This window comes from Pituophis catenifer, unplaced genomic scaffold (genome assembly GCF_029215685.1).
Source record: "Pituophis catenifer annectens isolate HBS135680 unplaced genomic scaffold, rPitCat1.0.hap2 SCAF_7, whole genome shotgun sequence".
NCBI lineage: Eukaryota > Metazoa > Chordata > Lepidosauria > Squamata > Colubridae > Pituophis > Pituophis catenifer.
Window position 1 is genome coordinate 81,992,506 of NW_027256887.1, and position 72,089 is coordinate 82,064,594.

Consider the following 72,089-nt stretch of genomic DNA (forward strand, 5'->3'; position numbering starts at 1 on the left):
TCATGCAAGGGCTGCAAAATTTTTGGCAACCTTCGGGATGGGGGTGGGGGAAATGGAGCAGAGGGTGGGGGAGAGATCGGATTGTGTTCAAATAACAAAGAGTTGTTTCTCCACACTGTGAGACTTAACACAGTGTATCCTTCAGTTTCCCAGGGTACCTTGGCACACAAAGCAAATAACGAGAGAGAAACGCTGAGGAGGTTTTTAATTCTTGTTTGTGGGGAAGTGGATTGCATTACTATTATGAGATAATGAAACCCGGAACCCTTGTTTCTGCTGAATCATCTTTGGCAAGACCAAGTGGCGATGGGGGAAAAAAATTTTGATGGGAGACTTATATATAAATCAAGAGAAACCAGAGTTTCTAGCAAGGAACCAAGTTTCGGTTTATGTAAATTCAGAGGATTAAATTGCCATTCCACTATCAGATCTTGTGTTTCGGGAGAAGAATGAAATGTCCTGCAGTGGGTTAGAATGTTCTCTATTCAGCATGGTAGGCTTTGCCCACGTGGAGTATAAAAATAAAGTAAATGATCATTTAAAAATAAGACCTTGTTTTCTGCCGCCAAGTATTAATCAACTACATCAATGAAACTTGTACCACAGGGTATTAATTGTACAATAAAGCCAAAAAAAAAAAATCTATCCAGGTTATGAACTAGGTTCTAGTTGCTGCATCAGAATAACAGAGTTGGAAGGGATCTCGGAGGCCTTCTAGTCCAACCCTCTGCTTAGGTTGTAAACTCTATACCCGTGATGGCGAACCGATGGCATGCGTGCCACAGGTGGCACACGGAGCCATATTGGTGGGCACACAAGTTCAGCTCCAATGCACATGCGCATGCCAGTCAACTGATTTTCGGCAAATGGGCCATTTCCAGCCTCCAGAGGGCCTCCGGGGGTGGGTGGGGAAGGCCGTTTTCATCTTCCCCAGGCTCCTAGAAAAGCTTGGGAGCCTGAGGAGACTGAAAAACGGGCTTTCCGGTCCCACCAGAAGTCGGCAAATGGACCGTTTCCAGCCTTCGGAGGGCCTCCGGCGGGAGGAGGCCATTTTTGCCCTCCCCAGGCTCCTAGAAAGGGCCTGGAGCATGGGGAGAGTGAAAAACGGGTCTACCGGGCCCACTGTGCCATCATGTGCCAAAAGCGGGGGGAGCGCAGGGGTGGTGCACACACATGCGCAGGCGAGCGGGTTGCATAAAATTATGAGTGTGGGCACACACGTGTGTGACACCCCCGCGCTCCCCTTGCTTTTGGCACACGATGGCAAAAAGGTTAGCCATCACTGCTCTATACCCTTATATTTTTTTGAACCCCAATATAAGCGCTTGGCCTTATTTTCGGGGAGGTCTTATTATTTTGGGGTGCGTGGAGCAAGATGGGGCTCCTCTTGCCGTCTTACCTGATTTCCATCTCTGCGTTTAAATATTTTCAGGGAGGGCTTATTTTCAGGGGGAGGCTTATTTTAGCGCATGCGTTCAAAAGCCCGATTGGGCTTATTATCAGAGGATGTCTTATTTTCGGGGAAACAGGGTAGTAGACAATTTTTTAGAAATCTGGATTTTATAGGTCATTTAGCTTACAAGGACCTGAATCAAACCATTTTTCTATGCTAGTTGGTCTCTGAAAATAAAATGCAGGAATTTGAAGTTATGGAATTTTGGGTCTGATCAGCACCTGTCTGGGATAAGACTGGATATGTGGGATTTTGAGACTAATTGTACAATTAAGCCTCATGTTAAAACAGTGGAAAAATCCATCAGGGTTCGTCATATTTCCTTCCATTCCTTTGAAGAAATTTTGAAATAAAAACAGAAATTATTATTATTATTATTGTTGTTGTTGTTGTTGTTGTTAGGGTGTGTTAGGAGTAAGCTACAAGCTGAACCTAACAATTATTATTTATTAAAAGTTATTATTATTATAAAAATAATAATAATAACAAATGCCCTGTAAGCGAAGATACAAAAAATCACTGACAATCCAAATTGCCGACTTTGCAATGACAAAGTTAAAACAGTTTCGCACTTAATATGCGAGTCCAGCAAAATTGTGCAAACTGATTACAAAGCTAGACATGATTGAGTTGCTAAATTAGTCCATTGGCCATTATGTAAAAAGTACACCCTACCTGTATCCAAAAAGTCATGGGAACATAAAGTGGAAAAGGTTGTTGAAACTGAGATGGTGAAGATCTTGTGGGACTTTCGAATACAGACGGATCGTCATTTGGGACATAAAATGCCAAATATCACGGTTGTTGAGGGCCAAAGCGTACAGTTTATTGACATCGCTGTACCAGGAGAAGCCAGAGTTGAAGAAAAAGAACTGGAAAAAATCACGAAATATTGCGACCTGGCCATTGAAGTTACACGGTTATGGATAAAACATGTAACAGTGATACCCATTGTCATCGGGGCACTTGGTACCATGTCTGAGAATTTTACAAAACGCATCAAGCAATTGCAGCTTCCTGAAATAACACCAGCGGAACTGCAAAAAACTGCGCTACTCGGAACATTGTACATCTTAAGAAGGTACTTGGCAGGGGTGAAATCCAGTGGTGGGATTCAGCCAGTTCACACCACTTCAGGAGAACCAGTTGTTAACTTTCTGATCAGTTTGGCAAACTGGTTGTTGGAAGAACCAGCCTTGGTGGCGCAGCAGACTAAAGTGCTGTTAAGTAGCACCATCTGTCTGCAATTATTGCAAGTTCAAATCTCACCAGGCTCAAGGTTGACTCAGCCTTCCATCCTTCCGAGGTAGATAAAATGAGGACTCGGATTGTGGGGGCAATAAGATGACTTTGTATAAAAAAGAACACAGCTTGGGGGGGGGGAGCGAAAGCCCTACTAAGCAGGTATATACAAAAGTATGAAGGCTATTGCTTAACGCATTGTAAGCTGCCCTGAGTCTCCGGAGAAGGGCGGCATATAAATCGAACCAATAAATAAATAAATAAATAAATAAATAAATAAATAAATAAATAAATAAATAAATAAATAAATAAATAAATAAATAAATAAATAAATAAGAAATCATTTGGGCAGAGAACCAGTTGTTAAATTACTTGAATACCACCACTGGTGAAATCCAACAGGTTCTGACAGTTCTGGAGAACCAGTAGCAGAAATTTTGAGCAGTTCGGAGAACCGGCAAATACCACCTCTGGCTGGCCCCAGAGTGGGGTGGGAATGGAGATTTTGCAGTATCCTTCCCCTGGAGTGGGGTGGAAATCAGGGGTGGGTTCTACTTACCTTTACTACCGGTTCACAGCGGGGCCGTGTGCATGCGCAGAAGCGTTTTCATGACATCAGGGGTCGATGGGTGGGGCCGCCCACCGGTTTTACTACCGGTTCTATAGAACCAGTATGAACCGGGGGCAACCCACCACTGGTGGGAATGGAGATTTTGCAGAATCCTTCCCCTGCCATGCCCACCAAGCCACGCCCACAGAACCAGTAGTAAAAAAATTTGGATTTCACCACTGGTACTTGGTTGATACCTAGGATGCTGGCAGAAACCCATATCAACCATTAGCACCAGTCAATGGTATTTGTGATGCATTTTTAAATGTTCAGTTGACTGAGTTTCATGTTTAATGAATAAAATAATAATCATAATAATAATCGAATTGCACACATACACACAGAACACCAGCAGATCAGAACCTGGTATTAGAAGTTAATATATTTCTTACAACCTTAACAGTAGAAATGTACCTATTTTAGGTACCAGCCCGCTATTGTCTGGAGTACTAAATGTGTATATTCCTCAAATATTGTTATGAGAAACACAAAGGCATCAAGGCAGCCTACCCCTCATTGCTTTGGGATACAGTTTTTTTTTTCCTCATCAGGCTTTTTGAGGCTCTGAGTTTTCATTCGCTGTTGTTTCTGCTGTCTCTTGCTGGGGATCTGTACATTTCTGAAAAGTGACCGTATCCTTCTGCACAGTTTCTTCGCTTTCTTCTTCTTTGGCTTCCAATTCTAGGTCCTGCCTTTTCTGATCCTTGGCCTGTTTCCTTAAAATGAGGAGTATAAACACACATGGGATGTAGGACGCCCCACGGAGAGCTGATGGCAATCCAAGGTATAACAATCTAGGAAGACAATTTGAACCGCATTAATACAAGGCAATCTTGAGTCACTAAATCCACAACACTATTTCACAGCCAACTGTTGTGGCCCGCCAGCGGCCAGCAGAGCTGGCAGCAGATTTGGACAGTGAGGAGGTTGGGGAGGAACATGGGCCAGTCCTGGAGTCTGGGGAAGGCTCTGATGAGGGCTCTGCATCGGAGACAGAGAGGGGGCCAAGGCCGTATGCCAGTTATCAGCTGCCTTCGGAGTCAGACATCAGTGAGGCAGATGAACAGCTGGAGCCTGTTCCCAGCATGCACATGCACAGAGTTGCCAGACGAAGGGAACAGCTAAAGAACAAGGGTCGACTAGGGAGTAAGGCCGCAGGTGGACGATGAATGGCCCCTCCCAGAGGGAATAAAAGAGGAGCGAAATGGGAGTGGAGTTTGCAGGAGACAATTAGTTGTGACTCTCCAAGGCTCCTTGCCAAGTTTTGAAGATATCGGCCTGGCAGCTCTCCAAGCCAGATAAGGTCTGTGACTGTAAATTCTCCCTTGAAAGACTTTGCTGAAGGTGAATGAGAAAAATTCAGTTTGTTTAATAAAAGGGGTTTGGTCGGGACCAGGATCCTGCTTCGTGCTTTTGGGGGAAGCCTAGGACAAAACTCAACAGATTCCACTTCATTTAAAGGCTTTCGGTTTTATTGGCATTCTGTTTCTGTTTTTTCATAGGTGCTACCACTCACTTTTTTTACTTCAGAATTTTCTTTTCTTTTATTAGTTCACAATATAAAATACAAAAATACGAAAGCAAATAATAGGAAAAATAGGGGAGGGAAAAGAGAAAAGTGTAGGAAAAAAAGGGAAAAAAGGCATTGACTTCCGACTCCCTCTGATGCAGTAGAATAAAATAGTAACATCAAACCTCAACTTTTTATTTTTACATAATAGTATAAAGCAGCCGTTTTCTATAACAACAGAACTATTTAATCATTGTGGGGATTGAAGCGTCTTTCCATTTTTGTACATAAAGTAATCTTGCAGTAATCTTACTGTGTTTCCCCAAAAATAAGACCCTGTCTTATATTTTTTTGAACCCCAAAATAAGCGCTTGGCCTTATTTTTGAGGAGGTCTTATTATTTTGGGGCACGTGGAGGAAGATTGGGCTCTTCTTGCCGTCTTACCTGATTTCCAATTCTGTCTCCCTAACCCTAACCAGAGGAAATGGCGGGGACCGGTTGCGCATGCATTTAAATATTTTGGGGGATGGCTTATTTTCGGGGAGGGCTTAGCACATATGCTCAAAAGCCTAATTGGCCTTATTATCCAGGGAGGTCTTATTTTAGGGGAAATAAGGTATAATATGTGCTATCACTTATTTGTGATTCCTCCTAAAGTGGAATAAGGTACAGGTAGTCCTTGACTTATGGCCACAATTGAGCCCTACATGGAATAACTACATAGAATAACTACCCAAGAAGACAGAAATAAAATTCAAAATTTTCCTCATGGGTTAGAGAGATGTGTTGAAAGGAGGGACTCATTGAGAGTGCTTCATACAGAAAAAGGAGCTCAATAATTTCCTTTTGATATGATGTGGTATGTTGTGATATGATATGATTACAATAGGAATATTTTGCTTGGTAACAATATTTGGAAAAACATCCTAGAATAGTAATTGACTGCAACCTAAATAATATGTTTGAGCAGGCCTTGAGTAACTGCTTTGTCTTCATATCACACTAAGAATTGAATGGAATTCTCTGAATCTGTAGAACAAGATTCAGATAACAACTGAACTGTTGTTCTGTTGTAGAACAACAATATTTTGTTCTACAAAATATTGTAGAACAAGAATGAATGGACATTTTTTTGTTACATCAAATGAGCAATGGACATCTTGTTAAATTAATGTTTCATCTGAAAGAAGATCAAAAGACAGTAAGGAATGCTCGCCTTAAAGCCTTCCCTAATATATCTGTTTGTTTGTTTTATTAAATTTACATAAATGAGAACCAAAGTACAAATCGGTCCTCTTTTCAAGATTCTGCAGTGTAATCCCTTACTTACTACAGTGTGAATCTTCAAGAATCTTGCTTTCTAAGTAGCGAGCCTCTGTGGAGAGACTTGACAGAATGATTCAATCAGACTAGACTAGATTCAATAAAGAAAGGAAAGCTTACAGTAGATGCAGAAGTAGAGGTGGATTATATGAAACAGCAGTGACAATAATCCAATAGCTATACCTGTATTTCTCAGTATCATACATCCGACATGCCCCTATTCCACCACATGTCTTTGTTCCCCATTTCAAACATGTGCTGTCAATCATAGCTCCAAAATAAATTGGTGATGGGATTCCAGCTACATGGGATATGACATAAAGACAAGAAAAGTTTTTTTCAGTTATCAAAGTATTTTGCTGTTTGTGATATATAACTGCCTTCTTTACACTATTCTTTTTATTTATTTATTTATTCATTCATTCATTCATTCATTCATTCATTCATTCATTCATTCATTCATTCAATTTATATGCTGCCTTTCTCCGGAGACTCAGGAGTTCTTCTTTTAGATGGGAGCTACTAGCATCAAGAACCAGTTAAGCATAGTACTTAAGGCAGCAGGCTAAAAACCAGGAGACTGTGAGTTCTAGTTTTGCCTAAAGCACAAAGCCAACTGGGTGACCTCAGGCCAGAAATTGACTTATTCCTTTCGGTCAAAAATTGATGTGCAAATGCTCCAAATCAAGACATTACAAATTCAGAGCAGATATGTCAAGCGTTATGAACGTAAATAAAACATTCAATGCCCTGAATCTGAATTTGGAAGAAAAAAGGTGCATTGTTATTCACATTGTTTTAAGTTTTCTGAGTGTTGTGGTCCGCCAGTAGCCTGCGGAGCTGGCAGCGGAGTTGGACAGCGATGAGGCTGAGGAAGAACATGGGCCATTCCTGGAGGCTAGGGAAGACCCAGATGAGGGCTCTGTGCCGGAAGCAAAGATGGGGGCAGGGCCATCAGGGAGTGATGTGCGGACTTTGGAGCCTCCAGAGGCTGACAGTGGAGAGGCAGAGGAACAGGAGGAGCCTGTTCCTAGTGCACATATGAGAAGAGCTGCCAGAAGGCAGGAGCAGATAAAGCAGAGAGGACGACTCAAGAGTAGGGCCAAGAGATGATTGGCCCCTCCCATAAGGCTTAAAAGACCAGCAACGGCTCTTGGCCTCTTTGCCAGAAAACAACATTGAGAGAATTGCTTCTTGTTTCATTGTATTCATTTCTTGTCGGTGTCTTCTGCTTCTGAACTTTTGCCAAGAAAAGCCTTTGGCAGTTTGCCTAATTATCCCAAGGTCGGTGATAAAATGTGGAATGGTGGTTTGAAGAATTTGCTTTAATTTAGTTTGGATTACGCTGAGAATGAGTTAATTCTCAGCTGTTCTAATAAAGTCTGTTTGTTTTCGAACTGTTTGCATTTAATACTAACTACTTGGGCCTGGGTCACGACACTGAGAACAATGAGAACTTAAAGCAAATCCTTGCTCTTCTGTTTTTGTTCAGGGACAGAAAAGTAGATGAGGTGGTAATCTGTGCTGAATACTATCTACCATCCAATTTCCAAAAAAACAAAATAAAAAAAAATCAAAGAGGATATTTTTCATTGTATATTAATGAAAGCAGAGGTGGGATTCAGCCGGTTTGGTCCGCTTTGGGTGAACCAGTAGTTCCGACCATCAGCTGGCCCCGCCCACCCATCCCGCCCTATCCTGTCCTATATTTCCTTCTTTCTGGCTCAGCTGATTCACGCGGCACAGCTGATTTCTGCACCTCTACTGTTCTACTTACTGGGGCTGCCTTAGAAGGTAAGCAGCTGAGCTTCAAATTGCTGTATTTTGAATGCTGCGCGTAAGCTCGTTAGGCGCGTGTGCATGCGAAGTGCGGGCTCACCGAACTGGTTGTTAAACCAGTTGCATCCTACCACTGAATGAAAGTAATACCCATTTTCAATCTCCATGTCCAAAGGCCATGAATTTTGGATTCACAATCTACTATCATTTCAGAATGAAGCAGGCCTTACTGGATGAAAAGGCAGTAACATGGAAACATGGATCCAAAATGACAGTAGCATATAACGAATGCTATTGAATAAAGGATTAGCAGTACTCTGAACGTTTCAGAGCATGTGGGACCTTTACAGCACCTGTTTGCAACTCCCCAAAACAGCTGCATCTTTTTCAGAGATCACATAACATAATCCCAGGTAAGGTATGTGTATGGTTTGCCCATAATACTATTTAAATGCTTTCACGTACTCCAAAAAAGACCTCCTTCCCTTTGAATCCAAAATTCTATCCAGTCCTTTTGGGTAACATAATTCAATCCTCACATTTCTGGAAGACCAGAAACTTTGTCCATCTTACCTTTTCTAATGGACAACTTAGGTTTAGCTAAACTGTGAGACGTGATTTGGCTTGTTCAGTTAAATGACACTGAGCTTGTCAGCTGAAGAGTTGACAGTTGGGTTTGAGACCCGAGCTCGGATGAGCTCCCATTACTTGCTCCAGCTCCTGCCCACATAGTAGTTTGAAAGCATGCAAATGCAAGTAGATTAATAGGTACCACTTTGGTGGGAAGATAACAGTGTTCTGGGTGCCTTTGGTGTATAGTCAGGCAGGCCACATGACCATGGAAATTGTCTTCAGACAATGAGCATCGTGTCCTAGAGTTGAACACGACTGACAGGGAAACCTTAACCTTTTTATAGTACGTACAGAGCACAGAAAAAAAGAGTTGGAAGGTATCGTGGAAGTCTTCCTCCCTCCTCCAGACTGCTGTTCCACTGTCCCTATTGAAGCATGATCTCAAAACACATTTTCATAGGATTGCTTCACAAGTTAGTCCCAAGGGTTATGATTTCCTCTTACCTATTCCCTCTGTGAAGTGCAGATTAGCATTTAGCACTTAGACTTATATACCACTTCACAGTGCTTTTTCAGCCCTCTCTAAGCAGTTTACAGAATCAGCCTATTGCCCCCCAACAATCTGGGTCCTCATTTTACCCACCTCAAAAGGCTGGAAGGCTGAATCAACCTTGAGCCTGGTGAGATTCGAACTGCCAAATTGCAGGCAGCCAGCAGTCAGCAGAAGTAGCCTGCAGTACTGCACTCTAACCACTGCGCCACCGCGGCTCTCTCTTACCAAAAAGTCTTTCTGTCAGGGAGTGGAGACCAACACCAAATGACTTCTCCTCAGGTTTTAGGGATCTGGAGAACAAGAGCAGTTTTGAGAAATGAATCAGAATATTAATAGCAATAGCACTTTTTTAAAAAAAATTGATTTATATGCCGCCCTTCTCTGAAGACTCAGGGCAGCTTACAATGCGTTAAGCAATAGCCTTCATACTTTTGTATATTTATACAAAGTCAGCTTATTGCTCCCACAATCTGGGTCCTCATTTCACCTACCTTTGAAAGGATGGAAGGCTGAGTCAACCTTGAGCCTGGTGAGATTTGAACTTGCAGTAATTGCAGGCAGCTGATGTTAATAACAGTGCTTTAGTCTGCTGCGCTATCAGGGTTCTTAGACATATATACTGCCTCATAGTGCTTTACAGCCCTCTCTAAGCTGTTTACAGAGTCAGCCTCTTGCCCCCAACAATCTGGGTCCTCATTTTTACCGACCTCGGAAGGATGGAAGGCTGAGACAACTTTGAGCCAGTCAGGATTGAACTCCTCGCTCTGTGGGCAGAGTTAGCCTGCAACACTGCACCACCGCAGCTCATATGTTTGTTGAAAAAAAAAAACAGAGTTGCCTGCACAATTCAGCTCCACTTTTTGTTGATAATTGGAATAGAAATTGGAAGAATGAACAATACATCCTTGAGCTTGCATAATTATTATTATTTTTTTTTTTGCTGCTCCCCATTTTTCTACTGCTGGGCAGAAAAGCTCACAGACCAACCAGGAACATGCAAAATCTCCATTGTTTGCATAAACCATTTTTCTCCTAAACTGGCAGATTCTTTCACTGACCTGCCAAAATATCAGTGGTGAAATATAAAATTTGTTACTACCATTTTGTGGGCATGGCTTGGTGGGGGGGGTAATGTGACTGGGTGGGCGTGGCCAACTTTTTTTTTTTAACTTTTAAAAGCATTTTTTTCTACAACCTTAAGAGGTTGCAGAAAAAAAATGCTTTTAAAAGCCTCTGACGATCAGGCAACTCAGCTGGGATCGTCAGAGGCTTTTAAAGGCATTTTTTTTTTCTACAACCTCTTCGGCCGATGAGGTTGTAGAAAAAATGCTTTTAAAAGCCTCTGACGATCCCAGCTCAGCTGCGCGATCATCAGTGGCTTTTTTTTTTTTTACTTTTAAAAACATTTTTTCGGCTAAAGAGGTTGTAGAAAAAATGCTTTTAAAAGTTAAGAAAAAGCCTCTGATGATAGCATGGCTCAGCTACCTCCAAACCACCCGCCGCCATCGCTACCGGATCGGGCGATCCGGTCCGAACCGGGAGCATTTCACCCCTGCAAAATATGCCCTAAACTATACCTTTATTCCATGGGCTAAAACATTAGATTCATTTTTTCTAACCCAAACACAGAGCAGAATATAGAATAAACACAGAATACAGCATCCAAAATAAAGAATAACAGAGTTGGAAGGGACCTTGGAGGTCTTCTAGTCCAACCCCCTGCCCAAGCAGGAAACCCTATACCCTTCCGGACAAAGGGTTGTCCAATCTCTTCTTAGAAATCGCCACTGTTGGAGCACCCCCAACTTCTGCAGTCAAGCCATTCCACTGATTGATCGTTCTCACTCACAGAAAATCTCTCCTTAATTCTAGCAACCGAGACTAGCTTTTTAAACAGGGTTTGCCCTTCCCCTTTTCTTACCTGATGAGAACCATGTAACCTGGCATGGCTCCAAATGAATAAATCAAACAGCAGATTAAGGATAAAATTAAGAAGTAATGCAGCATTGTGTCACATGTCTTCCCTCTGTTGCACTGCCCTGGCACTGCCGAACCATTTCCCAATAGAAATCCTGGTGCGGAAATGCAGGAACAGTTTGTAAGGACCTGTCAAAATATCAGCAGAAACAATTTAAGGTTGCATTGTGAGTAGCTTGCTCTTCATCTCCAGTGGAGATTGTTGGTGGCATTAACTTAGAACTACGCTGCCTTCAGTCCAGTGGTGGGTTTCAAAAAAATTTACTACCGGTTCTGTGGGCATGGCTTGGTGGGCGTGGCATGGTTTCATGGGCGTGACTTTGTGGGCATGGCAGGGGAAGGATACTGTAAAATCTCCATTCCTTCCCCATCCAGGGGAAGGATACTGCAAAATCCCCATTTCCTCCCGATCAGCTGGGACTTGGAAGGCAGAGAATAGATGGGGGCGGAGCCAGTCAGAATTTTTACTACCGGTTCTCAGAACAAAATTTCTGCTACTGGTTCTCCAGAACTGGTCAGAACCTGCTGAAATCCACCTCTGCTTCGGTCTGACCTAAGCATAGCTCATAAAATCATCTACTACAATGCCCTACCTGTCAATGACTACTTCAGCTTCAACCACAACAATGCAAGAAGATAGGAAAGAAGGAAGGAAGGAAGGAAGGAAGGAAGGAAGGAAGGAAGGAAGGAAGGAAGGAAGGAAGGAAGGAAGGAAGGAAGGAGATTATAATGAGAGTGGGGGTACCGGCCTACCGGAAGTTCGGGAAGGCCCGTTTCTGGCCTCCAGAGGGCCTCCGGAGCCTGGGAAGGCCATTTTCCCCCTCCCAGAGGCTCAAGAAAAGCCTCCGGAGCCTGGGGAGGGCAAAAACACTCCCCCCATGGTGCAGGAGGCCGACTAGGCCATGCCCACCATGGCCACGCCCACCCAGCAGCCAGGCAGAGGACCCCTTGCTAAAAATTTTGAAGTCCAGCCCTGCTTGTATGCATATTGTATCCAAAGTAAGGGCATTACTGCTAAGCTATAGTCATTTGTGTTGGTTGAGGCTGCCTGAAATCTATTGTATGCCTTACTGTGTTTTTCCCAGTTCCATTGGATACACCACATCCAGCAAGACAGGATGAAACATAAGTAATTCCGTTCTCCCCGCAAACAGGGTCCCACATCTTTGTAGAGCAATTGCAGTGACGGTTACAGTCAGCATACAAGTATGCATCTGTGTAGGACAGCTCTTCTATCCTGAAAAACATACACAAAGTTGAAGCAGAACACACATGCCATAAAAGAAAAGAACCTCTTGGAAATGACCAGCTTGGTGGCTTTGCTCAGTGCCAGCTTCACAACATCAAATCTGTTTTGATAAAGACTTATAATGTGAAATTAAGCAAATCCATATCAGATTGGATGATCCACTATGTGGAAGACAATCTTTCAGCCGAATGGTCTACAATTCAACAATTCATGTTGATTGCTTGAATTAGAACGTCAAATCAGTCAGAGATGGTATTCACTTACTTTCCCTACTGGTTCGCAAATGTGAGTGCGCGCGCAACCTCCGCACATGCACACAGCCTTCCACGCATATGCTTTGCTCGTGCATGCAACTTGCATGCATGCAAGTGGCTTCAAAATGTGCCTAAATAGGACAGCGGAGTTGGCGAGGGGGCAGCGAGGTGCGGGCCCACCCACGATTTCCGCTACCAGTTCAGCTGAACCAGTCCGAACCGGCTGAATACCATCTTTGTAATCAGGCCATTTTTTTTGAATCAGACCAATTTGATGAATTGGCTTGGATGCAATTTGCAATGGCTTCCTTCAAGCAACAGAGCAGCTTAAACAAAGAATAAACAAATAAACTTATAAGAAAAAAAGAGCTCTTTTTCTAAGTGTGTACTAGACAAACACTGAGAATACTGTGTTTGTATTGTACAGTACTTCAAATACTAGGAAAAAGTTTGGGGATATCTGTAGCACCTCATAAAATTCATTCACCATGTTTAATAGAGCATGAAGGCTAAGTAGATGTCCCATCAATTTGTGCTAAAAAGCATTATAGGTGGGAATCACACAGGTCAGATTGGTTAGTAAAGAGATTATCTCTTTCCAAAGGACTAGTGGGAAAAAGAGAGTAGACTGAAGCAACAATAAGAGGCTATTCTTCCTAAAAGGTATTTGTGCATTTGGGGAAGGATTAATGCAAAGCTGTCTGCTAGATGTCTTATCAAAAATAGGTCCAAGTTCTCTTATTCATAGGGGTTAAGTCTTGGGTGAGCAATCTATGCCTCAAAAAATTACTTGACCACTAGATGGCCATAGAGAACTAGATGGATATGTAATTGTTTTCCTGCCACCTAATGGTGATCTGGAGTTTTGCAGCCCACATATGGTCAACGTAATTAAACCATACTCTTGCAGTTCTGTGAGATCCTTGGTACTCTCTGTTTTGCAGATGTTTCATTACCCAACTAGGTAACATCATCAGTGCTAGAAGGAAGCAAAACCCTTCTAGCACTGATGCTGTTACCTAGTTGGGTAAAGAAACATCTGCAAGAAAACTACCAAGCTCAAAGAGCACAAAGGACAGCACAGTTCAACACTGAGCTACGAATGTTCTCTTCTATCTTGTAGTTCTCTTGGCAGTAACTGTTGTGGCCCGCCAGCGGCCTGCGCAGATCATGGCTGATCCCGACGAGGTGGAGGCTGGTGTGGGGTCGCGCCAACAGCCTGCACAGCCAGCGCTCGCATCAGACAGCAAGGAGGCTGAAGAGGATGTGGTGCCAGAGGCAGAGACTCAGCCTGGGCCTTCAGAACCTCCAGAGGCTCCTTCAAGTGGAGAGAGAGAAGTGGAGGAGCCTCTCCTCAATGCTCGAGCACTCAGGGCTGCCAAAAGGCAGGAGTGGCTACTCAGGAGGAGGAGGTTTCCTCGAGAGTAAGATTTGAGGATAATTGGCCACTCCCTTAGCCTATTTAAGTCTCATGTAGTTAGTAATTTCTTGCTGGAAACAACGTGTAATTATTACAGACATTTTGGAGAGTGAGTGTCTTATTGTATCTTGTTTTCTGGGCTGGTTGCCAACCTTTGCTGGACTTTGTTTATTCTTGGTACGTTATAACTTTGATAAGGACCATTGGTGTGTATCACAATCCTTGGGAATCCGGAGCTGGGGCAGAACAGTAACATGGACACTTTTTTGGGATGGCCTTTTTCATCTTCATTTTCATGCCAAAACCTGGCAGACTAAATAAATAACAGAATGACAGAGCCTGTTAGAGCCCCTTAGATACTGGAACACTGCTACCATGTTACCCTAGCAAAATAACCGAGTTGGAAGGGGCCTTGGGAGGTCTTCTAGTCAAATCCTCTAGTACTTGAAGGAGACACGGTTTGTTCCTTTTCAAATTCACGAATGGAACAAATGGTTATGGACGGATAACTCCAAATTCTCAACACTACTGTCTCCTGTGAAGCAACCTGGACTAAAAGTTGGATCAGGTACGTACCCTTTATAAGAGACACTTAAACCAGCCACGGAACTGTTCTTGCAGAACATAGCAAAAGCAGAGAAATAGATGAGATATTCAATCAAGGAACTCCAAAACCCTATGTGGGCAGCTTGATATGTGTTTATCTTGAACTTCTTCATCATCAGGCCTCCAAAAAAATATCCAGCACATATGATTGGTAAATTGTAGACACCTAGAATAAGAGACAGCGAAAACCAGGTTATCAGGGTTCCAAGGAACACCCCCAACAAAATAAAGCTCTGAGGCCTGAGGTTCCTCAAAGTTCCAATTTATTAGATGTCATGTTGGCACATCTGGGAAAACCCGAATCTGAAAGCTTCCAGGTTTCCCCCACCCAGCTAAGAGTTCACAGCCCTGCCCCACACCCACAAGTTCATCACATTGTCCAATCAACTCTTCACCGGATACAATCTTCATGCAGTCTGCATCAAACGTGGGCAAAAGTCCTTGAGTACGGAATGTTGTTATGACTAACTTTCTACCGCTCCAACAACAATCCCCTCCCAACTTCCCCAGCTAAAATATGTGGCAGTTTAGAAGCAAAAAGAAAATTGTCTTCCAAAACTGACACGGGTTTTTGATTCCCTTCCAGACCTTCTTGCCAGTTTTGTTGACTCCCGTGTTGACACTCACACTCAGCCACCCCGCATTGTCACACACATCTATTCAGTTTACCTATGTAGAAAATGGCATCCGATGCAGAGATTCCATACTGCTGTTCCAAGTATTTGGGCATAAAAGTAATCATCCCGATCCAAGCGCTGAATTGAAATACGGTAATACAAAGGAAAAGCATGTAAACCTGATTGTGAAATAGACTCTTCAGGTAAGGAACAAAATCTGGAAACCAAACCAAAGAAAAGGATCTCAGCTTCTTTGCAGTCGTTGGTTCCAATGGAAGTTTGGCTTCCTGCACTTTCTCTCCCTTGTGTATATATAGGGATCAATTTGGTCGAGTGGTTAAAACAACAGGCTAGAAACCCAGGAGACCATTAGTTCATGTTAATTTATTATTAAATTATTTAAAGAGTTTCAGTCAGGAAAAGCCCATCATCCATGTGGAAACAAAAGTACTTATGTTTTTCCCCCCTCTTAATTCCGCTTCTCAATTTCGTACCTGATGTGGAAAAGAATGTAACTTTAACTTTGGGTTTTGTAAATTAGATTGATAGATCTTTAAAGGAATGACTTGTTCTTATTATTATGGAAAAGCAAAAAGCTGTGATTTGATGTTAATGCCCTATTCTACTACATCAGAGAGAGTCGGAAGTCAATGCTAATTTTTCTTTTCTTTTCCCTACCTTTCCTTCACTTCTCTCTCACTCTTTCTCTCCCCTTTCATTGCTCTTTTATTTACTTTTGTATTTTTGCATTTTATAATACTTTATAACCTAATAAAAATGTTTGGAGGGAAAAAAAGAAAAGGAAAGGCCGTCACCTTCAGTTCAGTGGTGGGTTTCAAAAATTTTTTACTACCGGTTCTGTGGGTGTTGCTTTGTGGGCGTGGCAGGGGAAAGATACTGTAAAATCTCCATTCCCACCCCACTCCAGGGGAAGTATACTGTAAAATCTCCATTCCCACCCCACTTCAGGGGAAGGATACTGTAAAATCTCCATTTCGTCCCCAATCCAGGGGAATGTTACTGCAAAATCCCCATTTCCTCCCAATCAGCTGGGACTTGGGAGGCAGAGAATAGATGGGGGCGGAGCCAGTCAGAACTTTTACTAGAATTCTCTGAACTATTCAAAATTTCCGCTACCGGTTCTCCAGAATTGGTCAGAACCGGCTGAAACCCACCTCTGCTTCAGTTGTTTTTTAAAAACAAAAAACTTTGGTCCACTGTTTGTTTGTTTGTTTGTTTTGCTCACCCTTGGAAAGTTCGCGTAGTTTTATTTTAGCCTGGCTCGTGTTTTCTGCTTGTAGGAGGGATTTGTTTCTCTTGGCTGTTACGTCAGTGTTGTTTTCCTCTCCTTCTTTTATCAGAGTCTTGGGCAAGAAGCAGAAAGGGATTGCAACAAGGAAATTTGCAAAGGCGCATACTAGAACTCCCAGCCACCAAGCACCGACCCAACGGGCATCCATGAGGTTTATCATCACCTCCTCTGGTGAGAAAGGAAGATTAAGAGTCGTTTGTTAGACTTAGGGGTTATGTGGGGTGCATTTATAGAGAGAGGGAAGATAGAGACAATGGAGAGAGAGGGGTTACCAATGTCTTCATTCTTTATTAATTTTTATCTTCAGCACAGAGCTCCCACTTTTTAAATATTTACTCAGCTTTCTTTCTGGCTTTTAAGCCATTTTTGTGAGCACCGTTTCTCTGAAAATGTGTTAGAGGAAAGGTTCCATCCTTTCCCTGGTGCATTGTGGGGCAAGTGGCCTCGGGTGAAATATGGGAAAGCTAGCACCAGGCTGGGAAACTTCCAGTTGTGTGAACTTCAGCTCCCAGAATTCTCAGCAAAGGCCAAGCTGGTTGGGGAGTTCTGGGAGTTGAAGTTCATCCATCTGGAAGTCGCTAAGAATGAGAAACTTGGCTCTGTGTTTCCCAGTTCTGTGTTTGGCTCTATACTTAACTTGGTTAACCTTAACATGGCATCAGCTGAAATAAATTGTAGCTTGCAGAAATTTATGCTGTTTAATAAAATTTGGTCAGAAAAAGTGCTACTGATTGTTGCTGCCATAGACTAATACTGATTCCCTCCTGCAATAGCTCTTTACTATAATTGTGTGTGTGTGTGTGTGTATGTGTGTGTGTGTGTGAGAGAGAGAGAGAGACAGAGAGAGAGAGACAGAGAGAGAGAGAGAGAGAGAGACAGAGACAGAGACAGAGACAGAGACAGAGACAGAGACAGAGACAGAGAGAGACAGAGACGGAGACGGAGACGGAGAGACAGAGAGAGAGAGAGAGAGAGAGACGGAGGCAGAGGCAGAGGCAGAGAGACAGAGAGACAGAGAGACAGAGAGACAGAGACGGAGATGGAGACGGAGATGGAGACAGAAACGGACAGACGACTGGACAAATGGATGGATGGATGGATGGATGGATGGATGGATGGATGGATGGATGGACGGACGGACGGACGGACGGACGGACGGACAGACAGACAGACAGACAGACAGACAGACACAATATATGTCGTTATGTAGCTTTGCCATATATCAGAGTGATGCTGCTCTCCAGATGTTTAGGGGAACTCTTATCATTTCTAGCCAACATGGAAAGAATTAGGTTTAGGGTTACAAATATCAGGAAAGCCAACCTGGAAGGTCAAAATCAGCCATTTTCAGTGTCATGATATCACTGTCCAAGGTCAGTGATGGATCCATGATGACTCACGTTGACCCTAATAATCAGGCCGCTACATTTCATGACAAAGCAAAGTGAAAATGGTCACTGTAACAACTGGCTTTAAAGGCACTAACGCTCCAAAGTTAGAAAAGTCAGAATGGCATGCATGGAATTCATTTTTCTGGGGATTAACGCTTACAGATTTTGCTGACCAATTGTCTTACCCAGGTTTATGAATCCAATATCCACGTACAACTGGGCACAATAGGAGCCAATCATTAAACCGAGTAAAGGCCCTAAGACAGTTGCTATTTGTAGACAGCCTAAAGGAGTGGGAAAGATTCAAATATATTAAAAGAGTTAATTGCATACATGTACATAAGCAGCCGAGCTGGCACTGCAATGTCAGAACACATTTTTCTGCTTTCCAACAAAGTATCTCGGTGGCGCAGTGGTTAAAATGCAGTACTGCAGGCCACTTCTGCTGACTGCCGGCTGCCTGCAATTTGGCAGTTCAAATCCCACCAGGCTCAAGGTTGACTCGGCCTTCCATCCTTCCAAGGTCGGTAAAATGAGGACCCAGATTGTTGGGGGCAATAGGCTGACTCTGTAAACCGCTTAGAGAGGGCTGTAAAGCACTATGAAGCGGTATATAAGTCTAAGTGTTATTGCTATCTAGATACCACAGGTAATTGTGTGCTGCTCGAAGGAACGGTAGATATTTAACTAGGTTAGTGGCTGACTGGATTATATATAAGATATTGGATTCTGTAAATACATTAATGTAATTGCACATAGTCCTTGAGTTATATCCATTCATTTAGTGACTGTACAGGTAGCCCTTCTATTTACAACAGTTCATTTACTGATAGTTGAAAATTACAATGGCACTGAAAAAAGTGACTTATGACCATTTTTCACATTTATGACAGTTGCAGCATCCCCGTGGTCATATGATTTACATAACAATATTTGACAGCTGGTTCATATTTATGACGGCTGCAGTGTCCTGGGGTCACGTGATCCCCTTTTGCAACCTTCTGACAAGCAAAGTCAAGGGGAAAGCCAGATTCACTTAACAACCATGTTACTAACTTAATAACTGCAGCGATTCACTTAACAAATATGGCAAGAAAAGTCGTAAAATGGGAGCAAAACTCACTTAACAAATGTCTCACTTAACAACATAAACCTTGGGCTCCGTTGTGGTCGCAAGTCGAGGACTGCCTGTATAAAATGATGGCGGCACTGAATGACTGGTACTTGAAATTATGGCCATTGTAACATCCTCATGGTCATATGATATTGATCCGGAGGCTTGGCAATCAGCTCACACTTAATGGCAGTTGTAATATCCTAGAGTCATGTGATCACTATTTGTGACCTTCCCTGCCAGCTTCCCACAAGCAGAGTCAATAGGGAAGCCATCAGGAGGTCACAATTTACCTCAGTAAGTCACTCTTCCCGCCATTTTTTTCTCTCAAGGAGGTCCTGGACTGCAGGCCCCAGCAGTTGGGCATCTGCCCGCCATGCCATACTTGTGCCATGCCGTAATACCCACCCACCTGCCCAGACCTGTGCTGGGTTACAGCACCTACCCACACTCATGCATGCCACAGCAACAAGTCCCACCAATCTGTATTCTATAGCACTCATCTACCACCCACCTACTTGTGAGCCACCTAAGGAGACCCAGCTCTCCAAACATGAGTTCTGAAGTGAACTCAAAGATTCCTTTAATTAGGAGCGCCTGCAGCCCCAGCAAAAAGTTTCTCTCTCACCGCAGGCTAACAAGTCCATCCGGCAGTGAGATGAATAGTTGTCTGCCACATCTATTCATCTCCGCTCCCTGCCTTTTATCCCCAGAGCTAGGGTAGGGCTTTGCTAGCAGCGGTGTCTCTTCTGTCTCAAAGACCGGCCCATAGATTTCCACTGCTCTCCTCTCCTCTGCCTTCTGCATATCCATGCATCAGGCACTGGACCCAGCTGTTCCTCCTCTTCCTCATCAGCCACCTCCAAACCTGGGGGCTGTTGACTGTCCATCTGAGGGCTGACGGACGACCCAGATTCTGCCTCTGTCTCTCTCTCTCTGCCAGCTCCACTCCCTCTCCCCCCTTGGAGCTCTCAGATTGCTGACCCTGACTCCCACGCCTCCTCCTCCTCTGATTCAGTTCCTGGAGGGGACGGCGGCCAACAGGCCACAACAGTGTCGCCATGACTGAGACTTACGATTTCCTTCCAGCTTCCCCATTGACTTTGCTTATTGGGAACGGCAGGAAGTCAAATTCAGAATCACATGAGGTCCTGCTTAAATGACCCACAATTATTGCTTAACAACGGCAATGGAGATTACCGGGGTTGTTGTCGCTAAAACATCATGCTTAATCATTGCATCACTTAACAATGGAAATTCCAGTTCCAACTGCCATCATAACTCAAGGACTACCTGTATAAATAAATTGTATTTCCTTATGAGCACTGGGATTGCACTGGAAATGTACTACTTCAGACGTAGCTAAAGTGAAAAAATCCCAGCATCCTTTGTTGGCTGAGACTGCTGGGAGTTATGATTCAGTACTACAAATTTCTTCCTCCTCGGTTATAAAAGCCTTTCTTTAAAAAAAAAAAAGTTTTTAAAAATATGATACCTGGACACTTGCAGGCTTACCTATGTAGAATGGAGAATTTTCTGATCTTGCAAAATCTTCTACATAGGAGATGCCTAATGGTGTGATGGGTGTTTCACCTATTCCTCGTATTATGTTTCCTATCAGCACAGATACCCACATCAGAGATCCTTCTTGTTCCTCACATTCTAAAAAAAAGGCAAGAATAAGCAGAAACAATAAACCAAAAATTGCGTGAGGAGGCTGTTCATAGAAGTAAAACTGTTGATGCTTTTCATTGATCAGTCAGGAAATAGATGTGTATCAGTAACAAAAATTATGTGTGAATATTGTTTATACGGTATATTGTACTTTCCTTCTTCGTTGTACAAGAGAACACAGATAGTCCTCGATTTACAACAGTTTGTTCAAAATTACAATGAAAAAAGTGACGTACGATTGTTTTTCACACTTATGACTGTTGTGGCATCCCCATGATCAAAATTCAGATGCTTGGCAACCAATTCATCTTTATGACGGTTGCAATATCCCGACATCATGCCATCATCTTTTGGGACCTTCTGACAAAGCAAAATCGACGGGGAAGCCATACGCATTTAAAAACCACGTTACTAACTTAACAACTGCGGAGATTCACTTTACAACGGTGACAAGGAAGGTCATAAAATGGGGCAAAATTCACTTAACATATGCCTCACTTAGCAACAGAAATTTTGGGCTCCATTGCGGTCGTAAGTTGAAGACTACCTGTCATCTGGCTACTATTGGCTTCCTTGCTAACGATTGCATGAATGGCCATTCTGGTTGCTATTGTCAGGCACAAAGAATGAGTTACCGTATTTTCCGGCGTATAAGACGACTGGGCGTATAAGACGACCCCCTACTTTTCCTGTTAAAATATAGGGTTTGGGCTATACTCGCCGTATAAGACTACCCCTCTTCCAACGCACACCAAATAAAAATTAAAAAAACATCAACTGGCTCACCCACAATGTAAAAGCAGCTGTGCTAGACCCAAAATGGCCCCTGAAACAAGCAGGAACCTCACACAGCCCCAAAAAGCCCCAAAAAACAACTTTCACGCTTTACACACACACAACACAACACAACACAACACAACACAACTGGCTCATCCACAATGTAAAAGTAGCTGTGCTAGACCCAAAATGGCCCCTGCAACAAGCAGGAACTTCACACAGCCACAAAAAGCCCAAAAACCCAACTTTCACACTTCACACACACAAAATTCCACATACAGCTTTGTGAGATTTTGTGTGTTTGTGTAGTTAGAGTGAAACACTACAGAAACACACTAAATCTCAGAAAGCTACACAAATATTATTTTATTTTATTTTATTTTTATTTTTATATGAAAGCTAAATTTAAAACTTCCTAAACTTTAAATGGCTAGGTCTAAAAAAGAACTAAAAAAAAACCCAATTAACTATTTTTTTTTAAAGATCCCAAAGGGGAAAAAAACTTACGTACCCAATAGAACAGGGGTCTCCAACCTTGGCAACTTTAAGACTTGTAGACTTCAACTCCCACAATTCCTCAGCCAGCTTTGTTTTGCTGGCTGAGGAATTCTGGGAGTTGAAGTCCACAACTCCCTGCCTGCTTGGTTGCAGGCAGGGAGTTGCTTGCTGATGGAATGGATTCAGGCAAGCGAAGCAAGGCAAGCAGCTAAGGCAGTGGTTCTCAACCTTCCTAATGCCGCGACCCTTTAATACAGTTCCTCATGTTGTGGTGACCCCCAACGATAAAGTTATTCCTAAAACCATCAAAAATATGTGTTTTCCGATGGTCTTAGGCCAGGGGTCCCCAACCTTTTGGACCTCAGGGACCACCAACTTCATAATTTTAAATTTCGCAGACCACTAATACGAATCCAGTGCCCCGCTTGCTGAAGCACCTGGACTCCCAGTACGGGATGGGGTCCTTCAGGCACTCTCCATCCTCTCTGTCTCTCTCTCTCTCTGTCTCCCACTCTTTCTCTCTCATTCTCTCTTTCTCTCTCTCTCATTTTCGCTTTCTCTCTCTCTCCCTCTCTTTCTTTCTCTCCCACTCTTTCTCATTCTCTCTTTCTCTCTCCCCCCCTCTCTCATTCCCTTTCTCTCTCCCCCTCTCTTTCTCATTCTTTCTTTCCCCCACTCTTTCCCTTTCTCTCCCCTCTTTCTCATTCTTTCTCTCTCTCCCACTCTTTCTCTCTCATTCTCTTTCTCCCCCCTTTCTCTCTTTCTCCCACTCTCTTTCTCTCCCCACACTCTCTCTCATTCTCTCTTTCTCTCTGTCCCCCTTTCTCTCCCCCCCACTTTCTCTTTCTCCCTCCCGCTCTTTCTCTTTCTCTCTCTCCCCCTCTTTCTCTCTCTCCCCACTCTCTCCCTCTCATTCTGATTCTCTCATTCTGATTCTCTTTCATTTTCTCTCCCTCTCTTCTCATTCTCTCTCTGATTCTTTGGTTCTCTTTGATTCTGTCTCTTTCTCTGTCTCTCATTCTCTCTCTCTCACTCTCTCTCTCTGATTCTCTCTGTCTCTTTCTCTCATTCTCTTTCATTCTGTCTTTCTCTCTCTTTCATTCTTTGTCTCTTTCTCTCTCTGTCTCATTCTGATTCTCTCTTTCTCTCTCATTCTCTCTCTCTCTCATCTCATGGGCCAGCCAGTGTCTTGGGGCTGAGAGGAAGTCAAGCATCTCCCTGAGAGACTGAGGGCCGGAAGAAGTGTGGGAGCGAAGCACTACTTGAACTTGTGCGGCATGAGCATTCCGCCTTGGTATATTTGTGTCAGGAGTGGCGCAAGGCAGCCTTTGTTTCCTGCTGCCTGGCACTCAGAGTGGTAAATAGCGTCTGATCCGGAGAGCTGCTGGATTTTGCTCTCTAATCCGGCTGCCAAATCGGCCCCCTGCAAACTCTCGTCTCTCAAGGAGCGCTCCCTGAAGCGGGGCTGGAAACTTTGGTTGGACTGCTTGAGAGAGGAGAGCTTGCAGGGGGGCGATCTGGTGTCTGCAACGGAGAGCGGCATCCGGCTTTTTCTCTCCGCTGTAAGAGCGCTGTAAGAGCGGCAGCCCTCATCTCCTAATGCTTGGGACTGCAAAATCCAGCTGCTCCCCGGACCAGTCACCATTTACCGCTCCGAGTCCCAGGCAGCAGGAAACAAAGGCTGCCTTGCGCCACTCCTGACACAAATATACCAAGGCGGAATGCTGCTGCCGTACAAATGAAAGTAGTGCTTCACTCCCACAGCTTCCAGCCATCGCAAACACCACTTCTTCCCGCTTCTGCCGCCCCCTCCCCCACCGCCACAACAGCACCATTCATTCCGGATGGCGAGGGCTGCGCTCGTTTTTCTGTATTGCACCACCATCAAAACCCCTGTGAAAGGGTTGTTTGACCCCCCCAACCACTGAGCTAAGGTAAGCAAGCCAGGAGAATGCGCTGCGCACTCCCACCCTTTGCCTGCGAGCCCGGACGCTGATCCGGACGGCTGCAGAACGAACTGGGCACTGGCTGTCATGACTTTTCTGCTGTGCGGGGTTCGGCACCTGGGCTCCCGGGGTTTAAGCCTCTGGGCCAGCCCGTGCTGCTCCATGATGTTCGCTTCGGGCTCCTTGGAATTGCTGCTGGGCGCTTCTTCCCGTTGGGGCGATGGTGGGTGGCTGCGAGCCTGGAAGAGGTGGTGAAATGCAGAGCAATACCTCGTGGGGAAGGAGTCCGCCGTGGCTCCCGCAGTCCACTCACCATCGCCCCAACGGGAAGAAGCGCCCAGCAGCAATTCCAAGGAGCCCGAAGCGAACATCCTGGAGCAGCACGGGCCGGCCCAAAGGCTTAAACCCCAGGAGCCCAGGTGCCGAACCCTGCACAGCAGAAAAGACATGACAGCCGGTGCCCAGTTCTTTCTGCAGCCGTCCGGATCGGCGCCAAGCCAGGAAAGTGCGCTGCGCACTCCCACCCTTCGCCTGCGAGCCCGGGCGCTGATCCGGATGGCTGCAGAAGGAACTGGGCACCGGCTGTCATGTCTTTTCTGCTGTGCCGGGTTCGGCACCTGGGCTCCCGGGGTTTAAGCCTTTGGGCCGGCCCGTGCTGCTCCAGGATGTTTGCTTCGGGCTCCTTGGAATTGCTGCTGGGCGCTTCTTCCCGTTGGGGCGATGGTGGGTGGCTGCGAGCCTGGAAGAGGTGGTGAAATGCAGAGCAATACCTCGTGGGGAAGGAGTCCGCCGTGGCTCCCGCAGTCCACTCACCATCGCCCCAACGGGAAGAAGCGCCCAGCAGCAATTCCAAGGAGCCCGAAGCGAACATCCTGGAGCAGCACGGGCCGGCCCAAAGGCTTAAACCCCAGGAGCCCAGGTGCCGAACCCGGCACAGCAGAAAAGACATGACAGCCGGTGCCCAGTTCTTTCTGCAGCCGTCCGGATCGGCGCCAAGCCAGGAAAGTGCGCTGCGCACTCCCACCCTTCGCCTGCGAGCCCGGGCGCCGATCCGCTTGGACTGCGGGAGCCACGGCGGTGCTGGCCGGGCTGGGTCTGGTGCGGTGGGCGGAGATGAAGGAGCAGCCTTGGCGGTAGCAGCAGCAGCAATTACAACGGGAAAAGCTGTGGGGAAAGGAGGACGAGGAAGATCTGGCAAGGCGGTGCGAGCACTTCATGGCTCCTCCGGTGAGCGGATTGCGAGAGCTGCGCGACTGGGGCGGAGACATGCGAAGTCGCATGGGGCTTCTCATAATGGAGACGCAGAGCCAGGTGTGCAAGGCGCTGGCCCAGGTCGACCGTGGCGCCGCTTTCACCGTGGACTGCTGGGAAAGGAAGGAAGGTGATCCGAATTCCGGGGTAGAGTGGGGACGCGTTCCTTTCTCGTGGGCCCCGCACTGCCTGGCACCTCTTGTAGGTTGGAACTAATTCAGAGTACAGCTTCCCCTCAATGTTGCCGGCGCTCCCAAAGTGTCATCGGTCAGCGCCAGCAACTCAGATTCGGGTACCCGGCGTATAAGACGACCCCCGACTTTTGAGATGATTTTCCTGGGTTAAAAAGTCGTCTTATACGCCGGAAAATACGGTAAGTTCCAGTTAAGAAGATTTATTGATCAAGCCTACACACAAGAATCTAGTCAACTAACGTTCAGCATTAAAATGGCACTAGTGTTAACGGAGTTCAAGAGGTGCTGGACTTGGAGTATTTGTGGACACATAATGATTTTAGGCTTAGCCCTCTCTTGACTCTGCCCTCGGGCTCTGTCTCTACTTCTCCTACAGCTATTGGCTGAGTTGCTATAATGTCACAGAAGATCCAGGAAGCCAAATGATAACAACTGTCAAATTCAACTGGACTAACGTTAATTAATGCTATAAAGTACAAAACACTATCTAAACACTATATAAAAAAGATGTTGAGACTCTAGAAAGAGTGCAGAGAAGAGCAACCAAGACGATTAGGGGACTGGAGGCTAAAACATACGATGAACAGTTTCAGGAACTGGGCCTGGCTAGTCTAGTGAAGAGAAGGACCAGGGGAGACGTGATAGCTGTCTTCCAATATTTGAGGGGCTGCCACAGAGAGGAGGAGGGTCAAGCTATTTTCCAAAGCACCTGAAGGCCAGACAAGGAATAATGGATGGAAACTGAAGAAGGAGAGATTCAACCTGGAAATAAGGAGAAATTTTCTGACAGTGAGAACAATCCACCAATGGAACAGAAGTTGTCTTCAGAAGTTGTGGGAGCTTCATCACTGGAAGCTTTCAAGAAGAGCCTGGACTGTCACCTGTCAGAAATGGTGTAGGGTCTGCTTGGGCGGGGGGTTGGACTAGATGACCTACAAGGTCCCTTCCAACTCTGTTAATCTGTAGTTATCCGTCAAACAGGCTTGTTTAGGCTTTAGTTGCTCTGATCTCCTGCTACCACTGAGACAGGGAAGTAATGCAGAGGAAGCTAAATGGACCAAAAGGGGAACTTTACCTTTTGAAGGTAACAGGGGAGATTGGAACATGTCACTTTGATTTGCAAGGCAAACTGCCATACTTGAAGTAGCATTTTCAGAAGACGAAGCAGTGTTTTCATAGTGGTACCTGTGAATCAAAATAAATTGTTTAAAAAAAGTAGCACTAGGGTGCGTTCATTCTTTCTGTGTGGGTAGGGGAGTCCATGGGCAACCTTTAGTAGAGAAATTCAGGGCATCATCTATTCATTCATCTATTCAACAGAATCAGAATCTGTGAAGATTGATTTAATGGTGGTCCTGCAAGAGACTAACATTTTTTTAAGGGAGCACAGTTGTCCACAGAGAACAAATATGAAGTACTCAAAATAAATCATTTTGCATCTTTTGCACACAGTGATATTAGGATGAGTTATAACATCATCACTTGCACTGGATACCTTTGGGGGAATGTGTATCAGTCTACAAAAGGAAATATTTATTTTTTATTTTTTATTTTTTTATTTTGCTTTAATTTATATGCCGCCCTTCTCCGGAGACTCAGGGCGGCTTACAATGCGTTAAGCAATAGCCTTCATACTTTTGTATATTTATACAAAGTCAGCTTATTGCCCCCACAAACTGGGTCCTCATTTCACCTACCTTAGAAAGGATGGAAGGCTGAGTCAACCTTGAGCCTGGTGAGATTCGAACTTGCAGTAATTGCAAGCAGCTGATGTTAATAACAGTGCTTAGTCCACTGTACTACAGGCTCGTTAGTAATATTGATACTTACTGCTTGGATATATTTGACTTTCTGATCCTATCTCATGGGAAATATTTACTGAATTATTTATTCCTCCAAAGGTATATTTACAAAATTAGCAACTCAGAACAAGAACGAATGGAGATCATCAGTTTTGGGGATGCGGGAGAAGGAGGAGGAGATGACAAACAATGCATTTCAATGACATGACACAAACCACACAGCTGACATCTACTGTTAAATATAGCTAAATATAATAATATGCAAGTATGAAAGGCAAGTATGAGGGACATGGTGGCTCAGTGGCTAAGATGCTGAGCTTGTCGATCGAAAGGTCGGCAGTTAAGTGGTTCGAATCCCTAGTGCTACATAAAGGGGTGAGCTCCCGTTCCTTGTCCCAGTTTCTGCCAACCTAGCAGTTCGAAAGCACGTAAAAAATGCAAGTAGAAAAATAGGGACCACCTTTGGTGGGAAGCTAACAGCATTCCGTGCATCTTTGGCATTTAGTCATGCCGGCCACATGACCATGGAGACGTCTTCGGACAGCGCTGGCTCTTCGGCTTTGAAACAGAGATGAGTACCGCCCCCTAGAGTCGGGAACGACTAGCACATATGTGCAAGGGGAACCTTTACCTATGAAAGGCTACATTTGGTGTTGTGACGACACCACACACATTTTGTCATTGTCACATCGTATTTACAACATATTTGCAGCATCCCAGGGTCATGTGACCTTCCCAACCAAGTCAATGGGGCAAGCTGGGTTTACTTAATGACTGTGGGATTCAGTTAACAACCACAGGGATTCACTTAGCAACCATGGCAAAAAAAAAAAAAAAGCTCATAAAATCAGTCACAGGTCCCTTAACACCTACTTGGTCAGCAATGGAAATTCTGGTTCCAACTGTGGTTGTAAGTCGAGGACTTAGCCATGTGAGAATTAGATAAGATTAGGAACTTACCTCCCCATTAGAAAATGAGGCAGTGCTATCAAAACACATCCCAAGCCCATGGCTGCACATCCAAGGCCAATCATGCGTGGCCTGTGAAGTTTTGATCCCAAGTAACTCACAAAGACAATCACCAGCAGGTCCCCTGTAGAAATAAACTAGGTCAGATTAATTTAACAAATGGAAGGATTCTGAACATTGAAGGGCATGATTTGGTTTACGGTTGGCATGCTTACTTAGTGTATGATAAAAAGGTGGATAGAGCATTTAAGAGCCATATATTGAGGAATGCTTTACTGCGTGTCTGGAAGAAATATCAGTATAACTTAAATGAGAAGATACCTATATGGACAGTACCCAGGCACGCAATAGAGAACACAAGTATAGAAAGCAGGCAGGATGTAATTACATATACAGATATTCTTAATATGGAGGGAGGTATATTAAAATTAAAACCTTTGAATGTGTTGAAAGAGGAGAAAATAACTCAAACTTGGTTTCAGTATGTACAACTTCAAGCCAGATGGAGAAAAGATCAGAAAATTGGTATTATACAAAGCGATGAAAATTTAATAAAACAAACTAGAGACCAAAGTTCAATGCATATAAAAAGATTATATAATATATTGATAGAGATAGTTTCGGAAACAGAGCTAGTTAAAGATTGTATGATAAAATGGGCGCAGAATTTTGAACAACCAATAATGATGGAAACATGGGAAAAAATATGGGTAAGAAATGTGAAATTTACACAAGCGCAAAACTTAAGGGAGAATTTTTATAAAATGTTTTATAGATGGCATCTAGATCCAAAAAAATTATCTTGTATGTACCCCAATGTACAATCAAAATGTTGGAGATGTGATTGTGAGGATGCTACATATTTCCATATTTGGTGGACATGTAAAAAGGTTAAAGCATTCTGGATAAAAATTTGGTGGATCCTACAAAACATTCTTAAAAAGAGGTTAAAATTTATAGCACAGTTGTTTCTGCTGGGTATAGTTACGGACTGTACGGTTATAGAGACTAATTTGATTTTGAATTTAATAACTGCAGCAAGATTGTTGGTGGCACAATATTGGAAGAAGCAAGATCTACCTACAATCCAAGAATGGACAATGAAAATAACAAACCTAGCGGAGATGGCAAAAATTTCAACAAAGCAACAAAGTTGATGAGGGGAACAGAGGCTAAAGCAAATAAAGAACAGTTGCTGGAACTGGGTATGTCTGGTTTAATGAAAAGAAGGATCAGAGGTGATTTATATTTATTTATTTAAAACTACAAGTTTGTGTCCACATCTCTGACTTCATTTGGACAGTTGCTGCACAATTCCCTGACGTTATTTATTGCAAACACCTATCTCCAAGGCAGTGGTGAAATCCAAATTTTTTTACAACTGGTTCTGTGGGCGTGGCTTGGTGGGAATTGTGTGGCTCAGTGGGCGTGGCTTTGTGGGCATGGCAGGGGAATGATACTGCAAAATCCCCGTTCCCTCTCCACTCCTGGGGGAAAGATATTGCAAAATCTCCATTCCCTCCCCACTCTGGGACCAGCCAGAGGTGGTATTTGCTGTTTCTCTGAACTACCCATAATTTCCTCTACCGCTTCTCCAGAACCTGTCAGAACCTGCTGGATTTCACCCCTGGGTTAAATTATTTATCCCTTGAGAGAAATTAGTGCTAGTCTTCTAGGCTAAAATAGATGAAGCTAAAACATATGAAGAATGGTTGCAGGAATTGGGTATGTCTAGTTTAATGAAAAGAAGGACTAAGGGCTGATAACAGTGTTCCAATATCTCAGGGACTGCCACAAAGAAAAGGGAGCCAAGCTCTTCTCCAAAGCACCTGAGGGCAGGACAAGAAGCAATGAGTGGAAACTAATCAAGGAGAGAAGCAACCTAGAACTAAGGAGAAACTTTCTGACAGAACAATTAATCAGTGGGACATCTTTCCTCCAGAAGTTGTAAATGCTCCAACACTGGAAGTTTTTAAGAAGAGATTGGGCAGCCATTTGTCTGAAATAGTATAGAGTTTCCTGCCTGAGCAGGAAGTTAGACTAGAAGACCTCCAAGGTCCCTTCCAACTCTGTTATTCTATTCTATTCAAACCATTGGACAGGTTCCTCTATTTTCTTACCCATTTCGAAGGCTCCATTGATAACTCCAACCAGATAGGCAGGGATGTTGAAACGCCTCTCGATCTGAGTCAGCATGCTGTTTATGTACGCCCCACTCATAGTTTTGGTCAGATAGGCTAAATATAATAATATTAAAAATACCTAGAAGGAAATGAGGAAAATCAACAAGGAATTAATCGCACCAAATTTACTGGCATGTAAAGTGTGGGGTTGTTTCCCATTCAATGGATTTGGGCTGGGAACAATCTCTCTCTCTCTCTCTCACACACACACACACACATACACTTTTTTAAAAAAATCTACCTTATAAAGTTTCAAGGACAGATAAAATACAAAATAACAGAAAAAGAAAGAAAAATAGGGGAAAGGGGCATGAAAAGGGAGGAAAAAAGGAAAAAAAATTAACTACAAATAAATAATAAAGTAGCCTCTTACTCTAGATTAAACAAAAGTACAAAAACAACACATGAAATGAACATTTTAGGCAATCAAAATAACATTAAAATCATATAACAAAATAACCTCTTACTCTTAACTTTAAGCATAAACATAAAAGAATATACAGAGTGCATGTCTAATAATGGCAATAAAAATACATAATACCTCTATAAGCAGAATAGAATAGAATAGAATAGAATAGAATAGAATAGAATAGAATAGAATAGAATAGAATAGAATTCTTTATTGGCCAAGTGTAATTGGACACACAAGGAATTTGTCTTTGGTACATATGCTCTCAGTGTACATAAAAAGACACTTGTCAAGAATCACAAGGCAAAACACCCAGTGACAGTCATACAGTACAATAAGCAATCAAATCATACTAGGAAACAATCAATATCAATATAAATCGCAAGTATATAAGCAATAAGTTACAAGTAACAAACCTAATCATCAAATCCTAAAGTCTAAACTTCATTTTTATCTTTCTCAAGCAAGAAGTCCAAAAGTCTTCCAATACTTGAGGGGCTTTCACAGAGAAGAAGGGGTCTACCTGTTCTCCAAAGCACCTGAGGCTGGACAAGAAATAATGGATAGAAACTTATCAGGGAGCATTTAAAAGCATTTTTTCTACAACCTCTTCGGCCGAAAAAATGCTTTTAAAAGTTTTTTTTAAAACGCCTCTGATGATCATGCGGCTCAGCTGGGATCATCAGAGGCTTTTAAAAGCATTTTTTTCTGCAACCTCTTAAGGTTGTAGAAAAAATGCTTTTAAAAGTTTTAAAAAAAAATTGGCCATGCCCACCCAGTCACATTACTCCCCACCAAGCCACTCCTACAAAATAAGCCACGCCTACAGAACCAGTAGTAAAAATTTTTACAACCCACCCCTGTATAAAACATTACATGTTACATCAATAACCTCAGCAATGAGTCAAATGATGTCAATGAAAGAACACATTCCATATCCAGAATGATTGAACTATGTATAAAATGATTCTCTATCTTTCTAAGTTCCTTTCTATTTGAGTGAGATGCCTCTTCTTGCTTATGCATAAATAAAGATATACTTATCTAGCTTTTCAGCTTGGGTCCTATTTGAACAAGGCATAGGTAAAGGTAAAGGTTTCCCTCGCACATATATGCTAGTCGTTCCCGACTCTAGGGGGCGGTGCTCATTTCCGTTTCAAAGCCGAAGAGCCAGCGCTGTCCGAAGACGTCTCCGTGGTCATGTGGCTGGCATGACCAAATGCCAAAGGCGCACGGAACGCTGTTACTTTCCCACCAAAGGCGGTCCCTATTTTTCTACTTGCATTTTTTATGTGCTTTCGAACTGCTAGGTTGGCAGAAGCTGGGACAAGGAACGGGAGCTCACCCCTTTACGTGGCACTAGGGATTCAAACCGCTGAACTGCCAACCTTTCAATCAACAAGCTCAGCATCTTAGCCACTGAACCACTACGTCTCTTGGACAAGGCATACCAGCTAATGAATCTGCTGGTATTTATGGTTAATAGTATTGTGAGAGTTGGCTGAGTGGTGTTATTCAGGAGGCAAACCATGGCTTAAGAATATTTCTAGTATTTACACAGGTGGCATCTACCCCCGACGAGGATAGCTAGAATGTTCAAGAATAAATCCGAAAAATGTTGGAAATGCCATCATATTACCATATGTGGTGGACATGTGTAGAAGCCAAAAGATACTGGACTAGAATCTACACATGGTTGGAAAAAATGCCAAAAAAACACATAGATTTTAAACCAGATATTTTTTTATTGAGGATTGTACCTGAAATATATAATACAGAGTTGAGATATTTGATTCTTAATGTATTAACAGCGGCTAGAATTGTGTTTGCTAAAAATTGGAAGAATGAGAAAATACCAATGCAGGGTGAAGTTATTAAGAAAATAATGGAATGTGTTGAAATGAGTAAATTGACATTTGAAATTAGAGAACAAGAAGATAAACAATACTATAAGATATGGGACCTATTTTATAAATGGTTAGACAAAAAAATATGGAAATGAAATATGGTAGAGATCTTCACAATACAAGAATTGTAGAATTATGTGAAATAAAATATAAAGATGTACTAGTAGACAGATTTAGGAGGATGAAATGAATGTTATAATAAAAATTAACTCAAATTTAAGAATATTTTGAATAATAATGAGGGAAGAAATAGTCATAATCCAATAAATGATTAATGAGGATAATAATATATAGATATATATTAGGTCGATGATATGAGAATTTAGGGAAACTGTAAATTGTAAGCTATGAATTTGGTGAAGATGCACAAGAGACTTGTAACCAACCAACGCACTGTTTGCAATTGAAGATAGTTTTATTTATGTATGTTTGTATAAAAATAAAATTCAAAAAAAAAAGAATATTTCTAGTATTTACATGTGTATTGGCATTGATGTCCTTTTTCCCTACAGTGGCCCAAATTCGTTATTGACAAGTATTATGTATGCAATTGCTCCCTTTTTCTGGCTTTTCCAAGTGGTATTCCCGCTCCCTTACATAACTGTAAGAACAGGCCCTGTCTGTTGCAAAGGGAGTCACCAAGGTATCAGATTCAATCTGAAATGGTTAGCTTTTAAAAGGCCAGAGTAATTTAAGACAATTTAGCTTTAATCTCATTTGTTCTGTTTGTAGACTATGGAAGCCATCTGCAAAATTAGCAGGGCATTTTTTCTTCTTCTTCCCTGAGAAATGTTTTTCTGGTGAGACCGGTCTATCAAGGCAACCTGGTCTACCCAAATATGCGACGGAGGAGCATACTGCTTCCGCTTTCGCCTTTCACCAGTCCAGGAGCCTTCGCAGGCCGTTGCTTCCATGACAAACTATTTTTATGTTAAATTTACATTTACTGACAAAGAAATTAAGGGAAACTAGTATGGCTATTCTTCCCTGAGAGTTATAGTGGCTGCCTGGCACACCAAGATTCTTAACAATTTTGAAAATGAACTTTTTGGATAGGCAAAACGTTGAGCCCAGAGGTGAAATGCTACCAGTTCGGGGCAGTTCTCCCAAACCGGTAGTGAAAATGCTACTGGTTCGCCGGAACCAGTAGTAAAAAAATGCTTTAAAAAGTAAAAAAAAAAGTTCCGATCATCGCGCAGCACAGCCAATTGTCGGAACTTATTTTTTACTTTTTAAAGCATTTTTTTACTACCTATTGCCCAAACTGGTATTTTTGTGTAAGGTGTGATAGTTTGTTATTGAGCTCTCTGTGACTCTGTGAGGTTCCTGCTTGTTCCAGGGGCCCTTTTGTGTGAAGTCCAGATGCTCTTGCATTGTGTGTGAGTCAGTTGTGTAGCTTTTGTGTTATTTTTTTGTAAAGTGTGATAGTTGGTTTTCCTGGTCACATGCCCACCAAGCCACGCCCATCCAGTCACATGCCCACCAAGCCACGCCCACCAAGCCATGCCCACAGAACCAATAGGGAAAATTTTTGAATTTCACTGCTGGTTGAGCCAAAAGAAATTACATTTTGTTGCAATAGACACACATGCAAAGATTTCCACACCCTGAACTCCACCTCTTTCACGTCGCGCACACACCCTGTTCTGTAATGGTATGTGGGAAAGACCTTGGGGGACCCCACAAAGAGATGCTGCCTAGGGAACGGTTAGGTAAGAGACAGCACAGTTTGCAGGTGGATAATGGTGGGGAACAAGAGGCCCAGAAGACACCCTCCCTAGTTTCTCAGGCTGTAAAGAAGAGCCGCAGGGGCGCAGTGGTTAGAGTCAGTGGTGGGATTCAAGTAATTTAACAACCGGTTCTCTGCCCTTATGATTTCTACCAACAACCAGTCTGCCAAACTGCTCAGAAAGTTAACAACCGGTTCTCCTGAAGTGGTGCGAACTGGCTGAATCCCACCACTGGTTAGAGTGCAGTACTGTTATCAGTTGCTATCAGTTTGGCACATCGAATCTCACCAGGCTCAAGGTTGACTCAGCCTTCCATCCTTCCGAGGTGGGTACCCAAATTATTGGGAGCAATAGGCTGACTCTGTAAACCGCTTAGAGAGGGCTGTAAAAGCACTGTGAAGCAGTATATAAGTCTAAGTGCTATTGCTATTGCTGAAGGAGATGGTAGGCGAATCATATTTCCACACTTGCAAGATTGATGTCATGCTCACCATGATGTCATCCTCACCAGGTAGACCAGACAAGAAATACGACCAGATAAACTAATTCTACTTTATGGTAAGACTACGTTAAATGAATCTTGCAAATCTGAAAGTCTGAAAGTGTCCATGTAACTTCTCACATGGGACTTTTGGCATAAAACCAACCTTTGTATATATTTTAACAGATGTTCAGATTCTTCCAGGCAAGGAATCGGGAGGTTAGTTAAGCCTACGAAGTGTTATTCATTTATTGTCAATGGGTTAGCCTTGTTTGCCCTTTTGTTCTTATGTTTTTGCTTTTGTTATGCTTCTCTCTTTCTCTTTTTAATTGTTACATTGATGTTTTTAACCATATTCGCTACCCAGAGTGACTTTGGTAAGATGGGCAACCATATATATTGAAATAAACGAATACTACATTTTGTACTGCATCTTGGACAATCTCTTCTCTGAAAGACTTCCACTGACATTAATCGAATGTGGTCCTGAATGGACATGTATAGAATTCAGTGTGTGTGTATGTGTGTGTTTATTTGTAGGGCAAGCAAAAAAATATAAACTCAGCACAATCCAGGACAGTTTATTCCTAAAATCTGTTTCTTCGTTGTGCTATTATTTTCCAAAACAGCCTGGTTTTGTTTTTGTTTTTCTAAAAAGTTTTTCTATTCACTCTTCCATGTCAACTCAGCTGTTATACACACAGCTTCCTAAAGTCAATCTCAGATAAGACCTGAGCAAGTAAAAAAAAAAATCTGATTAAAACTCTGCAGTCTGCAATTACTACTAACCATTTCAATAGTGGAATTATCTACTCTAGGGTTGGAATCTCCTCTTTGCTGCATAGGTCTAAACCACGGGGTGAAGTCCCGCGGGGTGCTTAGATCTGGCCCGCAGGGCCACCCTGGAAACAGCAAAGGACCAGCCCGTGGTGCCTCTGCCAGCGAAAATGATCTCCTGCAGCCCTCTGTCAGCGGCCCCCTCCCGGGCTCCATTTTCGCTGGCAGAGGACTAGCAAAACAAACTAAAAACAAAACAAAACAAAAGGAGAAATGTTTTCCCTTTTGCATTTGAGCATCCAAGAAGAGATGGGAAAGGAGAAAGGGAAAGAGGAAAGGCAAAGAAAAAGAAGGGAAGATGGGAAGAGAGCAAGGAAGGAAAAAGAAGGAAAGGTGAAGAAAGGAGAATGAAGAGGGAAGGAAAAAGAAGAAAAGGAAGGAAGGAAGGAAGGAAGGAAGGAAGGAAGGAAGGAAGGAAGGAAGGAAGGAAGGAAGGAAGAAAGAAAGGAAGGGACATTATAATAAGAGGGAGGGAGAGTCTGAGGGAAGTCCTGCCTTAGCACTTGCCCACCTCAGGTGCCCCCAACACAAGTGATGTTGAGCTGGCCATGCACCCCCAGCCACCCACCCATCCCCGAGGTCAAACACAACCCTGATGCAGCCCTCAATGAAATCGAGTTTGACACCCCTGGTCTTAGGGTTGCCAGGTCTGCTTCCAAAAAATAGCAGACAAGCGGGGGGGGGGGGGGGTAGGTTACGTAGTAAAAAAAATTACAATTAAATTATATATTTTCTTACAAACATTTTAACACATATTAAAATAATCACTTCAAAACTTTACTTAAAATTCAAAACATCAAATATATTATAATAATATGTAAAATATTAAATTACATTTTACTTTGCTGTCGTGTGTATTTTTTATTTGACTGCGCAGCTTTGATCAATTCTTTGTGTTTAAGGAATAATTCTTTAATTTCAGTGCATCATCATTAATTTTTTCGGAGAATCGAGTTCAATGGATATTCGATCTTTGTCTCATTCTAACTTATGAAAAAAAAAAGACAAAACGCGATTCTCCTATCCTTATTCTCTTAGACTGTACAGCTTTAGATTGCGTACCATTTCATCATAAAGCTTTTGAATAAAAAAAATGTCCACTATTTTGTGAAAAAAGAATAGTGAACATAATGTGAAAAAAGCGGACTGTCCGCTCAAATAGTGGACACCTGGCAAGGGTACCTGATCTAGACCCATGTTTTTCAACCATGCCAACTTTAAGATGCGTGGACTTCAACTCCCAGAATCCCTCAGCTGCCTACTTAACTCAGGTACACATTAACATAGCTTCCAGAGTAAAGGTCCAGTTTAAAGTCCATTGGCACTAGCAAAAACTTATTAGTTCACAAACTCTGTGTTTATATAATGGATAAAGCAAAAGAGGGCAACTGCCTTTTTCAACCCTTCACTTTTTATCCAGTTGGAACAATTACAACTGGTGGTAAAAGAATTTGGGAGAAGCAACAGGTTAGACCCAACATACTGTATGAAACACTCCTTTCCAACTTTACATCTGGGTTCAGTCAAAGTATCAAACCTAAACTTAGGTCCCCCGTTATGATATTTACGTGGGATGCCCAAACTAATAAACCATATTATTTCTTCACCTGCTGGCCACATCACCAAAGGCAGTGAACTACTCTGAACCACACATTATTTAAACCAGGGGTGTCAAACTCAAGGCCCAAAGGCCAGATCTGGCCAATGGGGGGGCTTAGATCTGGCCCGTGGGGCCACCCTGGAAACAGCGAAGGTGCCTTTACCAGCTAAAGTGGAGCTCAGGAGGGCTGCTGTGAAATCGAGTTTGACACCCCTGCTGTAGAATAACATTTGTTGCCAAATGGATTTTCCCAAGCAATCAATTCATATATATGAAATGAGTTTTATATTGATATGGGAATAATAAGATGCCGATACCTTCAGTTTGGACAGGGAACAAGCAGACCTTAACTTCTTAGAGCCCTTCATGTCAGTTTTCGGATCAGCTGGGATGTCCTCTTTGTAGTTATTTGCCTCGGTCTTGCTGACCGTCTTGAAGAAAAGACAGAGAAACAAACATGGATGATATAATCAAACATACATTCAAAACTAATGAGAGAGGTGTTGTAGATATTTGGGAGGGCTAAGCTGAAGATCCCATTAGACTCCAATGGAAGAGTTAAGATACCGAGGTTAAATTTCCAGTTTTGTACAGGAGGTTTTTATTGAAACTGTTGACTCCAAGTATCAGAATAGTTAGATCTTAAGCCTTTGAAAAGTTTGAAATATGGAGAGACTGTTGATTTAAATACAAGCATTCTAAATACAAACAGGGATAGATATTTTATTTATTGAATTTTAGGTCCTGACTCAAACTCTATATAGTCCTTGGAAACCAAAGTTCAACCTTAGATACAATCCCTTAAGGTCTGCAACATTTTTTTTTCTACTCCAATATAGTACAGTATAGCTTTATTGATTAGGCAATTGATCTTATCAAAAAATAGTAGGTTTCAGCGGCAATAAAATACCATAAAATAAGGTAGGGTGAAGTAAGATGAGATAAAATAGAGGACGATAAAAATAGAATGAAAGATAAAATAAAATAAAATAAAATATAAAAATAAAAAATAAAAATAAAATAAAATGCAAAAGCATCAGACAAGTACCGAAATACAAATCGGTATGTTTAATTGAATGCATCCTTTTTCCATGGTGGCACAGTGGTCAGAAGGCAGTATTGCAGGCTAATTCTACTCACTGCCGGGAGTTTGATCCTCACCGGCTCAATGTTGACTAAACTTTCCATTCTTCTGAGATCAGTAAAATGAGGACTCAGATTTGGGGAGGTGGGGGGCAATATGGTGACTCTGTGGGAATGGTGCAGTGAGTGGCCTTGTGGTGGAGCTCTTGCCTCACAATCAGGAGGCTATGAGTTTGATCCTAGGTAGAGGCAGATATTTCTCCCTCTGAGCCCTCTGAGAATATATCTGCTGAACAAAACTCCGCATTGGTGACAGGAAGGGCATCTGGCCATTAAAACATTCTGCTAGCTTCATTCAGTTGCCCAGACGCCACCCTGCAAGGGATTATGGGGTCGTTAAATGATGATGATGAATAGGGTTTACTCTGTAAACCAGTAGTGGGTTCCTCCCGGTTCGGTCTAGTTCGGCCGAGCCGGTAGTGGTGACAATATGACGTCACCGAACCGGTTCTCCTCCCCCGCCCCCCACCTCTCCATGTTATTCTTACCTTTTATTTGGTCCCACCCCCAATCTATTGCTGCCTCCTGAGTCCCAGCTGATGACTAGAGGGAAAAAAACTGTTTAAACTCTTGCCGCAGGGCTTCAAAGGGCCGTCCTACAGCTGATCAGTGTTAAAAGCAAACAAATGAGTCGGGTCGTAAGTGCGAGGACTGGTCATAAGTGCGAGGACCTTCCAGAAATGACTGACTAGCTAGCCACGCCCACCTAGTCACATGACCTCCAAGCCACACCCACAAAATAAGCCACGCCCACAGAACCGGTAGTAAAAAAATTTAGAACCCACCCATGCTGTAAACCTCTTAGAGAGTGCTGTAAACCAAAATGAAGTAGTATATAAGTCTAAGTGTTATTGCTATTGGTACATGCTATACCACTGTTTTCAATAAAACATATTCTCAGCTGAAAAGCTCTGACTATAAACTTAGCCGTTCTAGAGATGACATACAGTATGTGTTCGTACCCTAAACTAAAAAGCACCTAAGCGCAGGACAAGAAGTAATTTGACGAAACTTTGTTAAAGAGAAATCCAACATAGAACTAAGGAGAAATTTTCTGAGAGTGAGAACAATTAATCAGTGAAATAACTTTCCTTCAGAAGTTGTGGGGTGCTCCATCACTGGAAGTTTTCAAGAAGAGATTGGACAGACATTTGTCCGGAATGGTATAGAGCAGTGGTGGCGAACCTTTTACTCACCGAGTGCCCTACAGTTACGTGCTTCATGTGCCATTCGTGCTAACGCGCAGCTCCTCCCTCGTGCACTGCGTGTGCAACCGCACCATCTGCGCATGCACACTGCTTTCGCACAGCTTTCCATGCGCTGCATGTGCAATTGCGCCATCTGCACATGCGCAGAGGTTTTGTGCGGCTCCCCCATGCACTGCACGTACAATCACACCATTGTGCATGCACACGCTGCATGCAAGTATTTTGCTTGTCAGAAGGTCACAAAAGGTGATAACATGACCCCAATAGACTGCAACCGTCATAAGTATGAATCAGTCAACAAGAGTTCTGCATTTCAATCACGTGACCGTGGGAATGCTGCAATGGTCATAACTGTGAAAAAGTCACTTTTTTAGCACGGTTGTAACTTCAAATGGTTACTAAACAAAATGTTATAAATCAAGGACTAACAGTGTCTATAGAATGAGACTCAGCTGGTGGCAATAAAGGCCATTATGGGAAGCTAAGCAAGGTTAGGCCTGGTTAATATGAGGATGGGAAAATATGTGGAAATCCCATGTCTGTAAGATACAGCCTAGAACAGGCTGCATCAGGGTTGTGTTTGACCTTGGGGGGCTGGAGTGGGCGTGGCCATGGTGGGTGTGGCCAGCTTGAGGTCATTTGTGTCAGAGACACCTGTGGTGGCCCGAGCACTCTGCCAGTGAAAACAGGCTCCCAAGCTCCATTTTCAGCTGCGACGGCCTCCTGCAGCCCTCTGCCAGCGAAGATAAAGCTCAGAGAGGCTGCACACAGCCCACCCAGGCTCCGTTTTCAGCTGTGACGGCCTCCTGCAGCCCTCTGCCAGTGAAGACGGAGCTTGGGGAGGCTGCACACAGCCCACCCAGGCTCCGTTTTCAGCAGCGATGGCCTCCTGCAGCCCTCTGCCAGCGAAGACGGAGCTCGGGGAGGCTGCACACAGCCCACCCAGGCTCCGTTTTCAGCAGCGATGGCCTCCTGCAGCCCTCTGCCAGCAAAGACGGAGCTCAGGGAGGCTGCACACAGCCCACCCAGGCTCCGTTTTCAGCAGCGATGGCCTCCTGCAGCCCTCTGCCAGCGAAAATGGAGCTAGGGAGGGCTGCACGCGGCCTCCCCGAGCTCCACTTTGCTGGCAGAGGCACCACGGGCCAGTCCTTCACTGTTTCCAGGGCGGACTGATCTAAGCACCCGGCGGGCTGGATCCGGCCCCCAGGCCTTGAGTTTGACACCCCTGTTGTAGATCCTCCTTGTAGGAACTTAATTCAAATACTTGATCACATTTGGGCAAGATCAGAGTTATAACAGCGCGATCAGACAAAGAAAGAAGTGGGATTGAATGGATAAATTTATTGGCAAAAGACTAGGTAAATGTTCCCATCTGGAGTAGCAGTGTCTTATTTCTTTCTAACATACAAGCAGTAACCATTTACTCCTACAGGGGAAACTTCAGATGCTGCACCTGGTTCATAACATTGGGAAAATGAGCCTATCCCCCATCTCGGTTTGTCAATGAAATTTTCCAGCAGTGTACGTTCTGTCCGACTCCTTCTCCCACTCCTCCACTGCTTGAAAACCTGGGTTCAAGCCCACAGAATTCCCTTTAGGCTTGTTATGTTTTTCTCAGCCCAGCCTACCTCCCGGGACAGCTATTGTGGGGGAAAATAGGAAGAGAAGATTGCTCTGAACATTTCTTGAGTGAAAGAAAGGATAGATGAGCCAATGCACAAATCCATGCATCAAATCAGTAAATGCATTTATTTAGGATTTATCTAGCCTGCCCCTAGCACCAGGGCTCAGGGCAGCATGAAAACAAGCAAAAAAAACAGAGCAATTAATTCCCATCACCGCTGAATAAAAACAACCCTTGCAAAACGAGACAAAGGAACGCTTTGTAGAATTTATAGAATGCTTTGCAAATTGGACATCATCTAAATTTGACCCACACGGAGGGATGTTATCATTCATCTTGATGTTAGTTCCCATTTCAAACCAGGATTAAGATATTATATGTCCTCTTTATCTGAAATGTCAGAAACAAGGAAGGCAGTCCCACCTTTGGGTCAAGGGGTACCAGACCTGCAATTGAGTCCATGCCCATCTCTGTACATAAACCTTCCTTGTCCACTAAACATTTATAAAAAGCAGCCGGTTTTTTCTTTTTCCCCTCCTAAATTTCTGCTTATGAAACTGCGGCGGTTTAAATCAAGGCTGCTCTCTGACAGCCTTTGCAGCCTGACTATTGTTTTAAATACTTGACCCATTCATTCAAAGAAAGCCCATGAAAAAAACCTATGAATATGTTATACTCTGAGATTTGACAGCAGATATTTTCCTGCTTGTAAATTACCCTAAGATCAAGGGTATTAACTTTTTGCTTCTGCTGTTTTTAATTAAACAAATTTCAGCTTCTAAGCTTTTTGTGGTTGGTAAACTTCACTTCTCTTCCTCCTTCAAAATGCCTGAGTAAGTATTCATTTTCAATATTTTTACCGTATGGATTTACCACCCTCAAAAATAATAAAAAGGCCTTGTTCCAGCTTTCCTCTCTTGAATTGCTACCTACCTCTGTCGTAGCCATACCCTGTGGTGATCCTGTTCGAGGCAAATCACAGGCACTCTCTCCCAAATTTTATACACTTTGGAATTTCTTCTGGGAAAAAAAGCAGGGCTGGAGTATCGAACAAAAACTTTTCGGAAGTAAGTAAACTGAGAGCAAAAAGGACAGCCTTGGAAAGTACATTTTTTTGTTTGTAGAAGTCTGTTTGTTTTGCTCTACAGTAGGTATTTGACACGAGCCAAAAAGAATAACTCAGAAAACAAATGGATCTAAGACATGGACATACTGCACAACTGTGTTGGAATTTCCTTTTGGCACATTCACACAACAAACTGGGCTTAGTCAATTAACTGGAATACCACCCACCTTGGTGCTATCATTTGTCTTGATGTCAGTTTCCATTTCAGACCAAAATTAGACGATATGTAGATTATACAGTATGTAATCTTTATGCTTCCTTCTCCTTTTCCTCCTTCCTTGTCTCCTTCTCCTCCTCTTTTCCTTCTCCTTCTTTTCCTCCTCCTCTTCTTCTTCTGTTCCTTCTTCTCCTCCTTCTCTGTTAAGGACTGTGTCTCTAATCCCCAAACAATTTTAATCCACCCAGGTCTTTTATTACCTTCACGTCTGGCAAGAACACTGCCATTAACCCCTGAAGAGATACTCTTCTGTTCACTAACAGCAAAAGAAAGGACCCTGAAAAATATGTGTTGCTCATAGGGGCTTCTGAGGGACAGAACTCAGGTGTATGCTGTCTCTTAGGATGCATCCCCAACTACATTAAAAGTAAAGTTCTCCATTGAATTGAATTCCGTTCGTGGTGATTTCATGTATGCAGCTGAGTAGTTTTCTTGACAACAACATGGAAATGGTCTGCCAGTTTTCTGCCTTCCGAAATGTTCATCCAACTTCCCAGTCTAGCCTATAACCTTGGAATTCCACAGATTGTTTCGTATCTAAACCCAAGGCTCCTAAGCTTCCAAGATCAGCTCTAATCAGCTAGGTGCTATAGATGTCAGATTGCAGTCTTTATTTGTATATTTAGTGGACATCTGAATGTACCTTTTCATCCAATTATGGATAGGATGTCATTTAGAGTAAAATGTAAGGAACTTAAAAATACAATAGAACTTTGAAAAGTAGGGCATGGGAACAAGTCTTTGGAGTTGACTTTTGGGTGGTTTTGTTCTTTGACAGAGTTACTTGCTGCGAGAACTGGCTGCTCTGTTCTGTTTTTAATCTACCAGATAAAGAAATAGCAGTTGATTCATTAGAGGTCAGAATAATTGTCAATATCCGCTGTCATCTTCCTTTTGGAGTTTAATTCCACTTGATTCCAAAGACGTAAGAAACACCAAAGAGTAATAGTTTGGAATCTTTTGGAAGAAAGAAAGTCCCGCCTTAGCCATGAAAGCTGATTGGACAACCTTTTGGGCCAATCAGCAGGAGACTGTGAATTCTAGTCCCGCCTTTGGCATGAAAACAGGGGAGGTGACTTTGGGCCAATCACCAGGAGACTGTGAGCTCTAATCCCACCTTAGGCATGAAAGCCAACTGGATGACCTTGAGCCAATCACGAAGAGACTGTGAGTTCTAGCCTGCCTTAGGCATGAAAGCCAGCTGGGTGACTTAGGGCCAATCCTTCTCTCTTGGCCCAGCCCACCTCACAGGGTTGTTGTTCTGAGGAAAATAGGAGGAGGAAGATGTGTTGGATATGTTTGCCACGTTGAGCTCTTTGTGAAAAGGACAATGACAGGAAATAAATAGATCAATAGATGATAGATAGATAGATAGATAGATAGATAGATAGATAGATAGATAGATAGATAGATAGGTTGGATGGATAGATAGACAGATAGAGAGATGGATGGATGGATAGATGATAGATAGATGATAGATAGATAGATAGATAGATAGATAGATAGATAGATAGATAGATAGATAGATAGGATGGATGGATAGACAGATAGAGAGATGGATGGATGGATAGATGATAGATAGATAGATAGATAGATAGATAGATAGATAGATAGATAGATAGATAGGATGGATGGATGGATGGATGGATGGATGGATGGATGGATGGATGGATGGATGGATAGACAGATAGAGAGATGGATGGATGGATGGATGGATGGATGGATGGATGGATGGATGGATAAATAGATAGATAGATAGATAGATAGATAGATAGATAGATAGATAGATAGATAGATAGATAGGATGGATGGATGGATGGATGGATGGATGGATAGATAGACAGATAGAGAGATGGATGGATGGATGGATGGATGGATGGATGGATGGATAAATAGATAGATAGATAGATAGATAGATAGATAGATAGATAGATAGGATGGATGGATGGATGGATGGATGGATGGATAGATAGACAGATAGAGAGATGGATGGATGGATAGATAATAGATAGATAGATAGATAGATAGATAGATAGATAGATAGATAGGATGGATGGATGGATAGACAGATAGAGAGATGGATGGATGGATGGATGGATGGATGGATGGATGGATGGATGGATAGATAGATAGATAGATAGATAGATAGATAGATAGATAGATAGGATGGATGGATGGATGGATAGATAGATAGATAGATAGATAGACAGATAGAGAGATGGATGGATGGATAGATAATAGATAGATAGATAGATAGATAGATAGATAGATAGATAGATAGATAGATATGATGGATGGATGGATGGCTCCATCCGTTCCTGCCCTGCCCCTTCCAGGAGTCTCCACACATCCCATTTTGGCTCCCAGGTAAGTGCAGGGAAGCCTCCTAGGCCCAAAATGGGCAGGGGGTGAGACCCCCCCCCCCTGTGGCCCGTTTTTGCTCCCAGGTGGGTGCAGGAGGCCGATTGCTGCCTGTCACAACCCCTGGCTACACCCACCATGGCCACACCCACCCAGCCAGTCATTTGGGCAGAGAACCGGTTGTTAAATTATTTGAATCCCATCACTGGGAAGCATGGAATAATAAACTTGTACTGATTTTGGATCTAATCCTGACTCCCAATTCAGGATTAGATACCACACTGAATGCAGTGAGATCCTGCAGATCAGGCCTTGGGTGGAAGAGAAGACACCTTACCATAAACATATTTAAAAAGCCTTAGTAAGACCACACCTAGAATGCTGCATCCAGTTTTGGTCACCATACTATATAAAAAGATGTTGAGAATGTAGAAAAAGTGCAGAGAAGAGCAATCAGGATGATTAGGGGAATTGGAGACTAAAACATATGAAGAATATTGCGGGAACTGGGCATGGATAGTTTAGTGAAGAGAAGGATTATGGGAGACATGATAGCAGTCTTCCAATATTTGAGGGGCTGCCACAGAGAGTAGGTCCCATCCAACTGTAACCTGCTCCTTGAAGCACTGGTAGAACCCTACAGGCAACATAGATTGCCTCATCATGCAGAGAGAGAGAGATATGAAACAGTTTGCCTCCTGCAGGGAAGGAAGGTCCAAGAAGTCAAGATGTTGGCCACAGTCATGCAATCAAAGCCACGCCCCCTTTTTTTACACCTGTCACGCCTATCTTCCTGGGATGTTCTGCCTCCCCCTTGCCTCATTTGCCAGTTCCACTAATTGGAAGAGACTTCTGCATATGATTTATTTATATAGTCTTATGTAGGGACGCAGTGGCTCAGTGGCTAAGACACTGAGCTTGTCGATCGAAAGGTCGGCAGTTCAGCAGTTCGAATCCCTAGTGCTGCGTAAAGGGGTGAGCTCCCGAGACTTGTCCCAGCTTCTGCCAACCTAGCAGGTCGAAAGCACGTAAAAAATGCAAGTAGAAAAATAGGGACCACCTTTGGTGGGAAGGTAACAGTGCTCCGTGCGCCTTTGGTGTTTAATCATGGCGGCCACATGACCATGGTGATGTCTTCAGACAGTGCTAACTCTTCAGCTTTGAAACAGAGATGAGCACCGCCCACTAGAGTCAGGAACGACTAGCGCATATGTGCGAGGGAAACCTTTACCTATGTAGGCACCGTCTGATTCCATATCAGCTCTGGTTGACTCATGAGCACCTGAGCCTTCTCTAATTTACAGGTAGTCCTCATTTAGCAACTACAATTGGGACCAGAAAATGGTCATTAAGTGAAGCCCGCTAAGTGAATCCACACCGGTGCTTATGATTTTACTTCAGCTTTCCTCTGCTACTTTCCAGACCTGCAAAGGTCACAAATGTGAGGATTATCAAGTTACTTTTTTCACCACCGTTGTAGCTGAACGGTCACTAAATGAGGCAGCTGCTAAATGAGGACTGCCTGTATTAGATTTACAAGGGAGGCTTCAAAGCAAGCATTGTTTCAGTTCCAGAAATCTTGTGCAAATCAGATTCAAAAGCACAAGTGTTCATTGGAGTGAGACCTCTTTCATGATTTGTACATTCCTGTTATTTCATGAAGTGGTCTTTCAAGACTCAACCTTCCCTGTAATCTCATACATTTCCCCCACCCCAAAACCAAACATTAGGAGGAAAATCTTCCCATGAAGCTTCTTAGAAAATGTTGAGCAGCCTGGAGAGGCTTCAAAGTAAAGGAAAGATTATATAATAGAAAAGAATAGCAGCAATTGTCTCAAAGGTGCTTTTCTAAAAGGCAATTGGACTTCCTTGTTGTTGTTTTTTCCTTGCATAGAATAGAATAGAATAACAGAGTTGGAAGGGACCTTGGAGGTCTTCTAGTCCAACCCCCTTCTTAGGCAGGAAACCCTACACCACTTCAGACAAATGGTTATCCAACATCTTCTTAAAAACTTCCAGTGTTGGAGCATTCACAACTTCTGGAGGCAAGCTGTTCCACTGATTAATTGTTCTAACTGTCAGGAAATTTCTCCTTAGTTCTAAGTTGCTTCTCTCCTTGATTAGTTTCCACCCATTGCTTCTTGTCCTGCCCTCCGGTGCTTTGGAGAATAGCTTGACTCCCTCTTCTTTGTGGCAGTCCCTGAGATATTGGAACACTGCTATCATGTCTCCCCTAGTCCTTCTCTTCATTAAACTAGACATACCTAGTTCTTGAAACCGTTCTTCGTATGTTTTAGCCTCCAGTCCCCTGATCATCTTTGTTGCTCTTCTCTGCACTCTTTCTAGAGTCTCAACATCTTTTTTACATCGTGGCGACCAAAACTGAATGCAGTATTCCAAGTGTGGCCTGACCAAGGCATTATAAAGTGGTATTAACACTTCATGTGATCTTGATTCTATCCCTCTGTTTATGCAGCCCAGAACTGGGTTGGCTTTTTTGGCAGCTGCTGCACACTGCTGGCTCATATCTAAATGGTTGTCCACTAGGACTCCAACATCCCTCTCACAGTTACTACTATTGAGCAAGGTACCACATATACGGTACCTGTGCCTTTTGTTTTTCTTGCCTAAATGTAGAACCTCGCTTTTGAAAACATTTCGCTTCTCATCCAAGAACAATGGATGTCCTGAAGGAACTTCTTGGATGAGAAGTGAAATGTTTTCAAGAGAAAAAAACCAAAGAAGACCACTTGTGTTTTGGAAAAGCACCTTCGGGACAACCATGATCTGTAGCAGTGGTGGTATTCAGTTGGTTCTATCCGGTTCGGGCGAACTGGTAACAATGGCTGCGGGAGGCTCCGCCCACCCATCCGGATGTAATCACATCCCATTTTTGACGCTCTGCACATGCGCGGAAGGCCCTGTGCATGCACGGTGGTGGTGCATGCACTCCAGTGGTGGGTTCCTCCTGGTTCAGCCCGCTTCCGCTGAGCCAGTAGCGGTGATGATATGACCCCCCCCCACCCGCCCTGCATTATTCTTACCTTTTATTTGGCCCCACCCCCAATCTATTGCTGCCTCCTGAGTCCCAGCTGCCGCGGGGCTTCAAAGGGCCGCCCTACAGCTGATCAGTGTTAAAAGAAAACAAATGAGTAGACTGGTGCCTGCAAAAATAAATGGGTAGGCCAGTGCCTCCAAAAACAAATGAGTAGACCGGTACCACTCTGCAAGCAGTTAAATGTTTGGTAGACCAGTACCTCTGCTAAATCCTAAAGAATTGTCACATGATCATCAAGCCACGCCCACAAAATAAACCACACTCACAGAACTGGTAGTAAAAAAATTTAGAACCCACCCCTGGGGCACTCACGTTTGCAAACAGGTAGTGAAGGTAAGGGAATACCACCCCTGATCTGGAGGATTGAAAATCTCCACAGACAGAAGCAGGAGTTGCACTTCCACTGATAAATGAACATTCAAAAACATTAACAAGAGAAATTTGAAAGAAATTCTCAAGACCGCTGAGGTAGAAAACCAGAAATCTTTTTTTTTTTTTTTTTTTGGCCGCAGGAGAGAATTTTTGAGAAGTTGGAAGAGAGAATACGGACATCAGCTTAAAATAATACAGTCTTCCATTCCTCCTTATTTTGAAGCTAGCTTTCAAAAAGTATTTATTGAAGGTATTTTTGAAAAGATGTTGCTTATGGATTTGCAGTATTATATAAAAACTATGTAACTAGACACCTATGTATAAGTGTATAAAAGGAAATATGTCTAGCTTTTTATGCTAAAAGTAAAAAGTCCCCCATGAATCTAAGGAGAAAAAGAAAGCAAAGAAGAGAAAAAGTTTTAAAAACTCTTGAGAATAAAATAAAATTAAAAATAAATTACAATTTAATGATTAAGTAACTTTTAAAAAACCATAAAGGAACACAAGAAAGAAAGGAATAAAGGGAAGCAAGGAAGGATGGATGGATGGAAGGAAGGAAGGAAGGAGGGAAGGAAGGGGATAGATAGATGATAGATAGATAGACAGATAGATAGATAGATAGATAGATAGATAGATAGATAGATAGATAGATAGATAGACAGACAGACAGACAGACAGATAGATGAAGGAAGGAAGGTTTATTGAAATTACATAACTTCCTTTAATTTCATAGTTATTCAGTTTTTAGATTATATTGTCCAGTTGTGCATCAGGAGAAATAAGACATTTTAAATCACTACCTTCAGCATTTTGGATGATTTTTAATTTGGTTTTTTTTTTGTAAACAAAAAAAAAATAATTAAACAAGCAAAACATTCAGGAAAAGTCAAATAGAAAAGCATTGCCAAAGTTGCTGTTGTAGTTAGTTTACTTACTAAGATGGTGATGATGGTTACAAAAGCACGAAATAGTATCTTTCGCCTTGGAAGTTTTTATTTCACGAGGGGTTGAAAATGAATTGCCGTGCGACAACTTTCATGCTTCTGTCAAGTTTCTGCAATCTTGCATTTTAATTCCCATTGCCCCAACCTAGAAAAATATGACTGTCTTGTCAGAATGTGACCTCCATCTGCAAATGATTGATTAAATCCGGTTAAAATCCAGTTGAAATTTCCCAACCTTTGAATGTGACTCTCACATATTTATTCATTTATTTCATCTGTATCTTGTCCTTCATTCAAGAGTCAAAGCAGGTCATGTATAGTCTTGTTATCTCCTTGTCACCCCACAACAACAACCCTTGGTTGCGCTGAAAGAGTGTACAGCTAGTTCTCAACTTGCAACCATTTGTTTAGTGACTGGCGTTACAACGGCACTGCAAAAAGTGACTTAAGACCAGTTCTCACACAAACGATCGTTGTAAGTCAAGGACTACCTGTATTACTTGGAGGGCCCTGATTAGGTTGAGAAATGAAAGGCCTAAGTGTAAAACCAATATACTGAAGTGGAATAATGGATGGAAACTGAACAAGGAGAGATTCAGCCTAGAAATTAGGAGAAATTGACAGTGAGAGCAATCAACCAGGGGAACAGAAGTTGCCTTCAGAAGTTGTGGGAGCTTCATCACTGGAGGCTTTCAAGAAGAGATTGGACTGCCATTTGTCAGAAATGGTGTAGGGTCTCCTGCTTGGGTGGAGGGTTGAACTAGATGACCTATAAAGTCCCTTCCAACTCTCTTCTCTTCTCTTCTCTTCTCTTCTCTTCTCTTCTCTTCTCTTCTCTTGTCCTCTCCTCTCCTCTCCTCTCCTCCTCTCTCCTCTTTTCTCTCCTACCCTACCCTACCCTACCCTACCCTACCCTACCCTATTTCTATTTGTTTCTCTTTTAATTCTACTCTACTCTACTCTACTCTACTCTACTCTACTCTACTCTACTCTACTCTACTCTACTCTACTCTACTCTACTCTACTCTACTCTACTCTACTCTAATTTGGAGGCTCTTAGGCTCTTAATGGTGCAGTGGTTAGAATGAAATACTGCAGGCTACTTCTGCTGATCACCAGTTTAGCAGATCGAATCTCACTAGGCTCAAGGTTGACTTCTTCTGAGGTCGGTAAAATGAGGACCCAGATTGTTGGGGGACATATGGTGACTCTGTAAACCGCTTAGAGAGGGCTGTAAAGCACTGTGAAGCAGTATATAAGTCTAAGTGCTATTGCTATTGCTCTTAGCAGATAACAACATGCTATGTGAATGCAGAGAGACACAGAGCCCAGTCCATCTACTGGTATATCGGCTACTACCAGAAAAAATGCACACGTCATGTGCGATTTTGGACCCTGCACATGCGCAGAGGGTAAAAAACAGGTTATTTTTTTAAAAAAAATAACTATTGGAGGTCAGAAACCATATTTAACAATCTGGAAGTAATTATGTTGCAAGATTGCTTTTTTGTACTAGGGTTTTATATTTGTAAGCCATCAGGAACCTTCTTGAGTGCGTTGGGCAACCAAATAAATTTTAATCATCATCATCATCATTATCGGTTTTTACTAGTCCCAGACTGTGAATCACATTGAAGATTTAATAACGACAACAACAATGTCCCACTATAAAAACTTCTATTATTGATTGTCACAAGAGACCAAATATTTCTGTCGTGCAAGCAGTTCTCCTGATTTGCTTGCTATCCATCCAAAACAGGCGTGCAACCATTTTTACCACAACATATCTTAGTTTATTAAATTTGAAATTTGTTAGCATCTGTAATATGCTATGTAATATTATGTATTGTGTATGTAATATTATGTATTGTGTATTTTTTTTATTATTCTGAGCGACTTGATATGTGTTTTTGTACATTTCTGTGTGTTTTAAGGGTGCAAGAATAAAGGTTGATTGACAGTTCAGAGCCATCAATGCATTTTCCCCTCCTGTTTCCAAAAAATGCAATTATCTATGATTCATGGATCAGTACTTTATATAATTGCTAACCTTTTGGGTCCCATTCTCCTGGAAGTGGGGCAACAGTGCCCTCTATGGACAGGAATCATCAATTGCATCTGGTTAGACCTGAGGTGTTGAACGGAGTAGGAGCGTTATGAGAATTCAAACATATTTCTTCCTTAGCCACTCCTAAATTCTTCCCCCAAGGAGACAAACATTCACGTGGATACCAGTAATGGGTAACAGAGTCTTCCTGTGATGTCAAGAACCTCTCCTTTCTGTAAACTAGTCTTCTCTCCAGAGATGGTATTCAGCTGGTTCGTACCAGTTCAGGCGAACTGATAGTAGTGATCTGAGGGCCCACCCACCTGCCCTGGCGCAATCCCATCCTATATTGCTGTGTTTTTGATGCCGCACACATGTGCGAACAGCACGTGCGAGCAAATTGCTATGTTGTTTGACATCGCACACATGTGTGGACAGCGCGCGCAAGCGAATTGCCGTGTTTTATGACACCGCACACACGTGCACTCACATTTCCAGTGCTGGGTGAACCGGTTGCTACAGTATGTAAAGCCCACCTCTGCTTCTCTCCCATGGTGTCCTCCAAATTATTTGGATTATGCTTCTGTTATCCAGCCATTAGTCATGCTAGATAGGGATGAAACTCAGTGTCATCAGGAATTCCAAGATCCAGAAATGTTTTTCATAAGGGGAAAAAAAAACCAAGAAAGTTCAGCCTTTCCCATCTTTGCGCGAAAGATTGATTGAGAAAACTAGGGATGTCTAGTCTAAAAATTAGAAGGACTAGGGGTGATATGATAGCAGTCTTCCAGTACTTAAGGGGACCTGTCCCAGAGAAGAGTGGATGGACTTATTCTCCAAAGCACCTGGAGGTAGGACAAGTAACAGGTAGAAAATCAGTGGTGGGATTCAGCCGGTTCGGGACGGTTCGGGCGAACCAGTAGTTAAATTGTTGACTGGCTCCGCCCCTTCCCACTATGCCCCTTCCAGGAGTCCCCACATGCCGCATTTTGGCTCCCAGATAAGTGCAGAGAGGCTTCTTGGGCCCAAAATGGGGTGTGGTGGGAGCGGTGTGCCCCCTGCAGCCCATTTTTGATCCCAGGAGGCTTCAGGGAGGCTTCCTAGGCCCAAAACAGGACATGTGGGGGGTGGTGAACCCCCCACAGCCCATTTTCATTCCCAAGAGGCTTCCGGGAGGCCTCCTAGGTCCAAAACAGGCCTTGAGGGAGCACACCTCACGACCCGTTTTCACTCCCGGGGGGTGCAGGAGGCCATGTGCTGCCTGTCACACCCGCTGGCCACACTCACCATGGCCACGCCCACCCAGTTGGTCATTAGGGCAGAGAACCAGTTGTTAAATTATTTGAATCCTACCACTGTAGAAGATCATTAAAGAGACATCGAACCTAGAACTGAAGAGAAATTTCCTGACAGTGAGAACAATTCAGCAGTGGAACGGTTTGCCTTCAGAAGTTGTGGGTGCCAAGTGAAAAAAATGTAGCTTAATTTGGAGAAGTGTGGATGCTAAACAAATACTATAAGCATGGTTTTCCCTGCTGTCATAAATCTATCCAAGTGAGCAACCAGCTCATCCATCCATCCATCCATCCATCCATCCATCCATCCATCCATCCATTCTGCTTGCTCATCTTTACTGTTGACTGAAATCTTTCATATGTATCTCTCAACTCCTATTTTTGCTGTTTTGTTTTGCCCTTTCTTACCCAGAAAATGCCACCCTAATTTATTAGCAGGACTGTTAAAAAACAAAAACAAAACCTAATCACAAAACAGTTTATAGAACAGCCATGCTGTTTTTTCTTATTCTTTGCAATTTTTAGAACGATACATAGGTGGTGGAGAAGAGCAATAATTGGGAAATGAATTCTGACTGTTGACAGAGAGATACTTTGACCAAACCCTTTGTAGATCATAGGGAAAAATGACAAAATACAGGCAAAATGACAAAATCCAGACATTTGTTTGTTGAAAAAGCAAAGCAGTGTTCATTTACAAAGAGGCTGCAATAAGAGGGATTAGATTTCCAAGACTGTTTAAGGTTTGCTTCCTATTTTCTAGATGTCAAGTTTGAAGAAACACTGCTCTAAATTTTTCCCTCCCAATCATGCAGAATTAAATGTGTAGCTTTATATTATGTAATATGTAAAATCCACTCTGAAAAGAACTAAAAAGACATTGGAGATGCAGCTGAGCTAACTGGCATCACAGACTGTATCCAATAGATGCCCATAGCATCTAACCCACTCACCATCATCTTCTTTTAACGACCCCATAATCCCTTGCGGGGTGGAGTCTGGGCAACTGAATGGAGCTGAGTGTTTACTGGCTGGATGCCCTTCCTGTCACCAATGCAGAGCTTTGTTCAGCAGATACTGTATACCCTCATTGTGCCCAGAGAGAAAAATATCTGCCTCTACCTTGGATCAAACTCACAGCCTCCTGATTGTGAGGCGAGAACTCCACCTCTAGGCCACCACACCACTCAATCTAACCCACCCGTCATGTTCTCTGCAAAATTCCAACCTTTATTTCTCTACTTTCTATTTGTGTTCCTTTCCAATCCATAGCACGGTGATAAGCAGGCAGATGGATGATATGAGCATGAGTACATTGTTTCTGCCTTATTACTTTATGCAACTACTTAATCAAGTCCTTTAATATCTATGTGTTCTTGAAAAGTTTCTGCAATTTTAGAAAGAGAACCAGAATAGGCCACTGTGAGTTCTAATCCCACTTTAGGTGGCTAGGTTATTTTGAGCCATTCGTTCTCCCTCAGGCCAATTCACCTCGTAGGCTTGTTGTTGTGAGGAAAATAGGAGGAGGAAGGAGTATTAGGTATGTTCACGGCTTGAGTTGGGATATAAACTTTGTTTAAAAATTGTAATCTTCCCAAATGTTCCTCTATTCACTTTTCAGCAACTCTGAATTTGCCAATCATTTCTTTTCAATCTGAATAGAGCTGGAAGGGACCTTGGAGGTCTTCTAATCCAACCCTCTTCTCAAACAGGAGACCCTGTACAATTTGAGACAAGTGACTCACCAGTCTATTCTTAAAAATCTCAATTGTTCCTTCCACCGGCGTGCCTAGCAAAAATGTTCCCAAACACCTCTCCAATTTGCTGAAAGTGTAACGCACAAAAAAGAACATATTACCATCTATGGTGGTCATGCCAAAAGGCGAAACAATATTGGCAGGAAATAAGGAAAATGATAGAAGAAATTACAAATCAGAAGTTGGAAATGAAGCCGGAAACCTTTCTACTCGGAATAATCACAGCACAGTATGAGAAAGAGATAAAATACTTAATTATCCATATCCTAACAGCAGCTCGCATACTCTTTGCCCAAAACTGGAAACAGGAACACATACCGACAGAAAACAGAATAATTACTAAAATCACAGAATGCGCAGAAATGGATAAACTTACAAAAGAGCTACAAGAGAAAGATGACACAGAGTACTACTTAGCATGGGAAAAATATATAGCATGGCAAAAGTATAACTGGTTGGAGAAAAAGTTAGAAATACATTCATAGGGACACTAAAGAATAAGGTTAATTTTGAGACAAAACTTTGAGTACCAATTAAGGAGTGTAACAATTTTAAGGATGGAACGTATATTAATGCTTCACATGTAAATATGTAAATATACAGATATATAGATAAATACGGAAAAATAGTCTACCGATGTGACAACTTTAAGAGCAAGTCGTAAGACTTGAACGATGTTTGTTTGTTTTGTATGTTGTATCGTTGTATTTATGTTTGTTTGTACTTTTAACTAATAAATTTTTTTAAAAAAATCTCAATTGTTGAAGCACCCACAACTTTCGAAGGCAAGCCGTTTTTTCCTTGGCAATTCCTAAAAATCCTGTTTCATTTGTTCACTTAGCCTTACCGCGAACACCTGCAGGAACCCTTCCCTCAAGATCTTATTCAAACTTACTTTTTTCTCTCTTTTTTTTAGGCCAAAGAATTTGAAAGAGTACAATAAATTTTGTAAAATAAAAATGGTGACAGTTCATAAAGATTACTAGGTGCAAATAGAAATGCACGTTATTTCCACAGCAAGGAAGATAAGGCAGGAATGGTTTACATTGCTTATTTAAAGAGGAAAATTACATTCTTATTTGGATATATCCCTTCTGGGATTTATACTTGTGAAGAAAAAAAATTGAAACTTTGATCTTGGGTTTTGTTGATTAGAAAGATTTGGTGTTATAGAAATGGCTAGTTATATATTAATGTGTAAAAGCAAAAAAGTTGAGGCTGGAGTGTGTTATCTTGTACTGTGCTGCGAAGAATTGGAAGTCAGTGCCCCCTTTTCTTTCTTTTTCTCTTCCCCTTCTCACTCCCTTTCCCCCATCCCCTGTCCCGCCCTCAATTTCCCTTTTTTGTATTTTATATTTTATATAATAAAATAAAAATGATAAAAGGACAAAAAAAGAGATCTTCTTCAAACCCATTTTGTTGTTGTTGTTGTTGTTCGGGGATAATTTGATTAGCGCATCACATCAAAGGCCCCCCCGAAATGGACTCAGCTGAAGTTAAGGCATCTATCGCTTGCTTTTTTACTAGGGCATTTCCATCTATGGGGACAGAAGTGAATGATAGAATCGTTTTCTGCCAATCTCTCTCTCTCTTACGCACACACACACTCTTTGCTGCTTGATGTCACAGCCGAACAAAGTACGAGGGGGTATATAAGAGCAGCATTGTCTGCCAGCCAGAAAGATAGCGACAAAGACTATTGGATTAGAAGAGTGGGATCGAACCTGTCCTTTTTTTGCTGTTGCAGGGACCTTTGCTTAACCCTCCAGGTAAGTCCCAGGTTGGGAATATTTTGTCTTTCTTGTAACTCTTCAGAAAGATAACGCAAAGCTAAACAAGAGAGGAAGGGGCTGGACCTGATGCACAAAGCAAACTCTTTCCAGCCACATGAGAGAGAAGATTTCCTCCTCCTGTTCTTAATTTTCTTTTGGCAAATTCATAAACTCGGATAGGAAAATGGAAAAGGTTAAAAATCAGGGTTGGATTGGGCTCGGGTGAGCCACCTCACTGAATACCCATCATAGCTTTTAGCTAGCAAGTTCTGTCATTCAGCACGAAAGGAATCCTGGAAAATCGATATCGGGGTGCGTGTGTTTTGTGTTTGTAATTTGTTAACTTGGCTTTTTTTAAATTCTTCTTTCTCCTGTCTTTCATTCGAAAACAGCCGAAAGAGAAATGTGCAGTCTTAAGGGACCTTTTCTTTTCATCATTTTGTCTCTCACTTTGAACTCCCTGGAAGCAACACCAGTCGAGAGGTCAGTAACTTTAAAGCTTATTCCTTTCCTGTTCTTCTTCCTCCTCCTCCTCCTCCTCCTTCCTCTTCCTTTTTCCCTAAGAAATCACACTTTTGTGCAGTGTTGCATAAACCATTATTTACCATGGTGATGGCAAGGGCAGTTAGTTTGGGGATAAAGACGTGGATCAAAAAGTAGAGGCTTATGAAGGAGAGATATCCAGCCTAGAAATAAGGGGACATCTCCTGACAGTGAGAACAATGTTATCAGTGGAATGGTTTGCCTTCAGAAGTTATGGGTGCTCCTCCATCACTGGAGGTTTTCAAGAAGAGGCGGGACAGCCATTTGTCCAGAATAGTAAATGGTTCCCTGCTTGGAGAAGACCTCCAAGGTTCTGTTCTGTTCTGTTCTATTCTATTCTATTCTATTCTATTCTATTCTATTCTATTCTATTCTATTCTATTCTATTCTATTCTATTCTATTCTATTCTATTCCACTCTCCACTCCACTCCATTCCATTCCATTCTATTCTATTCTACTTTACTGTACTCTACTCTATTCAACTCTACTCCATTTTCTATCCTATCCTATCCTATCCTATCCTATCCTATCCTATCCTATCCTATCCTATCCTATCCTATCCTATCCTATCCTAAGCACAAATGGAAATTTGCTGTTTATTCTCATTTAAAGACTACTTTCTTTGGGTTTATCTTATGGGACATCCAACTGACAATTGTATCTCTGATGGTGAAATGCAACTCATGAGAATGTATGCTTTTTAATGACATTTATTAGACAGAAAGGGTGCCCCCAAACTCATGGAGTTTTATTACAGACTGACACAGTTGTTCCATAATATCTTTTAATGGATAGGCGTCCTACTTTCTGAGCTATAGATACACAGGTAACAAAACCCTCCCCTTTTTCTAAGACGTTAACCTTTTTCTATGTATTATTAGGTTTTTAAAAAAGTAAACTTTAAAGCAAAATTTCAGGACCAAATGGATGCTTCTAAAATTGAATTACCCTTTTAAGTTGATTCTACTTTAACTGTCTATCTATATGATAGATAGATAGATAGATAGATAGATAGATAGATAGATGATAGATGATAGATGATAGATGATAGATAGATGATAGATGATAGATGATAGATAGATAGATATAGACAGATGATAGATAGATAGATAGATAGATAGATAGATAGATAGATAGATAGATAGATAGCAATCGATTGATTAATCGAATAATCGATCAATCTCTTATTCTGTCCTACAAGGAATGGCAATGTATACTTTTTGAAGTTTTACTGGCCGCAATGTTTCTTCTTTAACTTTATATATTGAATGCTTACCAGTATTTCTGCCTTCACTGCTGTCTTGCTCTGTAAAAAGTCTATTGAGTTTAAATAAGAAGACTTCAATGTCTTTAAACCCATAAAAACCTGTGCACACAATGTTGCAATTCTCCTTTACATTCATCTGAATGAGAATCTAACTGTTCCCACAACCATTTCAAACAAATAAAAAAAGGAGGAAATGGTTAGACATGGGCTCAAAATAAAAAAGGGGGGAAATGGCTAGAGATGGTATCATATTTGTAAACAGGTAAAATATCAGAAAAGTCATCCATACTGGCTTTAGATTTTGGACTCAGGTTTATTTTGAGGAGAAAGTGTCCATTACCTTGGGAAGATTAAAACAAAACATTTGTTCCCCTTATGCTAAAACATTCCCCACCCGGAGTTTTTAATCATCACTAAAATGCTGAAAAGCTTGGAAATTTCCAAAAAACCCAACACTTATTCCCATGTGAGATTCCTACCTTTCGAGAAAAGTCAAAATAGTCACATTTTGTTGCTCATATATAGTTCAATTTAAAAAGACATTTGGGATGAACAATAGGTATATAATAGAGATAACCTTTAAAGACTCTTGATCTCTACTCATTTTGATTATTTTAGCTAAATTTAGTTAATCACAGTGGATAAAAAAATAGATTCTGACTGTATCAGAAGATGGTAGCATAAAATAAATGTTTAAGCTAATATAAAGGAAGATTATTCGTAGTGAACCCCTTTGGATTTCAGAAAAATGTCTCAAAACTGAGGAAATCTTTTTTCTGAATCATGGGGAAAAAACATCAGCAAGTATAAACCAATCTCTGGACAATCTGTGTTTAATTATTATAGATCCCTTAAATCCTAGATAAATGTGATGGGAGTTGAATTTGATCTAATAAGTCCCTGATTTCCCATCCTGATTTAAATATTACATAGATACTGTAGATGAATTCCATAACAGATTCCTGGGTTTTCAAAACTGTTTATGGATTTAAACTGTTTAAATCAACTACCTTTTCGAAGTATATGCAAACCATTTCTTGCTGTATTATCTTTTTGTATTATTTCTTTGATTTATACGTCTTTCTTTCTTTCTTTCTTTCTTTCTTTCTTTCTTTCTTCTTTCTTTCTTTCTTTCTTCCTTCCTTCCTTCCCTTCCCTCCCTCCCTCCCTCTGTCTCTCTCTCTCTCTCTTTCTTTCTTTCGTTCTTTCTTTCTTTCTTTCTTTCTTTCTTCCTTCCTTCCTTCCTTCCTTCCCTCCCTCCCTCCCTCCCTCCCTCCCTCCCTCTTTCTTTCTTTCTTTCTTTCTTTCTTTCTTTCTTTCTTTCTTTCTTCCTTCCTTCCCTCCCTCTTTCTTTCTTTCTTTCTTTCTTTCTTTCTTTCTTTCTTTCTTTCTATATTCAAGGTAGGGTGGCTCCAAATATACTTAAACAGAAGGAGAATAGTTTCTGCTGTTTTTTTAAAATAAGGATACATGTTGTCATCTCTGTATTAATGCCAGCCATCAGAATGCAAGAACATAATTGTGGCACTTACAGGATTGATGTCACAGCATACACCAAGATTTTGGTATCACTTCACTTTGTTACATCTGGAGAATGGAAACTGACAGTTTCCAGATCACAGATCTTCCCTCCTGCTCAGCAGTTAAATGAAATTAATGCATTTTTGGAATGCACTATTATTTTTGCACCAAACATGACTGGGAAGTTCTTTAAACTGAGTGACTTTTGAAGAGGGGAACTCTGATTCCCAGAATTCTCAGCAATGGCTATATTGGCAGGGGAATTCTGGGAGATACAATTCATCCATGGAAAGTACGCAGGTTAGGAGTAGCAGCTATCCTATTTTAAACTTTTCAAGTGGAAGAATCATTTCTGTCTCTCATCCAGGGTTCATTTTAGGGTTCCTATTTAAGAGTTTATGTTGAGAGCCAGAATTCTCAGAATAGAGTCACCAGTTTTTTTTTTTTCAACAACCAAGAATTGTCCAGCTTTAAGATTGGGAAAGAAATCATATTTTTTTTTTTAATCAGGAGAAGAGATGGGAGAAAGAAAAAATGGAATTAAAGTACAGTGGGTATAAAGGGGAAACTAAATCTTCATAATGACAGAAGGCAATCTTACCAGCTTTTAAAGTCCTACATTCCCCTCCCCATATTTTTCTCTATTTCTAGTGAAGTCCAAATACCTCTCCCTGCAAATTTTCTAGCTTTTCAATTTTAAAATGTTTTGCTTTAGGTAGATGATTGAGAGACAGGAATAAAGATACAGACAGCACAATGTCCTGGTTGTATTTACATAACAGGCTTAACCTGGAGAGTTAATTGGTTTGGGTAACCCCTTGAATCCTGAAAAAGGGCTGGTGCCATTTGCACATGGATGCAGAGGCAACATAGATGCACCTGTTTCTGTCTGTAATTCTCTGTGTCTTTCTCCCTCTCTTCTCTCTTTTTCTCCCTCTCTGTCTCTGTCTCTCTCTTTCTCCCTCTATGTCTCTCTTCCTTTCTCTCTGTCTCTGTCTCTGTCTCTCTCTGTCTCTTTCTCCCTCTCTTTTCTCTCTTTCTCCCTCTCTGTCTCTGTCTCTGTCTCTGTCTCTCTCTTTCTCCCTCTATGTCTCTCTTCCTTTCTCTCTGTCTCTGTCTCTGTCTCTGTCTCTGTCTCTGTCTCTGTCTCTGTCTCTGTCTGTCTCTCTCTGTCTCTCTCTGTCTCTTTCTCCCTCTCTTTCTCCCTCTCTTCTCTCTTTCTCCCTCTCTGTCTCTGTCTCTGTCTCTCTCTTTCTCCCTCTATGTCTCTCTTCCTTTCTCTCTGTCTCTCTCTGTCTCTCTCTGTCTCTTTCTCCCTGTCTTTCTCCCTCTCTTCTCTCTCTTTCTCCCTCTCTGTCTCTGTCTCTCTCTCTCTTTCTCTGTCTATGTCTCTCTTCCTTTCTCTCTGTCTCTGTCTTTGTCTCTGTCTCTCTCTGTCTCTTTCTCCCTCTCTTTCTCCCTCTCTTCTCTCTTTCTCCCTCTCTGACTCTCTTTCTTTCTCTCTGTTTCTCTCTGTCTCCTTCTCTGTCTCTCTCTTTCTTTCTCTCTCTCATCTCTCTCTCTCATCTCTCTCTCTCATCTCTCTCCCTCTTCCCCCCTCTCTCTGTGTATACATACCTACATACACACATCACACACACACGCGCACACACACACACATGTACACACACTATTAGCCAGTTTGGTCTAGGGGTTAAGGCAGCAGGCTAGAAACCAAGAGACTGTGAGTTCTTGTCCTCCCTTGGGCATGAAAGCTGGCTAGGTGAGTTTGGGTTAGTCACTCTCTTTCAGCCCAACCGACCTCAGAGGGTTTTGGTTGTGGGGGAAATAAGAGGAGGAAGGAGTATTAAGTATGTTTATAAAAAAAGATACCCTAGTTTTAAAAAAAGACATGGATCAAATGGAACGAGTCCAAAGAAGGTTTGTCGAGATAGTGAAAGGACTGGAAACTCAAGTCCTACAAGGAACAGTTAAAAGACCTAGAGATGTTCAACTTGCAGAAGAGAAGGTTGAAAACAGACATAATAGCTGTCCTCAGCTGTCACACTGTAAAGAAAGACTTTGCATTCATTCTCAGTTGCTCCACGGAGTAAGACCAGAACTAATGGGACTTCCAAGGATGAAGAAACAGATTAGACATTAGGAAGAACTTCTTGACAACACAAAGATGTTGAGACTCTAGAAAGAGTGCAGAGAAGAGCAACAAAGATGATTAGGGGACTGGGGGATAAAACATATGAAGAACGGTTGCAGGAACTGGGTATGTCTAGTTTAATGAAGAGAAGGACTAGGGGAGACACGATAGCAGTGTTCCAATATCTCAGGGGTTGCCACAAAGAAGAGGGAGCCAAACTATTCTCCAAAGCACCTGAGGGCAGGACAAGAAGCAATGGGTGGAAACTAATCAAGGAGAGAAGCAACTTAGAACTAAGGATAAATTTCCTGACAGAACAATTAAACTTGCCTCCAGAAGTTGTGAATGCTCCAACACTGGAAGTTTTTAAGAAGTTGGATAAACATTTGTCTGAAGTGGTGTAGGGTTTCCTGCCTAAGCAGGGGGTTGGACTAGAACACCTCCAAGGTCCCTTCCAACTCTGTTATTCTATTATTATTTTAGTTAAGAGCCACCAATTACTGCATGGAAAGTGGGTCCTTCCCTTTCAAATAGAGGCTTAATCAGGGTTTCAATGAATCGTGCAGTGTCCAGTGGACTGGATTTGATGATATCTCACCCAACACTGATTTTGTAATTCTATGATGACAATTTCCTCCAATTCAAAGACAGCACATCGTTCATTATTAGTTGCTCCAGAACAACAGAAGGAACGACGTATGTCCTTACTTGTCTTACTTGAGAGTTTTTGAGGAAGACTTAATGGTGGGTCATCATGGAAAGCAGAATGGCGATGAATTAGACTGTTCTAGCAAGGCTGTGATAATCTTAGGAATTACAAGGCCTGAGAATACATACGGACAATTGTAATAGGTTTTATATCATGCCTCCAGCCACAGTTTCAATGCACAAAGAATAATGCATGCACTGTGAACTTCTGGCATTCAGAAGTGACATTTATATCACCTCCATGCCAACTAGAATGCAACAATATGTACCATTAGTGTAATTATGTCACAAATTACACAAGTGACATAATTTATTAAATCATTCTGTCACCCAGCTGTGGAATATGCTTTCTATTAATAGCCCAATGGCTTGTGAGAACCTTGTATCAGGGGTCTGCAACCTTAAATACTCAAAGAGCCATTTGGACCTGTTTCCCACAGAAAAGAAAACACCGGGACCCACAAAACCTGGGTGGGCGTGGCCAACTCGATGTCACTCACTTCCACCAGTCACATGACCCCCCCCTAGCCACGCCTACCCAGCTGGTCATTAGGACAGAGAACCCATTGTTAAAAAACACCGGGAACCACAAAATCCTTTTGACATATCTCTCTCTCCCCTCCCTCCCTCCCTTCCTCTCTCCCTCTTTCTCTGTATCTCTCTATATCTCTCTTCCCCCCCTCTCTCTGTATCTCCGTCTCTGCCCTGGCCGCTTCTCCATCCCCCACCATTGCCCTTACCTTCTCAGGCCAGGCAAGGAGTGAATGGGAGGAGAGGGCGAGGGATGGGGCCAGCCAATAGTGGGATCACCTGACAGGGAGCCACAGCAGAGGGTCCAAAGAGCCGCATGTGGCTCCGGAGCCGCAGGTTGCTGACCCCTGCTTGTATGATACTCGAGACACATTCTTCAATTTTGTGACCCAGGACAGCTTTGATTTATTGAAAGTTTATGTGGAGATTCTCAATCATCCAGGTCCTGGTTGTCCCAAAAGTGCTTTTCCAAAAGGCAACTGGGCTTTCTTGTTTATTTTATATTTTTTTTAATTGAAAGTTGTGGTTTGACTGGCAAGTCCCATGCTTGTTTATTAGAACAACTTTCCACAACTGGGGGAGGGCAAGAAAGAGCCTGAGAAATCTGTAGATAGATTTCTACCAACCACAGGAAAATAGACAATAGCAGGTGACTGTCATTCTAATACTTCTCATGCTATCAGCAAGTTCTCTAAATAGCCTGTAAAAGCTCATCTGAAGCTAAACATTGAATCACTGTTGCCTCTTAATGACTTAATGATAGTATAATTTCCCCTTTTTGGCTACATCCTGAATCTGCTGCTGCTTTGGAAAAAAAAAATCACATCTAAGCTCTTTTGTACGTTCACCTGCTTGCATGATTAACACAGATCTGTTTATTTATAGCAACCTTTCACACACCTGTGGGTTTCTGTGCTGGTTGGGTCTACAGGACCCATGGAATTTCGTCAGTGTGATGTTTGTTCCAAGTAGGAATTCAAAACGTTACACTCCTAACACAACTGGAATACACCAGTTTGAGAAAGGTGCTCAAGAGATGTCTTCTCGTGTCTTTATTTATTATTTTATTTTATTATTCATATTTCTATGCCGCCCACTCTCCGAGGACTCTGGGCGGCTTACACCAAAGACAGTATACTAAATAGCATATTGCCCCCAACAATCTGGGTCCTCATTTTACCCACCTCGGAAGGATGGAAGGCTGAGTTAACTATGAGCCGGTGAGATTTGATCCGCTGATCTGCTGAACTAGCAGTGAGCTGAAGTAGCTGCAGTATTGCACTCTAACCACTGTGCCACCTTGGCTCTTCTGCTCTGATTGATTCTTGGACAGTTCTTGGAAACACAAGAACCGTGATTACTTTCCATGAGCTATTTCAAAATGTCTGCTCTGAAACCAGTGGTGAAATCCCAAATTTTTTTACTACCAGTTCTGTGGGTGTGGCTTGGTGGGCGGGACATGGCATGGCTTGGTGGGCATGGCTTGGTGCGTAACAGGGAAGGATACTGCAGAATCTCCATTCCAATCCCACTCCAGGGGAAGGATACTGCAAAATCTCCATTCCCACCCCACTCCAGGGGAAGGGTACTGCAAAATCTCCATTCCAACCCCACTCCAGGGGAAGGGTACTGCAAAATCCCTATTCCCTCCCCACTCCTGGGGGAAGGACATTGCAAAATTTCCATTCCCACCCCACTCTGGGGCCAGCCAGAGGCGGTATTTGCCGGTTCTCCGGACTGCTCAAAATTTCCGCTACTGGTTCTCCAGAACCTATCAGAACCTGCTGGATTTCACCCCTGTCTGAAACCCTCCCTAAGCCTTGAATAGGTCTCTCTGATGAAATTCTGCATGATCTAAAGAAAGGTCCATGTAAGAGAGGAGCAGGCGGAGCCCAAGGGAGGGGTCAAGGGTGCCATCAGTTTGGAATCCCTTTGTATCCACAAGAGATCTAAGTCCAGCCCACTTTGAATTCCATTGACTCTTATTTACCGCCAATTTATCTTGACTGTTAGTACTTCAGATTCTTGTAGTGAGCTAGCATGGATTAAACAGGCAATCCTCATGTTATGACCACAATTTAGCCCAAAATTTATGTTGCTAAGTGAAACATTTCTTAAGTGAATTTTGCCCGGTTTTATGACTTTTGGTGTAGGGTTTGGGTGTAGAGTTTCCTACCTAAGCAAAGGGTTGGACTAGAAAACCTCCAAGGTCCCTTCCAACTCTGTATTGTATTGTATTGTATTGTATTGTATTGTATTGTATTGTATTGTATTGTATTGTATTGTATTGTATTGCATTGCATTGCATTGCATTGCATTGCATTGCATTGCATTGCATTGCATTGCATTCTATTCTATTCTATTCTATTCTATTCTATTCTATTCTATTCTATTCTATTCTATTCTATTCTTGCCACAATTGTTAACTGAATCATTGCATATGTTAAATTAGTAACATGATTGTTAAGTGAATCTGACTTTGTGTGTCACAAGGCGGCAAAAGCTGATCACGTGACCCCGTGACACTGCAACCGTCATAAATATGAGTCATTTGCTAAGCACCTGAATTTTGATCATGTGTCCATGGGGATGCTGCAACGGTCGTAAGTGTGAAAAACAGTCATAATTCACTTTTTTCAGTGCCGTTGAATGGTTGTAAGTCAAGGACTACCTATACTCATTTGAACAACCCTGGTTCCTGATTTCTTATGCCTGACAGCCAATCCTTCTCTTGTCTCATCTTATTGACTGGGCTGGCACATCCTGCGAAATCCTAAATCTGAGTGAGCAAAGCACAACTGTTTTGTTATGTAGCATCTTCTGCCCCAGTGAATAGACCCATATGCAAGGACAGCTTTGTTTTAGTCTAAACCAGTGTTTCTCAACCTTGGAAGCTTGAAGATGGGTGGACTCCAACTCCCAGAATCCCCTAGCCAGCGCTGCTGGCTTGGTCCTTCGTGAGGAAAATTCCAACCCTCATAGGCTTGTATGTGACATTGTGATGCCAATACAAAAGTGGGGGGGGGGGGACCTTGCTTGGCTGTGGATTAATTGTGGGATTACTGTGGTTGGGAAGAGGCACCTATGCTTCAGAGCATCCAATTGCATTATTTTTAATATCCTCTTGCACATTTTGTGCCAGGACTGATTTTTATTTTAGATTATAAATAATGGCTGGATTCAATCAGTATTCGGAAGGGGCAACCTCCTCCAGATATATATAGAGATAGAGATAGAGATAGAGATAGAGATAGAAATAGAGATAGATAGATAGAGATAGATAGAGATAGAGATAGATAGATAGATAGATAGATAGATAGATAGATAGATAGATAGATAGATAGATAGATAATTCCTTTGGACAGATATCATTCCCTCAAAAATCACTCTTAACGTAGCAATGCAAGCTCTAGATTTGAGTTATATTGTACCTGTTTTATGTGCGTTTCCTGGTACTATTTCTTTTTAACTCTTCACATGAACAGTTATTTTTCCCAAGTGGGCTATGCTATGTACTCCATGAGACCGATGAGCCTAGTTTGAACTACGAATTAAGCGGCCTCATAAACTAACTTACAACTCATTTAGTGTGGATTGGCACCATGCATTAAACTACAGTACAGTGGCTAATCTATAACGAACAAACCAAGGTTTATATTTAAGAAACAAGGCCACGCTTGGAATATTGCGTTCGGTTTTGGTCGCTACGATATAAAAAAGATGTGGAGACTCTAGAAAGAGTGCAGAGAAGAGGAACAAAAATGATTAGGGGACTGGAGGCTAAAACATATGAAGAACGGTTGCAGGAACTGGGTATATCTAATTTAATGAAAAGAAGGACTAGGGGAGACATGATAGCAGTGTTCCAATATCTCAGGGACTGCCACAAAGAAGAGGGAGTCAAGCTATTCTCCAAAGCACCTGAGGGTAGGACAAGAAGCAATGGGTGGAAATTAATCAAGGAGAGAAACAACTTAGAACTAAGGAGAAATTTCCTGACAATTAGAACAATTAATCAGTGGAACTACTTGCCTCCAGAAGTTGTGAATGCTCCAACACTGGAAGTTTTTAAGAAGAGGTTGGATAACCATTTGTCTGAAGTGGTGTAGGGTTTCCTGCCTAAGAAGGGGGTTGGGCTAGAAGACCTCCAAGGTCCCTTCCAACTCTGTTATTCTAAATGATAAAGAGATAACTTTTCAAATTGCCATGTAGCAGATACTTGGACCAAAAGTCTGCATCCTTTATCCAAAGCCCAGTGCCTTCTTCTATTTAATTAAACCTGCAGAACACCTTCTAAATTGGGAAACTTTTAACATCTGAAGGGGAATAAAAATTAGCACTGCAGCGGAGTATGAAAAAGAATGATTTGCGTACAGGTGGTCCTTGACTTATGACCACAATTGAGCCGCAAATTTTTAATTGCTAAGCAAGACAGTTAAGTGAGTTTTGCCCCATTGTACAACCTTTCTTGCCACAGTTGCTAAGTGAATCACTACAGGTGTTAAGTTAGTAACACGGCTGCTAAATTAATCTGGTTTTTCCACTGACTTTGTTTGTCAGAAGGTCACAAAGGGATCACATGACCCAGGAACACTGCAACTGTCATAAATACATGCCAGTTGCCAAGTGTTTGAATTCTGATCACGTGACCACGGGGATGCTGCAATGGCCGTACGTGTGAAAAGCAGTCGTGTCAGTTTTTTCAGGACCGTTGTAACTTTGAACAGTCACTAAACGAATGGTTGTAAATCAAGGATTATATGTACTCCGTGAGGCTAATTTTTTGACTCTCCTCATTTTGCTGAGGGTCAAAGAGGTGGGATGGGGATCGATCAGCAAATCAAGTAGTACAATCTATATTTTTGTGTTTTGTGAGCCTTAGGCTAATTGAGAATCCTGAAAATGGAAATCCCAACACTTTCAGCACTCCCCAAGTTAAAGATGAATGTTTTTAGATATTGAATAAAACTGCGATCGTAGATTTTAATAAAATCTACAAAGGAAATCTTTTTTTTTTTCTGATACACTGAGAAAGATACATCAAGTGGTTTATAAAAGGTTGTTTTCTGTATTAATTACGACTATTAAATCCACGTCTTTCACCTGCTCTGCAATCAAAACTCCTTCAATAAAATACTTCGCTTAATTCAGACAATGTCTGCCGGAGATGAAACTCACTTCTGATTTCAAGAATTTTCACATGTCTCCATTTTGTAAATAAAAATTTATCACCCGCCAACATGAATAAGATTGGCCCGGTCTGGAACAAGGTAGGCAGCCTTCATTTAGCTTCAATTACAACAGTGATATTGGTTTCACAAATTGAGTTTCATAATTTGTTCACCTCTTCCACCTTCACAAAGAAAATCAACAAGCTGTTCCAAGAGCTTCTATCACTTTGATGGGATTCCATCAAATTCTGGAGGCCTTTCCACACCTTTTACCATTGTGCTGCCTCTACAGCTATATAGCATCCTTTTGAAGATTGTTCCCGTGGATAATTTTCAAGAGATGATTGGTCTATCAAGTACCTTAACAGAAAAATAAGGCAATCTTGTTCTTTGGTGGCATGGAGAACTCGTTAATTCAGCTCTTGTCTGTTGGATTTCAGGACCAATTTATACCTGGAGAAAAATGAGACTAGATTTTCACAATGTAGACGTATTCATTTTATTGATACAACATTTTATACATCGACAAAGTTTTCTTATCAGTCGGATCTAGAAAGAAGTTTTGGATCTGTGTATCTGCAAAATGCAGGAACTCAGTTTCGTAGAAGGCTGCTAATTTTCTATTGATTAAGAAGACCATAGGAATTACTTCTTTAGAAGTAAACCTAGAGTACAGAGTTCTCGCTATAGCTAACTAAATATGCCCATTCGAAATATTCCATTCTGATCTACTTCCAAAAATACCTCCTCAAATTCTGCAAGCATCCCATGGCTATTAAATTCAGTGTTAGGGTTACCTCAGAGCTGGAGAACATTAGACCTAAGGGCCTGTTGCAACCAAAATCACCCCCCCTTTTTTTTTCCCAAAGTCCCAATTCTCCATCAGTTGTCTTCTCAGCGTTAGGAATGGAACGGCTACAAATATGGCTGTAACAATAAAGGAGAATAGTTGTAGCTCAGGACTGAAATGAGGGGGGTTTTGGTGTTCTTTGATCTTGTGGGGTTTTTTTTTTCCCTCACAGATGTTTCATTACCCAAACTAGATAACATCATTAGCGCCCTCGTGATGCTACCTAGTTTGGGTAATGAAACTTCTGCAAGAAAAAAACCAAGCTCAGAGAGCACCAAGGATCTCCCACCAATGTATCAGTCATTAAATGAGCCATGGTGGCGCAGTGGTTAAAATGCAGCATTGCAGGCTAATTCTGCCAACTGCCAGCAGTTCGATCTTGATGAGGTTCAAGATCGACTCGGCTTTCCATCCTTCTGAGGTTGGTAAAATGAGGACCCATATTGTTGAGGGCAGCATGCTGACTTTGTAAACCGCTTAGAGAGGGCTGTAAAGCACTGCGAAGCGGTATATAAGTCTAAGTGCTATTGCTGTTGCTAAATTAGAAGAGAATTAGAAGGGCCATAGGTGACGTGACTTTCATCCAGGGAGTTTACACTCTTGAAACCTGCGAAAATTCCCCCCCAAATATTGATAAGAATAAATATAAAGCATTTATTCAAAGCATATTCAAGAGCCGAAGTGGCGCAGTGGTTAGAGTGGAGCACTGCAGGCTACTTCAGCTGACTGCTAGCTGCAGTTTGGCAGTTCAAATCTCACCAGGCTCAAGATTGACTCAGCCTTCTATCCTTCTCAGGTCAGTAAAACGAGGACCCAGATTGTTGGGGGCAAGATGCAAAATCTTTTTATGCTGACTGTGTAAACCGCTGTAAAAGCACTACGAAGCAGTATATAAGTCTAAGTGCTATTGCTATTGCTATACACTAACCTGTTGTATGTTGTAAAATGGTTATGGAAGGTGATCATCTTATTTGTTTGTTTGTTTGTTTGTTTGTCAAAAAGTATAAGGAAACAAGTAACAGTATAGACATAGACATGGACACATGAAAAAAATTGGCACAAATTAAAAGGATATAAATAGGCAAAACAGCCATAAATGCATAGAATGATTACATATAAATGGGGACAGTAGGACAGGATGGTAGGTACCCTGGTGCGCTTATGCACGCCCCCTTAGGGACCTCTTAAGAAACACGAAAGGTCCACGGTAGACAGTTTAAGGTAAAAGGTATGGGGCAGAGGTGAAATCCAAAATTTTTCCCTACCAGTTCTGTGGGAGTGGCTTGCGGGTGTGGCAGGGGAAGGATATTGCAAAATCTCCATTCCCACCCCACTCCAGGGGAAGGATACTGCAAAATCTCCATTCCCTCCTCTCCTGGGAGAAGGATATTGCAAAATTCCCATTCCCACCCCACTCTGGGACCAGCCAGAGGTGGTATTTGCTGGTTCTCTGAACTACTCAAAATCTCCCCTACCGGTTCTCCAGAACCTGTTAGAACCTGCTGGATTTCACCCCTGGTATGGGGGTTAGAGAGACTAAAAACAGGATCAAGTTGAGTGTTCCAGACATTTACTACTCTATTGCAGAAGTCATATTTCCTACAATCAAGATTAGAGCGATTTACATTGAGTTTGAATCTTGGTGTGTGTCTCTCTCTGTTTGCTTTTATTTATTATTTATCGGTTTGTTCGTTCAACCTATTTGTTTTTAATGCCCAACAGCCACCATCTGGACAAACGGAAGTGCAACACTGCCACGTGTGTGACACAACGCTTGGCAGATTTCCTGGTCCGGTCCAGCAACACCATTGGGACCATCTACTCGCCTACCAATGTAGGGTCCAACACTTACGGGAAGAGAGGCAGAGAACTTCCCAACTATCTACGGCTTTAAGAAGGCAGGATGGCACAACGGTTGCGGCTCTCACTAGAAATTGCTCTTCCTGTCTCTAGGTCTCATGTTATAAAGTCCTGGTCCTCTCGGTTTTCCATTCATTTCGTTTCAGCCAGGCTGACATTTTGGCCAGAGGCTTGAAAAATTGGGTTGTCTGGGTCACACTGCTTTGATCACTGGCTACCTACCTGCTTATATCTCACAGTGCCTTGTTTTCCCCTGTGTGTATTTGATGGATGTGATTTCCATGGATTTATCACACTGCTTTGCTGGGAAATGATCTGCCAAGGGGGTCCCTGGGGGTGCTGCTCTGCCTGTTGTTGACATCCTTGTGAAATCCCTTTGTTAAAAAAAAACACACACACACACACACACACAAAAAGGAAGGGGCAGGGGGGGGAAGATTAATAAATCTCATAAAATCCATGCCACATGAGATCTGAACATGTGAATGGGCTGCAAGTTATGTATTTTTTTTTCTTTTTCTTTCTTTTTAATTAAAATGTTTAAAAAGACAAAGTGTGAGAGTTGTATGTCTTCGGAATATTATCCGATGGGCAGGGAGTCAACCTGACTTGTGCCAGCTAATATATAAATAATGATGTATCTATTGATAGATCTACATCTTGCGTTTCAACCAGGTGATATACAGAATATACTGTGGTATTGTTGTGACCCAGGCCCAAGTATGTAGTAGGAAAATCAGTCAGTGAAAAAACAAACAAACTTTATTCGAACAGCTGAGAATTACTTCATTCTCAGCGTCTTACAACTAAATTAAACCAAATTCCTCCCAACACAAATTCCTCAGTCCTATCACAAATCTCGGTCCAATTAGGCAAACTGCCAAAGGCCTTTCTTGGCAAATGTTCAGAAGTCACAGATACAAAAATAAATACAAGACGTAGACAAAGACGAAGACGAAGACGAAGCTACCAATGTTGTTTTCCGGCAAAGCCCAAACACGTTGCTGGTCTGTTTTAAGCCTTATGGGAGGGGCCAATCATCTCTTGGCCCTACTCCCGAGTTGTCCTCTTTGCTTGAGCTGCTCTTGCCTTCTGGCAGCTCTTCTCATGCGTGCATTAGGAACAGGCTCCTCCTGTTCCTCTGCCTCACTCCTATCAGTCTCTGGAGGCTCCGGAGTCTGCACCTCACTCCCCGATGGCCCTGGCCCCATCTCTGCCTCTGACGCAGAGCCCTCATCCGGGCCTTCCCCAGCCTCCAGGACTGGCCCATGTTCTTCCTCAGCCTCATCACTGTCCGACTCCGCTGCCAGTTCCGCAGGCTGCTGGTGGACCACAAC

The 72,089-nt window shown here is 42.3% G+C and overlaps 1 protein-coding gene across 1 annotated transcript; it reads right to left on the bottom strand.

Moving 5' to 3' along the window:
• Positions 1–3,823: 3,823 nt before the first annotated feature.
• Positions 3,824–28,175, bottom strand: LOC139319952 (solute carrier organic anion transporter family member 1A2-like). The gene is made up of 12 exons (XM_070948036.1): positions 28,087–28,175; positions 26,400–26,509; positions 20,500–20,646; positions 18,056–18,154; positions 16,414–16,647; positions 15,220–15,384; positions 14,521–14,716; positions 12,093–12,258; positions 10,966–11,150; positions 9,270–9,334; positions 6,323–6,440; positions 3,824–4,099 (listed from the first exon to the last, which is right to left on the bottom strand). The coding sequence occupies exons 1-12, from the start codon at positions 28,158–28,160 to the stop codon at positions 3,853–3,855; spliced, it is 1,806 nt and encodes a 601-aa protein (XP_070804137.1). The 5' UTR covers positions 28,161–28,175; the 3' UTR covers positions 3,824–3,852.
• Positions 28,176–72,089: the final 43,914 nt, after the last annotated feature.

Coding starts and splice junctions, on each gene's coding strand:
- LOC139319952 (XM_070948036.1), bottom strand. CDS start 28,160: ATGATTGGCCTTGGATGTGCAGCCATGGGCTTGGGATGTGTTTTGATA. Junction 16,648..18,055: donor TATTGGATTCATAAACCTGG/GTAAGACAATTG, acceptor CTTTCTCACCAG/AGGAGGTGATGATAAACCTC. Junction 15,385..16,413: donor ACTACGCGAACTTTCCAAGG/GTGAGCAAAACA, acceptor TTTGGTTTCCAG/ATTTTGTTCCTTACCTGAAG.